The sequence below is a fragment of the Miscanthus floridulus genome, chromosome 5 (assembly GCF_019320115.1).
Source record: "Miscanthus floridulus cultivar M001 chromosome 5, ASM1932011v1, whole genome shotgun sequence".
In the NCBI taxonomy this organism is placed as follows: Eukaryota; Viridiplantae; Streptophyta; class Magnoliopsida; order Poales; family Poaceae; genus Miscanthus; species Miscanthus floridulus.
This window is the reverse complement of record NC_089584.1, coordinates 64,676,745-64,748,833: the sequence shown is the minus strand read 5'-3', so window position 1 is coordinate 64,748,833 and position 72,089 is coordinate 64,676,745. Positions and strand designations below refer to the sequence as shown.

Below are 72,089 nucleotides of genomic sequence, written 5' to 3'. Positions count from 1 at the left end.
AGTGTATCAACACCCTTAGTATGTTTCCTCAGCTCCACACTACTCAAATGGCCGGTTGGGGGGTCTATTTATAAGCCCCACTGAGAAAATAGCCGTTGGGGACGAAATCCCGCTTTTCTGCTACTAACCGGACTCTGACCAGCGTCCTGTCAGTACTGACCGGATGTGTCCGGTCACAAAAACGGCTCTATGGAACCTTACTGATATTGACCGGACTCTGGCACTCAGCGTCCTATGCAGCGTCCGGTGCAGCGTCCTGTGCAGCGTCCGGTCGCTGCTGTTGCTTGATCGGAGCATCCTGTGTAGCGTCCTGTGCAGCGTCCGATGCAGCGTCCTGTGCATCGGAGCGTCCTGTGCAGCATCCTGTGCAGCGTCCTGTGCCTTCTGTGAGCTTGTTTCTTCGTGATCTTGCGTCTGGCTTGGTTCCTATCTTCGGCTTGGACTTTGCTTGATATCTTGTGTCTTTTCTTGTGCTCCTAAGGTCTTGCTTATGGTGTTGATCATCGGATCATCACATCGCCTTCGTCCAAGTCACGTCTTGCACCCTATTGCACTATAAAACAAATAGTTCCAAATTTATTAGTCCAATTTGGTTGTGTTGGTCATTAAACACCAAAATCCAAAGTAAATGGGCCAAGGGTCCATTTTCCTTACACACGTGCTTGCCAACACGCTACGTCCCCATTATGTTGACCGCTCACTTGGTGGTTTGGCGGCTAATTAGCATCACCCGCCAAGCCCGCACGTCGGGCACCGCAAGAACCTACCCCGAAAGTGAGGGTAGCTCAATGACACGCTCAACTAGAGTTGCTCTTCGTGGCTCCTGTGGGGCGAGCACAATGCCCCTCACAAAGCTCTTCTCCGGAGCACCACACAAGCTTCTTGCGGGCTTCAACGGAGACCACCACTAAGCTGTCTAGGAGGTGGCAACCTCCAAGAGTAACAAGCACCATCAGCTTGCAACTCGATCACCTAGTGCCACTCGATGCAATCTCACAATGCAACGCACTAGAATCACACTCACTCACAATCGATTCGCACTCTTGCAAGCACAAGTGAGTTAGAGGGCATCCAAGCACTCCTACACAAGCCACATAGGCGTGAGGTTGCTCAGTAACCAGCCCAAGGCCGGCCACACACTCCTTTTATAGCCCCAAGAGCAAAAATAGCCGTTACCCCTTCACTGGGCAAAACGCGTACTGACCGGACGAGCAGGTTATAACGACCAGACGCTGGAACCCAGCGTCCGGTCACTTACAGAGAGGTTCCAGCGACGTTTTTCAGCGACCGGACACGTCTGGTCATCACTGACCAGACTCTCCCAGTGTCTGGTCGCTTCTGGACACACTAAAAACACTGACCAGACTCGCAGGTGCTGATCGGACGCAGACCCTGAGCATCTGGTCGTTTTTCGCGCCAGCGTCCGGTCACAGACCTTTCAGCGCTAAAATGGTTATAACTCTTAGCTCTGAACTCCAATTTTGATGATCTTGGACATTTTGGAAAGCTTACTCAGAGGACTACACATCCCACATGCATACTTGATCCAAATCACAATGAATCAAAGCAGTATTCCAATCCAAGGACCATCCTATAGTTTGGAGCACACCAAAAAACCTTTTTCTCTTCTCTAAGTTGATTCAGAACAACTCTATCTTCTTCTCCTTTGCAAATGTGCCAACACCACCAAGTGTGCACCACCATATGTATGTGTATTAGCTTTTCACAAACATTTTCCAAAGGATTAGTCACTCAACTTGCCACGCCACTCGATACTAGCGATGATGCAAAGTTAGATCACTCGAGTGGCACTAGATGATTGATATGCAAACAAGTTTGCCCCTCTTGATAGTATGGCCATCTATCCTAGACCCAGTCATCAACTTTTCTACACACCTATGACCGATGAAATAAAAGCGCATTTCATTCCATCTCCTCCCATGTCAATGCAACACATGCACCAACATGATCAACAATGATATGATCCACTTCATATCATCACGTGATCATATTGGTTCATCGATCTTGACTTCACTTGCTTTTCACCGTTGCCTGCGTCCATCGGTGCCAAGTTTTGCTCAAGCTTCACCGCCACGCGGTCCATCGCTCCAAAGCCTCCGACTTGCCCTTCACGCTTGCAACCGGTCTATCAAGCCAAGTCTTGTCTTGATCTTCTCCACCTTGATCACATGACTCAATGTCATGTCTCATGTGCAATAAGCTCCTTCATCATCACATGTGTGAGCTTTGCAACATCTCTAAACCATTTTCACCTTCACGGCATATGTTGCTCACACACATGTACTTGTGGACTAATCACCTGTGTATCTCACATAAACACAATTAGTCCACCTAGGGTTGTCACTCAATTACCAAAACCACACAAGGACCTTTCAATCTCCCCCTTTTTGGTAATTGATGACAACTCTACAAAGATATGGAAATTAAGCTCTTTTGGATTCATGTTGCTTGCCCAAGCAATTTTACCATGTGTAAATGATTTTGGACAAGTACCACAAACCCAAAATGGTAGTATTAGCTCCCCCTACATATGTGCTAGAGTGTTTGTTTTGAAGCTCGCACATATGCATAGATTGAAATTGTGGGAGAGTAATTACTACTAAATGATGCTAAGGTGTATAGAGTAAATCTTTGAAGCGTGATACCAATTGGAGTTGCACCTTTAAGTTCATCCTTAGCACCATGGTTAGCTAGATATCACTTGGAAATAAAATCACAAGATACCTCATGAGATCAACATTAAAACCAAGGTACTAGCATTACTTGAAAAGCATACCAAGTGTCTAGCTATCATCCTATGCATGCTAGTTTTCATTTCATCAATCAAATTCTACAACTAGCATACCTCACACAAGCATGCATATTGAATTTAAGAACTTATGCAATGCAAGCAACCACATGAATATGCACATATCAAATGCAATCAATCAAAGTTCATGAGCTTGCTCCCCCTATTTGTGTGCTTCTCTTATCCAAGAATTTTGATCCATCTCTTTTCTTCAATGTTGCTCCCTCTTTGTCCATGTCCATGTCCAACCTCTACTTCTTTGTTTCAATCTCTCCCAAAGCTTTCATATCTTATCTCTCCCCCTTGTACAATCTCAATCTTAAAGCTTTCATATCTTTGTACAATCTCTCCCCCTTTGTCATCAATTTCCATAAAAGGTGTGCTTCTCATTGATGCAAAGGTATGCATTTGGGGTAGATGGTTGAGACTTGAATCTTGCATTTTTTATGGACATCACTTGATTGTTGAAATGACACCACTAGTAGATACCACTTGTAACTTGTACCACTTGTATCTTGTGTAGGGCTTCTTGAGATACCACACATAGGATCTTTGATCTTGATATCAATTTGTGTGACACCTCCCCCTATGTGATAGCATGGGTCATCCATTTGATACACTTGAGCTCTTGTAGGTGAGGGATGCATTCTTCATTTGATGATCACTTAAAGTTGAGGATCACTTGTGGAACCATCGTCTTGCATGATTGATACCATGTGTAGATGTGATACCACTTGAAAGAATCTTCTAGTATGGAACCACTTGTTGGATTTATCAATAAAAATCATTTCTTGAACATTTGCTATCTTCATGAGTACCACTTATAGGATATCACTTGTGAGTTGATTTAGACATCACTTGTAGATTCTTTGATGAAATACTTAAGTCTAGATACCACTTGTAACAAACAAACTAGATATCCATTTGCATTGTTGTCTTATGCTTGTACTCTTATCACTATCATAAGCTTCTATGGTTGACTTGAACTAAATTGATTTGCTTACGCTTCCAAGTCCGATTTGAACCAATGACAAGCTTCTTCATACCTCTTGCAAGGGTTATCTTGCCAATGTTGTACTTGCCACTTGTTAGCAATCCAAATTAAGTCAAGTAATTGGGTTTACTAGCTCATGAACAAATTCATATACTAACCACTAGATCAATTTATCATTCAAGCAATAGTGGTAGGCTATGAATTTAAACATTTCATTTGTTATGCATAATCCTATGAAACATGTACTATATGCACTAACCGCATACTAGTAAGGGATGAAATGATCATGCACATTATAATGATACCTTTGCTATGTTGGAGTAGGGGATAGTCACATAGATTCCAAGTCATTACTCTAATAGCAATGTGAAGTCCAATTATAAGCTTGGTGAAGACCAATAGATACCATTTTGAATTCCATTCTTCACCCACATGAAATGAATACCACTTATGATCAAGTGCACTTTCTTGTTGTGGTTGGCTTGCTTCATCTTTTGATCAATGCTTGCATGAGAGCATCAACGTGAGAATACCACTTGAAATATCATGATTAGCTCTCTTTTGGGTGTTGCTTGCTTTTCTTGATCAATCCTTTTGATTGCTTCAACTGAGCATCTCAAATGTTTCTCGGATCACCACTTCCATGTTAGCCTTCCAAGTACCACACTTAGTTTACCTACTCATAGGCGGCAAGCCCCTACACTAGAGAGAAGTGACCTCTCTCCAAGAACCATTCTTGCTACTCACTTGAAATGACTTGATTGATTGATCCAAGTGATGGACTTAACTTGGTGAGTAACCTTGATTCCTTCTTTAAGTCTTTTCTTTCTTCTTGTTTAAGTCATTTTCTTTCTACCAAATGATTTCCAATAGTCACTAGAACTTAAACTTCATCTTCATCTTAAGTTTGATCTTGATCTTCTAATTTGAGTACCGAATGTGTGCAAAGTACACTCCATAATCAAATGGCCTTGTACTCTTTGATTGTCATTCTTAAAGATCATCTTAATTCTAAACTTAGGTGCCTCAATTACTTATAAACATGTTTCCAACTTGAGGACCTTTCAATCAAAGTGACTCTAGATCAATCCAACATTTGTCACTTTTCTAACAGATTTTGTACTCTTCAAAGAAAAATGCATATGTCTCAAAGTATAAATCCAAATGCCACGAAATTTGGTAGAGATGTGCTTAAATAAGTTATCTAGCAGCTGTAAAAATTTGAACTTCATTTGACTTCTAGATTACTACCAGATTTTAATTCTTCCATCACTGCTATATGCTAAAAACTGTTGCACTATAGCTAACAAGATTCTCTCCAAAACCGAAGCATCTCTTATCTAATTCTCATAAAATTTGTACAGCATCTTATACCATAAGTATAGAGCATGTATACTATTTTTTATGCCAATACAATAAATTTTGATCACTCAAACATGGCTAAGATCACAGCTAGCTCAGATTTTGTAATATAAGACAGATTTCAATCATTTGAGTTATACTTCATCAAATATGAATCAAACTTGAAACTAACTCGTTTAAATACTTTCACAAGACATAAATCCATTCAATCCACTTACTAAATGTCATCTTATGAACTTATCCAACACAAATCAATCCAAACTTGACTACTAATCAATTATCTATTCAATCATCTCATAGTAAGCAATATTGCATATTTATCTAATTCAATCAACTCATATGCACCCAAATAAAATGATCAACAAGAGATATACCTTGGCTAGCTCATGATCATCCAACTAGCAAGCTTCAACTCAATTATTTGCAAGTCATCAAATATATCCAATGAATCACCAACAACTTGAATTATAGCACTTGTATGTTGATAGCACTTGGATTTCACTCAATTTTCACTTGGTATTGGGTTTGGATGTGCACTAAGCTTCATAACTTGATTCAACATATGATGAACAATGTGAGATCAATTGAATCAAGTCTCCAATGCTGATGGTACCTACAAACAATCATCCACTTTTTGATGGTACCCAAACAATTTTTGGTCCTCTCAAGTTAGGTGCAACATACTTAGGCATAGCCTTAGTATGAATAGCGGGATGTTTTACAATAGCAACCATAGAGATACCATTACCACCCTTCCTAAGCATAGAATTATTATCAATTGAAATAGGCTTAGGAGTGTTACCTAGGGGACATGAATGTGTCATGTGTCCCCTTTCCCGGCATGAGTAGCACTTTCTCTTTGCTTGAGCCTTTTCTTCCTTGCTCATGTTGTGCTTCTCGTTGTCTTGCTTCTCCTTGTTTGCTTGACCCTTCTTCTCAAGCTTGTTTGGACAACCCAAATCTAGGTGGCCCAATGTGTCACAACTATAGCATCTCATGTGAGCAATCTTCTCCATTTTCTCTTCTTTGTTCTTGATCATTTGTTTTGCATCTTGATTCATCCTTGGACGCAATGCTCTTTCTCTTACTTTTCCACCCCTTCTAGTTTTCTTCTTCTTTATCATCAAATCACCACCATCTTCATGGTTGATCTTGATTTGCTCTTGGGGTGTCTTCTCTTGCTCAACTTGTGGCTTTGGTTGAGGCTCTTCTAGTTGCTTCACCAATTGCTTGGTTGGGCATATTAAGGTAAGGTGACCCCAAGTGTGGCACTTGAAGCACTTCACATGCTTGAGACTCTCTTCTTCTTTTATCTTCTTCTGCTTCTCAATGTTAGGGCAAACATTTGCAAGGTGTCCCGCTTCATGACACCGGTAGCACATGGTATGAGAGAGCTTTCTTTGTTATATCTTCTTCATCTTTCTTTCTCTCTTTATTTCGCCCTTTGTCATCTTCTTCTTGAAGCCAAGGCCACACTTGTCACCATAGTTTCTTTGAGTCTTCAACATGTGCTCAAAGGTGACTTTTGAGTTGTAGCACCTCTCTAGCTTGTTGCTCAATTTTTTTACTTGTTCATTGAGCTCATTGTTCTCTTTTCAAAAGGTTAGTTTCACAAGACATAGAAGTAGAACAAGTATCTATATGTGAAGAGAATGGCATATCTAATAAATCATCACAAGAGGTGGATACATGCTTCTTGCCTACATCACAAGGGTTAGCAACAATTTGTGATTTATCATTTGATCCATGTGATGAGATCTCATTATTTTTAAGTTTCTTTGTAAACATTTTAATGAGAGAAGCATGTTGTTCTAATAATTCATCATGAGATGCAAGAAGTGTCTCATGATTCAATTTTAGCTCATCATGTGAAGATTTAAAAGCATCAAGTAATTTCTTATGTTCTTCACAAGAGTTCTTTAGAAATGAGTTTTCATTTTCTAATTTCAATGTTTTAGCTTTCTCATTTTCTAAAGACATGGTTATGCTAGTAAGTCTACTAATAAGCTCATCATATGAATCAACATGATTAACCACATTAGCATTTGATACCTTGGTGTCACCTTGTGACATGAAACAATGTGGTGTAGTTGGAGAGCTTGTAGTAGCATCATCATCATGGCTTGAGCATGAACCAACATAGTCAAGATCACCACCAAGTGTGCTTGAGGTAGAATCTTTATGTGCAACACATGTGGCATCATCATCAACCTTGTCGAGTGAACTTGTAGTGGATCGATCATCATCATCATCACTTGACCATGAGGTGGAGCAATCTTCCACAATCACCAAATTGTGGTTATGCTCAACACACTCATGTGCCTCCACCTTGTGATCATCCTCCTTCTTGAATTTCCCATCATCACTTGTGGAGGAGTCACCGTAGAAGGCTTGGAATGCCATCCACATATCATGAGCACTTTCCAAGTCCCGCACACATCTAAAAACATCATCATGTAAAGCACATATTAGATAATAAAGAGCACGATGATCAAGTTGTAAGCAATCCTCTTGCGCTTGGGTTAGCTTGTCCTTATCCAAAGCATCATGAGAAAACCCAACGATAATGATCCACCATGCCTTGGGACCCAATTCACGGAAATGAACAAGCATATGATGTTTCTACCATGCATAGTGTGTCCCATCAAAAATGTGTGAGTCACAAACAACTTCTAGCCCAAAGTTCGCCATCCTCTCGGGTCGCTAAAGACCACAAATGAGAGACTTAGCTCCGATACCACTTGTAGGGTCGAGATGGCGACTAGAGGGGTGAATAGTCATTTCTAAAACTTAATCACGTCGGCTCACTGAAACAAGTGTGGAATTAAAACTACCGGTCTAGCCAAGACTACACCCCTCTATCTATGTTCTCTAGCATCTCACAAAGATCCTAATTAAGCAACAAAGATGCTGGGCTAACTATAGCTCACCTAACCAATTCTAGGAGCAAGGTCACACAAACTTATGCCACTAGTATTTCAAGCAATGAGGGAGCTCCTACACATGCTAGTAAGCAAAAGCACAAAGCCAACTAAGCTCACTAGCAATGCTCAATAACAAGGCAACCAATGCCAAATTAGAGAGCGCAAATACTTAGCTACACAAACTAAGCAAAGTGACTAACAAGGTTACACAAACCAAATTAGCCACGCAAGGGAGCTACTTCTATGCTACACAAGCAAGAAGGTAACTAGTGAGCTACACAAGCTAACTAATTACAAGAGCAACTACACAAGCACAATGTATATAAAAGTAATCACAAGCTTGTGTAAGGGGATTGCAAACCAACAGGAAGAACAAGGTTGACACGGTGATTTTCTCTCGAGGTTCACGTGCTTGCCAACACGCTACGTCCCCGTTGTGTCGACCGCTCACTTGGTGGTTTGGCGGCTAATTGGCATCACCCGCCAAGCCCGCATGTTGGGCACTGCAAGAACCTACCCTGAAAGTGAGGGTAGCTCAATGACACGCTCAACTAGAGTTCCTCTTTGCGGCTCCCGCGGGGCGATCACAATGCCCCTCACAAAGCTCTTCTCTAGAGCACCGCACAAGCTTCTTGCGGGCTTCAACGAAGACCACCACCAAGCCATCTAGGAGGTGGCAACCTCCAAGAGTAACAAGCACCACCGGCTTGCAACTCGATCACCTAGTGCCACTCGATGCAATCTCATAATGCAACGCACTAGAATCACACTCACTCACAATTGATTTGCACTCTTGCAAGCACAAGTGAGTTAGAGGGCATCCAAGCACTCCTACACAAGCCACATAGGTGTGAGGGTGCTCAGCAACTAGCCCAAGGCCGGCCACACACTCCTTTTATAGCCCCAAGAGCTAAAATAGCCGTTACCCCTTCACTGGGCAAAGCACGTTGTAAGGAAAATGGACCCTTAGCCCATTTACTTTGGATTTTGGTGTTTGATGATCAACACAACCAAATTGGACTAATGAATTTGCAAGTGATTGTTTTGTAGTTCAATAGGATGCAAGACATGATTTGGACAAAGGCAACGTGATGATCCAATGATCAACACCATAAGCAAGACCTTAGAAGCACAAGAGAAGACCCAAGATATCAAGCAAAGTCCAAGCATAAAGATAGGAACCAAGCCGTATGCAAGATCGCGAAGAAACGAGCTCATAGAGGTGACCGAAAGTTGGACCGGACACTGGCAGAAAGTGATCAGATGCTCCGATCAAGAGGCTCAGCAAACAGGCGTCACTAGCAGCGACCGGACGCTGGACCAGATGCTAGCGGCAAACTGATAGGACGGAGGACGGCAGAGTCCGATCGAGTACAGAGAGATTTCATAGCGGCAAAAATGCAACCAAACGTGTCCGGTGGTAGGTGACCGAACGCTGGCAGCGTCCGATCAGTTGTTTATGGCTTCAACAGTTGAGACAACCGGACGCATCTAGTCAGGACGTGATCAGCATCCGGTCAGTATCAGAAAAGCAGGATTTCGTCCCCAATGGCTACGTTCTCAGTGGGGCTTATAAATAGACCCCCCCAACCGGCCATTTGAGAGGTGTGGAGCTAAGGAAACATACCAAGGGTGTTGATACACCATTTTAGTGATCTCCACTTGCATAGTGCTTAGTGTTTTATTAGGTGATTAGCGCAGGTGCTTTGTGAAGTGCTTAGGTTGATTAGACCACCGCTTATGCGCTTGCTCTAGGTTTAGGCCTAGTGTTTAGTGAGGTTTGCATACCTCTTACCACTCGGTGCTTGCGCACACCATTGTTGTACATCGGAGGGGCTTATAGTCTTGCGAGATCATACCAACCGCGTTTGTGGTGTGGCCGCCACCATGTACCGGAGGGAACAAGGCCCGCTGCGTTTTGGCCGGAAGCTTGATAGTGAAGACGATGGGGAGCATCTAGGAGAGGCTTGCCGGAAGGCACGTCAGAGACCCACTTGCACATGGGGAAGGCCCGAGGCTATCCACGGAGTTACCCGACTAGGAGCTTGGCCCTTGCGAGGGGCTCCAATGAGGACTAGGGGAAGCTTGTGTGCTTCTCGATACCTCGGTAAAAATACCGGAGTCATCGATGGGAGTTTGCATATCTCTACCTTACTCTTTAGCTTCCGTATTTACATTGATCGTATTACTCCTTTTGCGGTAGAGATAGCAACACACTAGCAAAACTATTGTTGCACATTTAGATAGTTTATCTTTTGCATAGGTTTTGCTAAGGTTAGAAAAAGAGGCCATAGTTTAGAGTTAGAATTTTAAGTTGCCTAATTCACCCCCCCCCCTCTTAGGCATCATGGTCCCCTTCACGCGTACTGACCGGACACACAGGTCATAACGACCGGACGCTGGAACCCAGCGTTCGGTCACTTACAGAGAGGTTCCAGCGATGTTTTTCAGCGACCAGACATGTCCGGTCATCACTGACCGGACTCTCCCAACATCTAGGAGAGGCTTACCGGAAGGCGCGTCAGAGACCCACTTGCGCATGGGGAAGGCCTGAGGCTATCCACAGAGTTACCCAACCAGGAGCTTGGCCCTTGCAAGGAATTCCTTGCGAGGGGCTCCAACGAGGAGTAGGGGGAAGCTTACGCGCTTCTCGATACCTTGGTAAAAATACCAGAGTCATCGACAAGAGTTTGCATATCTCTACCTTGCTCTTTAGCTTCCGCATTTACATTGATCGTATTACTCCTTTTGTGGTAGAGATAGCAACACACTAGCAAAACCGTAGTTGCACATTTAGATAGTTTATCTTTTGCATAGGTTTTGCTATGGTTAGAAAAGGAGGCCATAGTTTAGAGTTAGAATTTTAAGTTGCCTAATTCACCCCCCCCCCTCCTCTTCGGCGTCACGGTCCCCTTCAATTGGTATCAAAGCTGGTTGGCTCAATTTGGACCTTTGGCTTAACCGTCGTTGAGCCGACGCTATTTAGAGTGGTTGGGATGGATACATCTAGGCCTCCATACTTTGATGGCACTAACTTCACCTATTATAGAGCTAGAATGGCTTGCTACCTTGAGGCGGTTGATTGGGGAGTTTGGAGAGTCACTCATGATGGGATGAAACCCATTAAGAATCCCCGTAAACCCACGAAGAGTGATGAAAAAGAAATTCATTTCAATGCTAGAGCAAAAAAATTGCTTGTTTGAATCTTTTAGCATGGATGTGTTTAACCAAGTATTCACCTTAAATACGGCAAATGAAATATGGTTAAAACTCCAAGAGCTCCATGATGGCACATCTAATGTCCATGAGCAAAAGCATTATCTAGCTAAGCAAAAGTATGATACTTTTACAATGAATGATAATGAGCTTGTTCATGATATGTATTCTCATTTGAATCTAATTATCAATGAGCTCCATTCAATAGGACTAACAAAGCTAGATGATGTGGACATCATGAGGAAGATCATGACCGTGCTACCACAAAAGAAGTATGCAAGCATCATCACCATCCTTCACAACATGGAGGACTTGAGCACCATGACCCTAGCCATAGTCGTTGGTAAGATTGTGGCATTTGAAATGTCAAGAAAGATGGGTCAAGAAGAAGCCTCTTCATCAAGCAAAGACAAAGCTCTCCCTTGTGGCAAGAAAAAGAAGATGAAGGGCAAGCAAGTTGAGACAAGCTCAAGCTCAAGATCCTCAAGTGAAGATGAAGAAGAAGATGAGGATGAGGATGATGATGAAGATTCATGTGATGATCAATCTTCCTCCTCCACCTCTGACCTTGATGAAGAATCAATCAAACTAATCAACAAGGTGGAATAGATGATCCAAAAGCTCAATGTCAAGGGTGTGCCCATTCCAAATCCAAGATCTCATTTTCACCTAATCAAAGAAATGAGCAAAGAAAGAGAGGATGCTATGGATGCGGCGAGTTGGGGCACTTTGTGGAAGTTTGTCCAAATAAGCCCACACCCAAGACAAAGAAGAAGGCATGCAAGAACCAAGTTTTCACATCAATAAGGACATGGGATGATTCTTCAAGTGAAGAAGAACACCATCACAAGAGGCGAGGATGAAAGCACTCAACATCAAGCTCTTCTCATGTGTGCCTTATGGCACTGAGGATAATGAAAGCTCATCCTCTAGTGAGAGTGATAGTGATGATGAAATGCCTTCTTATGAAGAAATTGTGCAACAAAATCTTAATTATGCTAAAGTTTGCACTAGTCAACAAAAGAAGCTCAGAAAAATAAAAGAAAAGCTAGATAGTTCACTAAGAAGCATATAAAACTTTGCTTGAATAATATGAGAATTTTGCTAATCTCAATGTTGAACTATCTATTAAAATTGAGCAACTTAAGGCTAGTGCAACAATAAATGCATGCACGATTAATGATGAGCAACTTGTTAAGAAAAATGAAAAATTAAAATAAAAATTAGCTAGCTCACAAGATGCTTATAAAAGTTTGCTTGCTAAAATGGAAACCATGTGCAAACATTGTGATGAGCTAACTAATAAAGTTGCTAATCTTGAAGCCATTAGTGCAACCCCTACCAAGGCATCTAAAAAGAAAAGTTCTAATATGTCTAAAAAGGATGCCTCTACTTCTAGTAATGATTTATGTTTAGATTCATCCTTGTGCAATTAAGTTTGTGTTGAGAAAATTGTTGTAGATACATGCACACAAGAAGTTGCAAAAGAGAATGAGCAACTCAAGCAAGAAGTAGCTTGCCTCACCAAGGACTTGACTCAAGTAAAAGGCATGTCGAAGCAAGTCCAACTTCATCAAGATAACACCGTCAAGAGAGTGAGGAAGCTTAATGAAGGACAAACCGTGGTTTGCTACGTGTGCCATAAGGAAGGTCATAAGTCCTGTGAGTGCAAGGTGAAGAATGGGGGAGGAGAAAAGAAGAAAGAGAAAAAGCAAACAAGCAAGCTCTCCAACACCTACACCAACAAGGTGGACAAGAAGGCCTCCACACCATACTTGCTAAAGAAGAAGAAAAATGACAAGGTGGTGGCCATCAAAATGAACAAGCACGCCAACAATGGGATCAAACACTTTTGGGTGCTAAAGGAAATCATCTCCTAACATGAAGAGCACTAAGAAGGTTTGGATCCTGAAAGGGAAGTGAGAAGTCCAATGGACTTCGAGGGAATTTGGAGACTTGGCAAAGTATGGATGCATTTCATGGGGTGCATCATGATGGACAAAATTATTGCCAAGTGGGTTAGTGAATACTATAGACCCAAATTCCCCTTCCCATGTTAGGTAACTAGATTCAATTTACTTCAATTGGTATTAGATTTAAATTTTCCTACAATTGGAATCTTTTAGCATCTAGTTACTCCTCATGCCTAGGTTTGCATTTGCATTCTTATATATTTGGTCATGCATACACTAGGTATTTCATATGGTAGGCTTGCTCAGTTTCATTCTTATTCCTTGGAGCAATCCTACATGGTTTAAAATTGTTTAGGAGCACGGCACATAGCTTGTCCTTCAATTGTTCATCTAATATGTGCCAAAGTCCAAATTGTAGATAATTTCTCCCGAATATCACCTTCGAAAATGACCCTCACATTCATGTGATGTCATCTTTCAAGTGGTGTTTTTTATTCTAAAATCAATGTGCATGTTTCCTACAAGTATTCCATACTTGTGTGCACTAAATTTAGGGGGAGGTTACTCTACAAGTTGGATGCTTTGAGACTAACACCTTTTCAAAGCTTATCATGTGTGTAGTAGTCTCATTGCAAGGAAAATGGAGTCCCCGGAGTTAAGCATCATACTTCAAATATCCACCATCTGATTGCAAGTGGTAGAAATCAAATTGATTTCTACATGTGGTATTTCTAAACCAATATCCTCATGTTGATTTCATTTTGATATTTATATGCTTTCTTCCGTGCATTATATAGATTAAATTCCCTTGTGCAATACTTTGCCAATTATGCATATGCTTTGCCTTCTATCATATGTATGCATATATTTAGAGGGAGCTTAGTCTATATAATGTGAGAGTCAAATTTTGTGATCTATTTCACTCTACACACAAAGGATCATAAAGTTTGACCCTCCCTTGTACTACTAATATCTTCCTTTTTGGTGTTTGATTCCAAAGGGGGAGAATTTAGAGGACCAAAAGCAAGCATTAATTTGTAGTAATGGCCCAAGAAAGGGAGGATAATGGATTATGGATTAGCCTATGTAATGGGAAGAATTTGTAGGAATCAAGGCTTAAATCCATAATACCACATCGGGACATTTGCAAGGGCAAGATGAGTTTTTATGTAGTCTTACAAGTAGTATCATTTAGCATCATATAATCTTACCCCTTGCATTGCATCCTAGCAAGTAGATAGGTTTTAAATTCAAAATTTTTATTATTTGCTTGCTTTGGTCGTGTTGTCATCAATCACCAAAAAGGGGGAGATTGTAAGGAAAATGGACCCTTGGCCCATTTACTTTGGATTTTGGTGTTTGATGATCAACACAACCAAATTGGACTAATGAATTTGCAAGTGATTATTTTGTAGTTCAATAGGATACAAGACGTGATTTGGACGAAGGCAACATGATGATCCAATGATCAACACCATAAGCAAGACCTTAGAAGCACAAGAGAAGACCCAAGATATCAAGCAAAGTCCAAGCATGAAGATGGGAACCAAGCCATATGCAAGATCATGAAGAAACAAGCTCATAGAGGTGACCGGACGTTGGCAGAAAGTGACCGGACGCTCCGATCAAGAGGCTCAGCAAACAGGCGTCAGTAGCAGCGACCGGATGCTGGCGGCAAACTGACTGAATGTAGGACAGTAGAGTCTGATCGAGTACAGAGAGGTTCCAGAGCGGCAAAAATGCGACCGAACGCGTCCGGTGGCAGGTGACCGGACGCTGGCAGCGTCCGATTAGTTGTTCGTGGCTTCAATGGTCAGAACGACCGAACGCATCCGGTCAGGACGTGATCAGCGTCCGGACAGTAGTAGAAAAGCAGGATTTTGTCCCCAACGACTACTTTTTCAGTAGGGCTTATAAATAGACCCCCAACCGGCCATTTGAGAGGTGTGGAGCTAAGGAAATATACCAAGGGTGTTGATACACCATTTTAGTGATCTCCACTTGCATAGTGCTTAGTGTTTTATTAGGTAATTAGCGTAGGTGCTTTACGAAGTGCTTAGGTTAATTAGACTACTGCTTATGCACTTGCTCTAGGGTTAGGCCTAATGTTTAGTGAGGTTTGCATACCTCTTACCATTCGGTGCTTGTGCGCACCATTGTTGTACATCGGAGGGGCTTGTAGTCTTGCAAGATCACACCAACCGCATTTGTGGTGTGGCCGCCACCGTGTATCGGAGGGAACAAGGCCCATGGCGTTTCGACCGGAAGCTTGATAGTGAAGACGGCGGGAAGCATCTAGGAGAGGCTTGCCGGAAGGTGTGTCGGAGACCCACTTGCGCATGGGGAAGGCCCGAGGCTATCCACGAAGTTACCAAACCAGGGGCTTGGCCCTTGCAAGGGATTCCTTGCGAGGGGCTCCAATAAGGACTAGGGGCAAGCTTGCGTGCTTCTCGATACCTCGGTAAAAATACCAGAGTCGTTGATGGGAGTTTGCATATCTCTACCTTGCCCTTTAGCTTCCGCATTTACATTGATCGTATTACTCCTTTTGCAGTAGAGATAGCACCACACTAGCAAAACTGTAGTTACACATTTAGATAGTTTATCTTTTGCATAGGTTTTGCTAAGGTTAGAAAAAGAGGTCATAGTTTAGAGTTAGAATTTTAAGTTGCCTAATTCACCCCCCCCCCCCCTCTTAGGCGTCACGGTCCCCTTCACGCGTACTCACTGGACACGCAGGTCATAATGACCAGACGTTGACACGCTAATAACACTGATCGGACGCTGTGACCAGACTCACAGGTACTGACCGGACTCAGACCCTGAGCGTCTGGTCGTTTTTGCGCCAGCGTCCGGTCACAGACCTTTCAGCGCTAAAACGGCTATAACTCTTAGCTCCGAACTCCAATTTCGATGATCTTGGACATTTTGGAAAGCTTACTTAGAGGGATACACATCCCACATGCATACTTGATCCAAATCACAATGGATCAAGGTATTATTCCAATCCAAGGACCATCCTATAGTTTGGAGTACACCGAAAAACCTTTTTCTCTTATGTAAGTTGATTCACAACAACTCTAACTTCTTCTCCTTTGCAAATATGCCAACACCACCAAGTGTGCACCACCATATGTAAGTGTGTTAGCTTTTCACAAACATTTTTCAAAGGATTAGTCACTCAACTTGCCACGCCACTCGATCATAGCGATGATAAAAAGTTAGATCACTCGAGTGGCACTAGATGACCGATATGCAAACAAGTTTGCCCCCCTTGATAGTATGGCCATCTATCCTAAACCCAGTCATCAACTTCTCTACACACGTATGACCGGTGAAATGAAATGCCCTAGGTTATACCTTTGCCTTGCGCATTTCATTCCATCTCCTCCAATGTCGATGCAACACATGCACCAATATGATCAACAATGATATGATCCACTTCATATCATTACGTGATCATATTGGTTCATCGATCTTGACTTCACTTGCTTTTCACCATTGCCTTCATCCATCGGCACCAAGTCTTGCACAAGCTTCACCGCCACGCGATCCATCGCTCTAAAGCCTCCGACTTGCCCTTCACGCTTGCAACTGGTCCATCAAGCCAAGTCTTATCTTGATCTTCTCCACCTTGATCACATGACTCAATGTCATGTCTCATGTGCAATAAGCTCCTTCATCATCACATATGTGAGCTTTGCAACATCTCCAAACCATTTTCACCTTAACGACATATGTTGCTCACACACATGTACTTGTGGACTAATCACTTGTGTATCTCACATAAACACAATTAGTCCACCTAGGGTTATCACTCAATTACCAAAACCACACAAGGACCTTTCAATATGCCAACTGGCTTTCCGGCTTGACAAGCGCTACATACCCTATCTTTCTCAAAGTGAACATTTGTTAGTCCAAGGATGTGTTCATCCTTTTAAAGTTTGGCCAAGTTCCACATCCCAACATGGGCTAGTCGGCGATGCCAAAGCCACCCCATGCTAGATTTTACCACTAAACAAGTCTCAAGATTAGCTTTAATTTTGTTGAAATCAACTAGGTAAAGCTTGTTCTTTAAATAACCCATAAAGACAATAGAGGAATCCTCCCTTCTAAAGACTTCCACACCCTTATCCGTAAAGACATAATTGAAGCCCATCTCACATAATTGAGAGATGAACAACAAATTATAACCTAACGAATGAACATGTAAAACATTTGTAATTGAATGCTCAAGGGTTATGCAACTTTACCAAGACCAATCACATCCCCCTTAGAGTTGTCTCCAAAGAGAATATTTTCATTTGAGTCTATCTTTAGGGTATATGATGAGAACATACTCCTTTCTCTGGTCATATGATTTGTACATCCACTATCAAGCACCCAACTTGACCCACCAGAGGAGTATGCCTGCAAAACAAATTTAGTTGCTTGATTTAGGTCCCCAATTAAACTTGGGGCCTTGCATGTTAGTCACAAGAAATTTAGGAACCTAAATAGAAGTATTCCTATATGTGTTGGCTTCCTTTCCAACATATTTGGCACCACTTTTTCACTGTTGTTGTTCCTTGAAACAAAACACGAAGTTTAAGCTTTATCGAGGTGGTTGAAACTTTGGTTGGTAGGCATACTTGTTCATAGTACCCCACACTGAATCCTTTGGCTTCTGCTGAACCTGTTTCTGCTGGGACACCTTCTTATTGAGCTTAGTTTGATTAGGAGCAGAATTGATAGCCTTCCTATTTTCGCGCGGTGCGGCACTACCACTCTAGACTGTGGCACTGTCGCTGTCTATGTAGGCTAATCTGTACTAACTCTTTCCTTCCTCTCAAACTTGACACCCTCATAGCCATTTATGATATTTCTTCTATTTGTCTTGGCTCCTGCAGTGTGCCCAAGCCCATGCTTGATTGAGGGGTGTCTCCCTTGCTTGAATTGAGGCACTTTTGAATCATTTGCCTTCTTGTCACTTACTTGAGCCTTACCACTCAAGCAGCCCTTGCCAATGATCTCATTGAGTCTAGCAATTTCTTTTCTCATTGCCTCCTTGTTTGCAAGGTTAGTGGAATAAGCATTCAAATTAATATTATAATATTTTCCACAACCTTGACTAGTGGAGGTAGTAGAGGCATCCTTTTCCTTAGAGGGATGTGAGTTGCTATCCCAAAGAGTGTTATATTGCAGCTCAAGTTCTTTGTGCTTTTCAACTAAGTCACAATACTTTTTCTTGAGAACAATATTTTCTTCCTTTGTGATAGCATGGTCCCCTTGTTCTTTGGCCAAGGCCTTACGCAAGGATTCCACCTCACTCCTCTCTAATGTAAGAGCTTCTTTGCTAGCAATGTAGAGATCCTCTTGTTGGATAAGAGTTTCCTCTCTAGATTCTAGCTCGGCTTGGACACTCTCTAAGTCCTCTATTAGTTTAGTGATGAATAGTTTGGTCTTTCCATCTAAGTTCTTAGTTAATTTATCAATTTTCTCATCACTAGATTCATCATCACTAGAGCTATCACTAATATCACTACTAGAGATATCACTAGGAGGTGAAGGTGGATGAGCTTTGGCCTTGGATTTAGATTTTACCTTCTTACCCTTTGCCATAAGACAAATGTGAGGGAAGTAGTAGTCATCATTCGACATGTTGGTGAAGAGTCTTGGCGAAGAAGATGGCTCATGGATAGTAATGGTTGTAACTTTCTCATCTTCTTCACTTGAGCTTTCAATAGATGAATCCCATTCATGCCCAATGTGAGCTTCTCCCATGTTTTTCTTGCTCTTTCTCCGGTCGGCCTTGTCCTCCTTCTTCTCTTTCTTATACTTGTTCTCCTTGATCTCATGTGGGCACTTAGCAATGAAGTGATCGGTGCTTCCACAATTGTAGCATGTCCTCTTCTTCTTGTTTGGAAACTTCCCCTTTACTACCTTGTACCCTTGCTTCTTCAACCCTTTGTGGAACCTCCTCATAAAGAGAGCAACATCATCCACTTTCTCATATTTGTCATCATCATGTTCACTCTCACTAGAGGATGAGGTGGTCTCTACTCTTTGTTGAACTTGCTTGACTGCTTTGGGCTTGCTAATTGAAGCTTGCTTGTTGGTCTTGGATTTGCTAGTAGAGCCTTGCTTGCTTGATTTGTTGGCCTTGAGAGCTACATCCTTGTTGATCTTGATGCCTTCTAGCTTTGCTTACAATTCTCCAAGCTTCTTCCTCTCATTTGCTTCTTCTCTTTGCATGTCAAAGGTCAAGATCCTCCCAAGTACATCATTTGGTGTGAAGTACTCAAACTTCTTTTTGTCTATAATTAGAGTTACTACGGTCTCATTTCTTGGTGAATAAGCTTCTAACATAATCTTGACAACTTTGTGATCATCTAGCTCATCACAACCATAGCCTCTAATCTTACCCACCATGGTCATCAACCTATCAAACATCTCTTGTGGCCCTTCTCACCCCAAGATAACAAATCGGTTGAGCTTGGACATCAACAAATCAATTCTTGCCTTTCTCACTTTGTCAACTCCTTCATGTGCAATATGCAAAGTATCCCAAATTTGCTTGGCAACATCTACACCAATCACTCTATTGTACTCATCACCATCCAAGGCACTAAGTAGCACACTAGTAGCTTGACCGTTGAGGTGGATGGTTCTCATTTCTTCCATGGTTGGATTCTTGGAATTAACCAATGGCTTAAATCCATTGCAAACAACATCCCAAATGCTGGAATGAAGACCTATAAGATAGGTTCTCATCAAGTGCTTCCACTTGGCAAAGTTAGTCCCATCGAAATGAGGTAACTTGCCCGCGGGCACATTGATGAAAGACTTACGATCATGGTTAGTCAAAGACATAGAAGAATAGTTAAAGGATACTACGGTATATTTGTTGTTGTCATTCTTCTTGCCCTTTCCTTTCTTGTCCTTCTTGCTATGCACTTGGTAGGACTCATCATCATCACCATCTTCGGAGCTACTAGATAGCTCACTTGAAGATGCATTGGAGGCTTTTGCTTCTTGTTCCTTTTTCTTTCTTGCTTCTCTTCTTTTTCTTCTAGCTTCTCTCTTGAGTCTTCTTTCTTCTTTTCTTGCTTTCTTCTCTTCTAATCGCTGCTGCTCCTTCTTCTTCTCTCTTGCTTCTCTTTTCTCTTTTCTAGCTGCCCTTCTTCTTCTTCTTTCTTCTTCATTTTGAGCTTTTTCAGCATCGGTTGCCTCTAGCTGCGGGAGCATGGAGTTGCTCACTGTAGAAGCGCTAAGCTCACTGCTATCGGTGTCATGTAGCCCAACGTCCTTCGGATCGATGATGATGGGCTTCACAACACCAGATCCTCCATCAGGTTCCATACCTCATGCGGTAAAGCGCACATGAGGTAACCTTGCTCTGATACCACTTGTAGGATCTCTGGTACGTCTAGAGGGGGTGAATAGGCCTGTAAAAATTTAACTCAAACTGAAGTCAAATTCACCCATGGCTTTGCAGCTCTGTGAGCTCGGCACTGCTGCATAGCGGCACTACTGCACCAAACAGCGGCACGGCCACACCTCAACAACAACAACAAGAACACAAGTGTAGCAACATGAGCACAAGATGACACGAGGATTTATCCTATGGTTTAGCTCGCCACCAAGCCTTGCCTAAGTCCATGTTGTTGAGGTATACCACTAAGGCTTTAGGGCGTTGTAACCCTACCTCATTCTCAAGTCAAGATAGTGAACTCTTGAGATGAGGGGTGATTTTACTCGCTGCAAGAGGTGGTTACAAACCTCCTAAGGTTGCCACATAAGTTGTCAAGCTCCATGGGCGATGCTCTAGCCAGCTAGGAGCCAAGCTCCAAGAGTAACAAACACAAGCGTCAGCTAAAACATGAACCATATGCTCTTTAGAGTTTGAGAATCAATGGAGCTACTCTCAAATCAAGTTTTAGACCCTTTTCCCTCAAGGATTGATAAGGAAATCAATGGATTTGCTTCGGGGCTTGAGGTCAACAATGGAGTGAGAGAGAGAGAGAGAGCTCCTGCTCTGTTTTTGGGCGTGCTGAAGTAAGGAAGAAGATAGTAGGTTTCCGTTGGGGAGGAGGGGAAAGGTATATATACCCCCAGCCCCCAACGGTCACTTAAATCGTAGATAGCCATTGGGGAGGAAAGGGAAAGGTATATATACCCCTAGCCCTCAACGGACACCGCACCCAAGGGGTCAGGCGAGACAAAGCCCGTGGCCTCAACGTTGGGCAAGGCGGAGCCCGTGACTAAGGGGTTGGGTGAGACGGAGCCCGCACCTAAGGGTCAGGCGAGCCAAAGCCACGACCAAGGGGTCGGGCGAGCCAGATCCCGCGACCAAGGGGTCGGGCGAGCCGGAGCCCACGACCAAGGGGTCGGGAGAGCCAAAGCCCACGACCAAGGGGTCGAGAGAGCCGGATCCCGTGACCTTGGGGTCGAGCGAGCTAGAGCCCGCGACCAAGGGGTCGAGAGAGCCTCTCTTCAAGTGTGGCAGTGCCACACCACACAAGACAGCAAGAGTAATAGTGAAGTGTAGACTGTCTTGGCTATGAATCTGAGGATGCATGTGGTTAGTTGAGCACTTGGTAGCACATATTAACTTAAGCATTGTGCCCCCTTTATAGTACGGCTTTTCCTATACTCAAATTCAATATATAAATGAATTTAAACCTGCTTTGAGTTTGAAGCCATCTACTTTTATAATTGAGAGCTCCTCCATTTTGTATAGCATCCTCGAATATAAATTCCCTGCTTGTTATCTCGATAAATTTTATTAGTTCTCTAATTGCTAGGTCATTATCACCAAAACCCACAATTAAGGCTTGATTGCACTTTCAGAACTGAAAGATGAAAGATAGTGAAATGGTTCTGATTGCTTAACCCTTGCTTGAAATTAGAACAAGTGCTTACCTAGAATGGTTAGCTAATGAAGTAATCATGACTGCTAATTAAACTTGATCTTAAGGACGTACTTCTAGTAATGCTTTTCATAAACAAAAAGAAAACAGCAAACCCATATTGTCTATCATATTCTTGAGAGTCGGGAAACTATTCTCACTAGCTGGGTAAGTCTTGCGAGTACATTGTGTACTCAAGGTTTATTTTACCCCTGTTGCAAGTGCAGCTTGAGGAGTAGCTCTTGTGTGGAGGATTCTTCTGATAGGCGCAGACGGATCCCTGTATCATTTTCGCTAGATGTTTATTTTCATTCCGTTGTTTAATTATCGCACTCTAAACTCTGGTATTTTAATAAATAATTTCCAAGGACTCTTGTTGTATGAAATTGACTAAGTATTGTAAGCTCGTACTCATTATTGGATTTTGGATGTAAAAAAAGTGGATTGTTTCGAGTTCTCCCTTGGGGTGTGCTCGACGAAACTGTCCGATGTAGCTCACTTTCGAGGTGCTTAGTGTCTAGTGGAAGACGAGCGCCTCCGAAAGCATGTTATTTTGGGCGGTTCTACCACAGAGCACACCTTAAGTATGTGGAGAACATCTCAAGGATGGTGCGTGGCTAGCACCTGGACGTCCGAACGGACACGCATGTCCAGACACCTGCGCAGCCTACCCCCGTCCGCCTTCACCCCATCCCACGAGTGAGCTCCGCACCCCATCTCTGTGCCCACCAGTCCTTCCCATGACCCCTCCTCTCTCTGGGCGACACATAGGAGCCGAGATGAGCATGCCCCAGCGTGCCCTGACCTGTAGCACTCCCATCCGCCAGCCCTCGCCGTGACGCGTGCCCCATCTCCCGGCCCTCGGCTCGCCCCTAGCCGAACAACGTAAACCACTTGCAACATGAATGCAATATAAGACTAAAAACAGATGAAATATTTAGAACATGCTCTTGCAACATGTGTGTGGAACACATGAAACATCTAAAATAAAAACACTTGTAACTTGCAACATGAAACCACCTGCTACAAAACAAGCTGGAATATGTTGTTACAACATATGCAACATCCAGATAAAAAATGATTGCAACATACATATGGAAACATATGAAACATTTTGAACAAATGCTTGCATGATGTCTCTGAAACACTTGCACATATGCAACATCCCACGATCTACTTTTGCAATATCAAGATAAAACAATTGCAACATACATCTGAAATGTCTGAAACACTTGAAACATAGGGGAGTGGAAGGTCAGGCCAGTCGATTTCGTCGGTTGGGGTGGGAGCCGACGGTGAGCCACGACGCGCGAGCACCACTAGCACCGCCCACGCTCGCAGGTGCCCTTAGATCAATCGGGGAAGACCTAAGGCGGCACAGCATGTGTGCCCTAGCGGCCATGGCGGGGTCAGCGGCACACGCGATGGTGATGGGAGACGGACGGGCGATCGGCGAGGGAGCAAGCGACACAGGTGACTGGGACAGGCACGCGGCGCGACCGGCGATGGGGTGCGGCGTGGTGGGGGGAAGGGCATGGCGCGACAACCGACGAGCGCATAGTGGGGGAAGGGGCGCGGACGAATGAGTAGCCAAGCTGCTACGTCGGGTGCTGGGCGGATAAGGGTAAGCAAGTGGTGATTTGTTTTTCAGTTTCTGGTAGAGACGGGCCCGCTCGAGCAACGTCCGGATGGGAATCACAGACAAACGACCGTGGCATATCATTATCGCTGAAGGATGGTCTAAGATGTTCTCCCACTTGGCCACCTCCTTAGATGACCAGCATGCGTGTCCCAATCTGTATCAAAGTTTGAGTCCATCTCGGACTATAACAGTAGCCCCGCTAAAATATGACACGGATTGCATAACGAACTCTGTTTTTTACGCTCTGCATATTGCAATGAAAGCCAAGGATATAAGCTATGCAATAGTATGGTTCTCACAAAAAATTTCACGTGGACTCAATGAAAATCATCAAAACAAGCGTAATTGTCTTTTGGACCGTTGGGTTATGTATGCCAGGGTTCCTTAGGGAGGCAAACATGGATACTTCCCCGTCTCAAAGACTATATATTTGGTAGCCGCTGTTGAATTTAGGATTTGAGTTTTAAATTGGTAATACCACATTCATCGATTTGTGATACTCCAACTTCAGAGTGCTTATTCAATCTTTTAGCAAATTTCATTTGCGTTCTTTCTGTTTCCTTGATTCACGGGCAGGGACCTTCTGTTTGGTACGGTAGCAAATCTCAAAATTTTCAGAAAGAGAAGAGAAAACATAAAAAAAAAATTCCCGTGAAGGGAGAGCGGCCGAGCGACTGTTTGGTACACTGGGTGAGCAGTTTTCACCCCTACTATCTCCACTCTTGGGCCCGGTCGTCAGGCAAGCGGGAGACGAGAGAGCCGCTCGGTTTGCTCACCTGCCTGTGTTGCGACCGGATAAAAACGGTACGTAAATATTCTGAACCGATCGTTTTCGTTTTCTATATTATGATACCGTTTTCTATATTATCAAATCATTTCTGAATTTTGTCAAACATAAAAAATTGTCATTTTTAATTGGTTTCGTAACTATTTTCAATCATTTTTTTGTACTCTTTAATTACTAAAATGTAGAAATATCCCGAACCAATTATTTTCGTTTTCTATATTGTAATACTGTTTTCGACCATTTTCATCTCTAGTTACGACTGGCGAGTGGGCTGTGGGCGGCCCAGTCCGTGCGGTACTGCCGTGCGGGAGCGCTTGCCTCCTCGTTTCTCTCTCTCCCCGCGCAGGCCTTCGATCCCATCGGGGCGGCGAGCCTGCGCTGTTGGCGGCGGCGCAGCCCCCCTCCCCTCCCCCCCGGGTGCTTCTGCCTGCTGGACTCAGGTGAGTACAGTGAAGCTGTCAGCCTCTGGGAGCTCCGTCCCACCAATGCCCCCTAGACGAATCTGGCTCGTGCGTTTTGCCGATTGCGGCCGTGGGATTGACGAGTGGATTTTCCCTTTTGATTTCTTCAATTTTGATTGCCAATTAAAGCTTAACACTTGATTTTCAGTTCTTCCAACTCGGCCCTTAACAAGAGAACGAAGACCATGCCGATGCGTGGCGTCGATTTCAAGTGGTGCGTCTGTCCCCCTCTCGTCTCGCCACTTCTTCCCTAACTCGTTCCCTCTTAATTTGGAGATCCCTCCTTAATAATTAGTAAAAGGTTGACTGATTGAGAGGCTGGGTTTGCGATTCGTTGCAGGTATGACGGGTTCTTCCTCTCCATGCTCGCCACTAGCGTGTATCCTACTTCACCCGATAATACCCTTGCCAACTTCATCCATTTTATTATTTGATGAGTACTCTTATTATTCTGTTGCTAAATGCTAGTATTCCTTAATAATCATCTGATGCGTGGTTAGAATCATCGTTTCCATTAATTGGAAGAGGTATCGCCTCTGTGCCCACCCGCTCCACATTTGGATAGTGGTTAGATCCCTTCCCTGCCCCTGTTCTTCCTTAGTACTGTATCTAGATACATAGAAACTGTCATCAAAAGAAGACATTAGGACTGGATAATTTGCGACAATTTGCACTAGCTATCCTGTCCTAACATCATCTTTGGATGACTGGAGGGAGTAAGTTTCTAGGGCTAGTTTGTTCTCTCTCAATGCTTATTACTAGTTTGAGGATCGCTTCTACTGTCATTCATTGCTTCAACTGCCTGCCTGCCTGCCACAGGTGGACTACACCACTGTCTTCATCTTCCGCCTCCTAATGTTTCTTGATAATGGTCTCGCCGCAGGAATGGGATTGTAAGTCATTTTAAGCCCACCCCCATCTTACTTCTAGTTTCTTTGCTTAATTCGGCAAAGTATTGCGATACAAACTAATTGCACTGCAATTTAGCATGTTGTATTTACATGTGCAAAACACTCCTTTGCTGACCCTAGCTGCAATTGAGCATCATATTCATGCTCTCACTGCTTATAAGCCACCAAAAAAGCTAAATAGAAAAGCAAGTTCTCAGCAGACGTGCTAATAGCGCGATGGTTGAGCACCCAGGTGCGGCGCTCCCCGCCCTGGTTCGAGCCCTGCGCTGCATGGTCGTTTTCCCACCTCCCTGGTTTGTAACAGCACAGATGGTTCCACGGCCGCCAAAGAAGTGAGCGCATGAGGTTCCTGCCTGCTTTCCAAATTTCAGTGGGCCCCTACTTTAAGGCAAAGTCAAAGGCGAAATCCCTCCCCTTGATCGAGTCTAGAAAAGCATGTTGTCGTTCTTAATGAGTAATGACCTCACCAACATGAATTACAGCAGTCACCTGATTGCAACCTTGGTCCTGTTTGTGTTTAAACTAATCAAATTGTTAGTTCTATGGCAACTCTTAATGGAAACAAGATTATTGAGATGCATATGCTAGATGGATACCTTTGGTTGTGTGTGATTTACTACTTGATGAGTTCATTTAGGAACATGGCATGTTCTATTGCCCTCCATGCTTGTATCTCTCTGAATAGTCTGCCATCCAGTGGATAATACTACAGCTTATGGTAATGCCATTAAGCCACAGGAGGGCCAGGTCCCCTAGTGATTTCTGTATATTAGATTATTAGATATAAGAAGTGAAAAGTACAGAGTAGAGGAAAAGACATGAGAAAAATGGTGAGCCAATAAAAAAATATTGGGTTTGTAGTCTCAATTTTTCTTTGTCCAAAGTACTCGAAATTTTCCATCAGCTAATGAGCTAGTCTAACTAGGAGATCTCAGTTTTTTTTATATATGATGTTGAAAACTGAAATGAAACTTGTTACTGGCAATATTCTATACAATGGCAGATGATTACTTCTTGAATGCATGATTCTAAGATTTGAATTTCAATGTGATGACTGACTGACTGTATTCTTATGATGAAAGTAATGATAACTGGGCCATTTATGATTTACCTTGGTGCATGGGAGTTTCTTGACCATCTGTTTTCCTACCATACATTTTGCTACTTTATGTTTGTCATTCTCATACGGTTGTTTTAGGTTTCTAAGCTTTGTCTTGTTTGTTTGCCCCACAACTGATGACTAACTGAACTTCGCAAAAAGTACGGCTGTCAGTTTATTCTATTATATGTCTTTTTTTTTGAACTTAACATTATATATCTTTTTTTGTGAAAAATTGTAGAGATCTCGGATGGCAACAGAGATATGCTCGTTTTTGTGGAAGAATAGTTGTCCTCTCAGTTCTTGTACTATTTCTCTACCCCTTTCTCTGGGTTTGGACTGTGATTGGAACATTGTGGTTTAGCACTGCAAGAGGCTGCGTGAGTTCTCTTATTCTCGATATAGGTACTACTTGTGTTACTGTATTACAGTGAATTCTACTAAATGCATATTTTTTCCTTTGTAGTTGCCGGAAGAAGGACAAAAGTGGGGCTTCTTGATATGGCTGCTTTTCAGTTACTGTGGGCTTGCCTGTATTTCTTGTGTAGCTATTGGGAAGGTAGTACTATGAAATTCTTGGTGCATTTGTCACATATGCCATTCGTCAAAAATACTAGTCTGGTGATGCTGTTAGTGGAGTTAGATTAGCTGGCCATCATAACTGAATTGACAGGCATATTGCGACTTGTTCTTACACGGAGTCATGGACTGAAGTTGCTAACATCGATTTCAGTGCGTGTAAACTGTAGAGAACTGTTATTTAGTCTTGATGTATTAACATCTTCTGTTCATCAGCTAGAATAATATTAAGCTAATTTAGGCATGAAGATTATATGCTTCAATCTTGGTATTAGTTTATTTTTCAGAACATGCAGGAGTGCTGCGTATCTCTTTGTATTAAGAGAAAAAAAGAGTCAAACCATCCTGATTACAGAAGCCACTGCAATACCTCAAAAGTTGAGGCCAGAGCAGGTTGCAAATAGAACAAATAACTCAATCACCAACGAGAAAGGTAATCCTAGTATTAGTGTCGGGAGTTGGGACTATCCCAAACAGGAGAGAGATGGGATATGCTCTGGGGTTTGGGGTGTGTGTGTGGGGGGGGGGGGGGGGATTCATAGGGGAGATGGGTGGAGGGAATCTTCCCTGCCCCCTTTGGTTTGCAATTTACGCACAGGTCCTTACTCCTTACAACTCAGGCCTTTTTACAAAGAGGGGGGGGGGGGGGGGGGGGGGGGGGGAGGAGTAGAACTACTCATCCCCAACAATACTCACAAGGCGCATTGATGATTCTATACTAATGGGCATAACCATTCTTTGTGCTATGTCATTGATGCAATTTCGTTGTATTCACTACAAGGATGAGATGTTCCTGATCCACTATTCAGCCTGTTTGCTTGTTGGTTTCAGCCAAGGCTTATCAGGCAGCCAACAGTGTTTTCCTCTCACAATAAATCAGCACCAGCGGGGCTTATCAGCCCAGAAACCAACCAGCGAACAGGCTGATTGTGTAAAGTCTTTAATCTTGCTATATTGATGATTATCTTCTTCTAGTGTTTTATATGTGTAGTCACTTGGGCGGTTGGGCCCAACACATATATGCCTGTACCTCACATACTAACAAAAACACTAAAGGTGTTGGTCAGTTGTTTGACTATACATTTAACTTTAGCATGCAATGTGACATGATAGAGGCATGTTCCTGTAGAAGTGTAATCTCATATGGAGGCATAATATTATTGACTTTTTATTACTGTGGTTTTGATCATTCTGAGGATTATTTGAATAGATGCTAGTTCGTGGGCAATTTTGTGTTTTATTTTGTAGTGGTTAAACCGAAGGCATGCACTTCAACAGAGAGCACAACAAGGAATTCCAGTTTCTGAATATGGGGTAATGCTTTTCTCTATTTTCTGTGCATCCTATCACAAATATAAAATGAGCTGTTGGCACTGCAGTTGGAAAGTATCAGATTTTTTCGTGCATTTTTGTTAGTGGTTTCATATTAAGTCCAACTTATACACCACAATAATAGTTTAGTGCAAGTGTAGCTACATAACATAGTTATATGAAATTTATTGGGGGTTGTGTTTAAACTGCCTTTTTTCTTGGGCAAGATTGTATATTTTGGTTGGATGTACATGTTTCTCAATCTATAATTGAGTGTGTTTATTCTGGTGGCATAACATAGTTATATGAAATTTATTGGGGGTTCTTACCGATTCCTGCATTTTTCCTTTGGAAATCCGGTGAACCAAAGGAGGCCTAAGGTGTTTCTTTGTGCAGGTTTTGGTTGATATGATCCGTGTTCCTGACTGGGCATTTGAGGCTGTTGGCCTGGAAATGAGAGTGGGCCAAGATACTGCATATCATCCTGGTCTTTATTTAACTGCAGCTCAGGTGAATCGATTTGGGTAATCTTGCACAAGTTTTTACTTTATGGCTAAAATATTTCCTTATATGCTTAGCTGTAGATTCAATGGTGGCATGACTTTTTAGTTGTCAGTATGGTCATGGAATAGGTCTAGATTAGCAAATTTATGCATTTTCTTGACTGTTAGAAATGAACATGTCTGTAATTCTATGAAAAAAGAGCAATGTGGTAATTCTGCAGAGAGACCGAAGTGCTCAAGGGCTAGAGATTCATGGAATATTTACTGTTGTTCAGTAGTACCTTATTATGATCTCCATTCAAGGGCTAGAAGATCAATGCTGAAGCTCCTTGTTTGAATGTTTGAATTTTCTAGTTCTCTTCTCTAGTCCTTGGGAAGTAAACTGAAACTCTTTTAATTCCACTTATAGAACATCATTAGAGTATCATTTACCTCATCTTATATCTGCTGTATTCTATACTAGCATTATGTTAGAACCAAAATTTCCTTCAATGGATTATACATTGAATTTTGAGGGATCCTTTTTGTGCAGAGAGAAGCAGTTGAGGCACTGATTCAAGAGCTTCCAAAATTTAGGCTGAAAGCTGTTCCAACGGACTGCAGTGAATGTCCCATCTGCCTTGAAGAATTTCATGTTGGCAATGAGGTAAAATCAACTCCTATAGACTTGTCACGACATCAATCAATTTAGGCCCTGTTTGGATCCACTAGTGCTAATAGTTACTCTCTCCGTTTCAAATTATAAGTCACTTTGACTTTTCTAGGTACATAGTTTTTGCTATGCACTTAGATATATGCTATGCCTATACATAGCAAAGCTATGTGCCTAGGAAATCCAAAACGACGTATAATTTGGAATAGTGAAGTAGTTAGCTAATACCTGAAAACTATTCCTTCTATTCCAAATTGTAAGTTATTATAGCTTTTCTAGGTACATAGCTTTTGCTATGCACTTAGATATATGCTATGCCTAGATGCATAATAAAATCTATGTATTTAGAAAAAACTAAAACGATGAAACAGATGGAGTATTAAGCATTCGTTAACTAATTATTAGCAAGGGGATCTTTAGATCCACCTTCTAATAGGTGGTTGGATAGTTAATTGGAGATGTATGTGAACTATTAGCATCCCTCCATCAACTAATAAACTAATTATTAGCACCTCCACTTGCTAATAGTTAGCAAGTCTATTAGCAGGTCTGTTTGATCCTCACTTGCTAATTTTAGCTGCTAACTATTAGCACTAATGGATCCAAACAGGCTCTTAATAGTTATGTATCCTCATGGGTCCAATCCATGTCCATGCAGGTCCGTGGGCTACCATGCGCGCACAATTTCCATGTGGAGTGCATCGACCAGTGGCTCCGGCTGAATGTCAAGTGCCCACGGTGCCGGTGCTCCGTCTTCCCCAACCTGGACCTGAGTGCGTTGAACAATCTCCGGTCGACCAGCGAGCCGGATCATCCATCCGCCAGCGCCAGCGATGTAACAACGGCAACTGCAGCAACGAGATATGTGAGGTCGCAGCCGGCAGGGCAAAGCTATTTAGTGCGGTTGCAGGGGCTGCTGCTCCGCCCTATCCGGCACGAGAGCGTGGAGAGCGACGGTGAACAGGCGGTGTCTAACAGTCGCTTGGTTGGCCCCGAAGAGCTGCCTAGCATAGTTGTAGACGATGGCCATCAGCTGCCAGATCGCTGACTGATTTAATGACTTGAATGATTATGAGTAGGGAACATTAGTAAGAATCAAATTATGCAGCAGTTTTTCTTTTGCTGTGTATTTTGCGAGTAAATAATACTGCTATATAATGTTGACGACCTGTTCACCGTTTGTGCTCCAGTTACTCAGTTTGGCAGGACCATCCATGTATGTGTGCGTGTAATTGTGTATTAGAAGTAATTGATTATCTGATTAGTTCCGTGCTTTGCCATATCTGAGCTGCTGCTTCATTGTCTCGTCCGATCTTAACTTTAGGACTTGATCACTCAGTATGACGTGTATGTTGTAGAGTTGATACTCAGTATGACGTGTATGTTGTAGAGTTGATCAATTGTTGTCTTTTTATTTTTTTCTTTAACTAGCAAATATGTCCGTGTTGCAACGCGATTACAATTTATTATGCACCCGCAGGACAAGCGTGGTTGAACAACCGAGCCACGCATGGACAAAACGGCCATGATAAGGCTATCTCCGACAACACCACCCAAAATACAAAATTTATTCGTTCTTTGGGTAGCGCTATACGTAAAAGGTTCAATACATATTCGGCATCTTCTCCAACAACAAGACCTAAAAGAAAATCCTTTCTGCAAATGAGTTTCCAGGAGAGAGGATGCCCATATTTAAATTGTGTCTCTCAGGTAATCCAAAAAAGGTCTCCGGTATAGGTATTCTGTTGGAGGCTAATTTTGAGTGTCTTGTGACCCATTTTGATTTTGATGTCAATATAGAATGCACAACGCGGCAACCACAGTAGCATACTCGTGCAGTGTCACCGACCGCGCTAGGCAGCCTGGACTGACGGCACACAGTGGCTACACTGTGCAAACCTAGACCGTCCAAGCGTTCGTGCAGGCTCAGCTCTTGTTTCTTCTGAATCCAGGTGGGACTCACGTGGTCTTTCATCTCTTCCGGCACCACACGACCAAGGCACCAATCACGTAGCTGCAGTGACCTTTCCGTCTTAGTTATTCTCTCCTTCCACCGTCTGGATCCTATCGCTAGTGAAGCTTGAGCGCAGTCATGGCCGGGGATTAAAATTCCCTCTCCTTTTTTCCTGTCTCACTTCAGGTCTCTCTCCGTCAGTTATCAACGAGCGCAGCTCTGGTTCCTGTAACACAAGGGATGTTTTTTTTTTTCCTTTTTTTCTTTTTCGGTTCCTTAGAAATCTTGTGCATTGTACTCCTTTTTCAACTCGTTCATCCACTCCAGTGGAACGTTCTCTCTCTTCTCTCCTTCATCCGGCATCCCAGCGGAGCTTTTATCGCCGCCGAAGCACGCGATGTGACAGGGGCGGGCAAGGTGGATCCGGTGAGAAACATGGAGGACGATACATACGTTCTTAGCTGTGCGCGCGAATCTAGGCTCGGGCAAGTCCATGCACAAGATCCAGGCACAACTTTTCTCTTAGCCCGCGGGGACGCGGCGTTTATTCGATTCAGGCACCAACATCCAGCCTCTCTTCAGGATTCATCGAATCCGCAGAGGAGGCAGGCACACCTATGAGGCTTCAGATTCAAGCACACAGGATTTTTTGTGTTTATTTATAAACTGGCACCCGACTCAAGAATAGAATTTTGTGTCCGGATAGAAGTCACGGACGAACGCTGCACACGATGGAGACGGACAGACGGACGAAAGCGGACGTGTTTTGGCAATAAAAAAAAGCTGGTCGGAAGAAACTTGGACATGAAAACGAAAAAAACGTAAGACGATCTCTCAGTTGGACCAAAGATTTTGTGTAAGAAAATTTTGTCTATTTATTGTTAGGTATAGATGAAAACTAGTTGATCTATTGTAGTATGGCAGGGCTGGTGCTCCGACGTCCGGCCCTAGGCGCACGTTAGGACGCAGCTCCGATGCCTGCAATCGTTTCGTATCAGACACCCCCGCGCTCGCAAGATCCCACGCCAGCGAATTGCGTCCGGCCCCCGTGACCAATCCTACGCCAGGGACCGCGTTCGACCATCCGCAACTCGATCTCCATCCCGATTGCGCCCCCGGCGCCAAGCTCGCCGCGCTCCTTTCCTCGCCACACCACGCTCCTTCCCCGCCCTTCCCTCGCCCCACCGCGCTCCTCCCTCGCCGCGCCGCGCTCCTCTCCTCACCGCGGCGCCATCCCTGCCGCGCCCCCCGTTCTCCAAAGCGCTTTGTCTCGGTCGCGCCCCTTTTCCTGTCCTAACGTCTCATCTCCTCTGCAACATCCGTCCGACGTTGCAACATACGCAATATACTATTGAAACATACTTGTATAGTCATTGCAACATCTAGATGAAACACATGAAATATGCATATGAAATAACTGAAACATTTGGAACATACATATGCAACATACGTCTAAAATAGATAAAACATGTGGAACATACACTTGAAGCATACGTGTGTAGCCATTGCAATATATGCAACATCAGATCCTTTGGCAACATCAGGATGAAACACATCAAACATACAAATGAAACACATGAAACATACAGATGAAACGCTGTGAAACATACTTATGAAATAACTAAAATACTTGAAACATATACCTGCAACATACGTATATAGCAATTGTAATATATGCAACATATAGATCGAAACACTTGAAAACAACTTCTGAAACACACATGAAACAAAACATGACGTCCGCCGGCAGCCATGGCTTACCTAGTGAGGAACTGCGGTCACTGGCGGAGCCTCGTAGAGGCCAACCTGGGCTCTTGCCCCCCTTGCTTGCATGTTTTACTACTGCATATAGTGCTATTCTCATTATATTGCTTTGTGAAAAGTTGCTCTGTAAAGCTATGAAGCACATAAAAAATGGAAAGCCTAGGCTGCAACCTGCAGAGAACAAACAAAAAATGATAGAAGAGCCTAGTAGCACTCCGTCATATTGCTGCTACCAATTATGGGCCCTAGTTCGCGTGTCCTTAAACTCGGCTTAGATCTGCTTTTTTTATCTGGAACATTATTTTTCTCTCACAAATTGATCCAGCATTCCTCCAAACCATCCAGATTCCTTCAGAATTCAGACAAGCCCCTGCTTGTTTTCTCTCCACGCTCCGCCACTGGCTGCGGTAGCCAGCAAGCGACGCTCGGGTGCAGTGGAGAGAGAGGATGGCGGCAAGCAAGCGTCTGGGCGTGGTGAAGAACGCCGCGTCGGAGCAGTCACTGTGGACCACGCCGTGTCGGCTCCAAGAACTCAACGACGAGTGATGAGTGGCGGTGGGTAGATATGAAAGTAGGTGGCGGCGTTTGGGCGTGGTGCAGCACGCTGTAGCACGATGCAGCATGCTATTTCATTGTCTGATCTTAATCACCATGACCATAACTTTTCTTTAGGCAAGGATTGAATTCCATTTTAGGCTTTGTTTGGATACGTATGTATTCATCTTAATCCACATGTATTGAAGTGAATTAGAGTGAAATTAAACAAAGTTCCGTTTCAATCAACTTTAACACATGTGGATTGAAATAGATACACATGCATCCAAGCAAACAAGACATTAAAGTAGAGGTCCCAATACCAATTACCAAATATGGCTCAGCAAATCACAGCTACACAAACGGAGATACATAGACGGTTAGACCCCGTCCTTTTTGGGCCGGAGGAGGTCATCATCATCAACTCATCATCTCTCCAGATTGTTAGCCGGAGCTCACCTTGAATAGATCAATGGACGACCTGTTATGGCCGTACTCCCTCCTTGAACTCATGAACTCCGGCACCGTGAAACTCCGGTACCGTGCAGGCTTTTCTGCTGTCACCAGCTCCGGGAGAGGCCCAAAACGGTCGGAATTCCCACGTTTACCTGGATTGAAGAAGAGGGCAATCGACACCCTGGCATCTTGTGTGGAATTGATGACCACCCTGTGCTCCACGCTTTTCAATCCATCATTGGACACCACCTGCTTGTAGGCACAACAGTTCACTCGTAATTTACTAATTTATATAAATACAAATAAGTAGTAAGGTTTTGGACGTAGACACATTCTAAAAAATAGAACTTCGTCTAGTAAAAAAAAAGAGTTTTGCTCCTGTGGTCCTCTTTTCAAAAAAATTGCACGGAACTTAAAGCACAAGGGTGATTAGTTATAATTAACTAGCCAACATGTCTATGCGTTGCAACGGGATCCAATACGTAGTGAGTTGTAGCACGGGGCATGAGTTCGTATCAAAAAATTAAATGAACTTAGTGGTAAAAATCTTTGTTTCTTAAGAAGTCAAAGATTAAAATGGATGTGATCTCTTCTTTATTGTTTGTTTTTACTCTTATCATATTTATTAGAACACGAAAAACCAGGTAGAGAAAACCATGAAAACAAAATCAGAAAAGTCAAGCTAGTGTAAAAAACATCCGGGAGAAAAAAAATTCTGAGCATACTAAGCCAAGTAGAAAACAGTCATGACAAAAATTAAAATATACTTTAGAAAATAGCCACTAGAAAAAATCAGAACATATTCAGAACCAAGTGAAAAGCATCCAAATAAACGTAAAGCAACACGTACTCTCGGAGCAAGTTAAAACGGAGAAACCAAAAAAGTGAAAAAAGAACAGAAAAGAAACTAAACAAAGAAATTCTACCATTCTTTCCTCATTATTAGCTTTCTATTTTTTATATTTTTGCATTTGATTAAAATTCATATTCCGGTTACTCGAAGTTAGAGAGATTTAATTGGATTAAGATTTCTAGTTGTCCATATTATTATATATTTTCTTATTTGGATTAAGATTCCTATTCATCCGAAATCAAAGAGTTCTAATTGGATTATGATTTCTATTTATATAAACAGAAGGGCTATATGTGTTTTTCCATGTTCACAAAGTCAGATAAGAGATGGTCAGACTAAAAAAAAAATAGGTGGAGAGAAATTTTATCTCTTTATTATTAAGTATAGATATAGATTTTGTTTTAATCTGGATTGGGCCGGTCCTATCCGTGTCCAGAGAAAACCCAGCCCACATTTTCAGAACCGTAGTAGCCTCATCACTTCGTGTAGAAGCCACGCCTTCCAGGATGCAACTTCGATCTTGCCATGCTTTTCTTTTGAAAAGACTCCCCCAGCCTCGGCGCCGCCGCCACCCCACCCACCCCACAGATTGCCAGCCTAGTTCCAAATCCCATCAAACCAACCTCAGATCCGCATTCCCTGGTGCCCGATCTACCTTCCCGTGGCAGTTTTGAGGTTCATCCACACCTCCACGAGGCGCATTCAGTGGAGAACGGCGACCCACCCGGTGCTGCTGTTGGTGACGACGAACGCGAAGACGGTGAAGGCGAGGTGGAGCAGGAGGAGGACGAGCGCGAGGAGGTAGAGCCTGAGGAAGCAGGTGGCGTGGCTAAGCACGCTGGCGAGGCCCGCGAGGGAGAGCACGAGGAGGAGGACGCCCAGCGCTACGATGCGCCGCTCGAGGTTCCGCTCGCAGGTGGACGCGCGGTGGCTGTGCGAGACGCCGGCCCCCAGCGTGATGATGGCAACACCCAGCACGCCCGCGTTGTGGGGGACATCTAATTATTTGCCACTTTTATGGAGTCCGCCTCTCTTATTGCCAACTTTATGGTGGTAACTATAAAAATATTCTAAAAAATAGTAACTCGTCTAATATTTTACCATTTTTGCTGACGTGGCATGCCAGATCAGTCAGCCAGCTTGGAAACGGGCCGTTGACGCTCGAAGACCGAAGGCAAAAGACCATTCTGCCCCTGTCGTGTATTACTTAACAAGCGCCGTCTCCTTCCATCTGTTCAGTCCACTCGCTATTTTCCCGTCCCTCCCCTTTCATTTCCCATGGCGGCGCGAGCTCGAGGCGGGCAGGCAGGAGCTCGATGGCGGCGCCAAGTCGTAGGACGGCACGACGCCTACAAGGTTAGATCTACTTCCTTCTTCTACCTACGCGCGGCATATGTGAATGGGGGGATTCCTGGTGCTAGGGTTTTCTAATTTTCGTGTGTTAATAGTAGGATTCGGATGTAGAGCAAACCATTAGCCACGATGGTGTTGTCTTCGTGCCTCCCGTGGTATGTTTCATTGTTATGGCATGTATGTGAGGGGATCCCGTATGTGAGGGATGTCCTAACTCTCAATTTGTTTGTTTTGCTTGTCATTGTCAGGATTGATCCTGGCAATGCTTTTTGAATCTATGTTAGCGTTGATAAATACACTTTGGTTAACGACTATGGAGTGGTTGACCTAGATGCTCAAGAACATGACCTGTGGTTTGACAGTAGCAATGTGTACACACTGAATGGCTTTGTAGATGATATGGCTAGCAAGATCATTTGGGGCCGTAGTCAGCAACTGCTTATTTGGGGTGTTGACATTGACAGTGGAACAGAGTGGAAGGTTACTAGCAATGATCAATTTGAGGAGATGATAATGTCTAGGATAGATGAGAAGGTAATGCATGTTAGTTGTGATGTTGTTGAGAAAGATGCAGTTGGTCTGAATGATGTTATTAGCAGAGCAAACAAAGGTGGGTCTTCTACTATTGCTGCCTAATCTAGTGTGACAAATGCAGGACATGCAGAAGGCTTAGGTGACACTTATAGTACTCCTGAAGAAGGTAGAGCTGAAGAAAATGTGGTTGATTGGAACCCATTGACTATATTGGCTGATGAGAACTGTGATGGTGAAGCTAATGCTATGGTAGATGAGGATCAAATCTACTGAGGCTTTTGGAATTCAAGGCAGCAGATGAGGCTCCTGCAGATGAGGTTCCTATTCCTAACATACCTGCTGATGTGGAGGATGAAATGAATGAGGCAACAATCCCTGTTAATGATGACCTAGGAGATAAGCCAATGTTTGGTTGGGATAGAGACAACCCTGACATGAGTGTTGTGACACTGATATCCTTGCATGGATGATTTTAGGATGGCAATTAGGCAGCATGCTATTATGAATGAAGTTTCAATTGGGGACAGAGAAGTTTGACAAGGAGAGATTTAGGGGCTACTGCAGTTCCAAGGGCTGCCCATGGAAAATTAGAGCTAGGACACAGAAGGATGGCAGTGTCAGGGTACCAATACTAACACTTTTTTTTGTCCTTTGGATGTAACCTTATTTCTGATATTTGCATGTTGTATATGAATTTATCTTAACTATTTCTGACATTTCTTCATGTATGTGCAGATCCAAATCAATAAGGGTACCCACAAGTGTCCTTCAAAGAGTAGAGTTCTTGGGAGGATGGTATCCTAGAAGTGGATTGCTGAGAGGGCTATACCACTATTGAAGGAATAATCCTGAGATGGGTCCCTAAAGCTATGAAGGAAGAGTTAGAGAAGAAGTACAACATAAAGATTTCATATCAGACTGTATTTTATGGGAGACAGAGGGTTGCAGATAAATTATTTGGTAAGTAGGATGATTGTTTTGATTATTTGTTTAGATTCAAGGCTGAGATTGAGCTTAGGTCTCCTGGTAGTGTAGTTGAGATAGATATAGTTACTGTGGAAGGCAAGGTACACTTCAGTAGATTTTTTTGTGCCTTCAAAGCAAGTATAGATGGATTTAGAGATGGCTGCAGACCCTATATTAGTGTAGATTCAACTGCTCTCAATGGTGAGTGGAATGGCCACATGCCTACAACCAATGCAATAGATGGCCACAATTAGTTGTACCCAATTGCTTTTGGCTTCTTTGATTCAGAGACCAAGGATAATTGGACTTGGTTCATGGAATAGTTAGGGAAAGCTTTAGGGCCAATGAACCACTTGGCTATATGCATTGATGCCTACAAAGGGCTAGAAGCAGCTATAAAAAAGGTTTTCCCTGGAGTAGAGTAGAGAGAGTGTTTCAGGCATCTTATGAAAAATATGAAGAAAAGGTTTACAGGAAATGCCTATGCCAAGTACATGTGGCCAGCAGCAAGGGCATGCACAGTAGAGAAGTTCAATAAATTGATGGACAAAGTTATTGAAGCCTATCCAGGAGTTGTTCCATGGTTGAAGGAACATCACAGTTTACTGTGGGCCAGGAGTGGATTCAAGGAAGAGATCAAGTGTGACTTCATAAATAACAGTTTAGTTGAATCTTGGAATGCATGGATCCAAGCACACAAAGATCTACTATTAGACATTCTAGCTGATGCTATCAGGCACAAGACAATGGTACTTTTTGATAAGAGAAGGAAGATATCCAAGGCCCTAAAAGGATTCATACTACCAGCAATAATTCATCAGCTAAATGCAGCCTCAAAGGGACTAAACCATCTGAAGGCAACTAAGGGTGGACCCAACCAAGCAGAGGTGATAGTCATGTACAATGATAAAGTTGTCAAGAGGCATGTTGTCCACCTGGACCAACATGAGTGTACATGCAGAGAGTGGCAAGTGAGTGGCAAGCCCTGTCCCCATGCACTGTCAGCCATAACAGCTGAAAGGCAGCCAAATATGAAGCAATATGTGGATGTGGCTGAAAGCATCTAGGCCCCTTATTGGGTTTTGGTGATTAATGATAATATAAGATTACTATGACTAACGTGTGTTTTGCAGAGGCAATTAAGTTAGGTCATGGTAATGGAGATCAATTGGGCAATCGAGGTGGTCATACCCCTACGATGGAAATCGTTTCGATTTTCAAAGGATGGACGATAAGGTTAAGGATGACTAGTTCTAAGTGTCGATTAGAGTTGGAGAGACACTTAGAGTAGTTTAGGGCCTTGTTTTTCCTTTGGCCATACTATTAAGGGGGGTATAGACGGATAGCTTGACCTAGATGAGTCTAGTGAGTTAGGTGTGGTGCACACTTGTTAAAACTAGCACTAGGTAGCTCCACAACAGCCCTATAATCCTATAGAGCAAACTTCATTCACATATGTTCGAGAGTTGGAAGTGAATGGAGGGTCAAATGCTGACCGGACGTTGGCTCCGGTGCGACCGGACGCTGGCCGCAGGGTCCGATCAGTTCATTTGATCAAGCAGATTGCGTTCGGTGCGACCGGACGCTGAGTGGTCAAGTGACCGGACGCTGAGGACCAGCGTCCGGTCGACTCCAGTAAGGTTCCAGAGAAGGAATTCTATGATTGGACGCGACCAGTCAGTACTGACCGGACCCTGGGGGTTCAGCGTCCGGTCGAGTACAATAAGGTTCCAGTGAGGGTTTAATGCGACCGGACACATCCGGTCAGTGGTGATCGGACCTTGCCAGCGTTCGGTCAACACTTAATCACTAATGTGCAGGTTGAACTGACCGGAGCGTCCAGTCAACATGACCGGAGCGTCCAGTCACCCTACAGAGGCTCATAACGGTTCGTTTTTCAGGCTGCCTTATAAATAGAAGCTCCACTCGTGTGTGGAGTTACTTTTGCTCATTCCAACAGCTGAGAAACACGTTTGTGAGTGCCAAGAAGAGCAAGGTCCTAGTGAGGTGATTGAGATTTGAGAATCCAAGAGAGTAGCCTCATTAGTGAATCAAGAGTAACAAAGTGTGCATCCACCGTTCTCATTAGGCTTTGCGTGGTCAAGTGAGAGTTCGTGCTTGTTACTCTTGGTGATCGCCATCACCTAGACGGCTTGGTGGAGATTGGGATCTTGGTGATCACCCGGTGGAGCTTGTGGGTGACCCAACTCATGTTGTGAGCGGTTTTGGGATGATTCACCGCGACGGAGTGTCGAAGAATCAACCCGTAGAGAGTACTTGATCCTTACGCGAATCAAGGGGGAGCTACACCCTTGCGCGGGTGCTCCAACGAGGACTAGTGGGGAGTGGCGACTCTCCGATACCTCAGCAAAACATCACCGCGTTCCTCTCTCTCTCCCTATTTACTTTGAGTATTTACTTTGAGCATTTACTTTGAGCATTTACTTTGAGTATTTACCTTGAGCAATTCAATACTTGTTGTTACATTCATAGAATTGCCTTGCTAGAGTAAGTTTAGAACATAGGTTGCAAGTCCTTTGTGCGTTAGATTAATAGAAACACTTTTCTAGAGACAAGAGGTTAATTGGGCTAACCGTAGGCTTTAATTATTGAAAGGAAATTTAGAATTAGCCCAATTCACCCTCCTTTTGGGTATCTTGATCCTTTCAATTGGTATCAGAGCCTCGTGCTCACGTTTTTACGCTTAATCGCTTAGAGCAAGATGTCTCACGGGGATGGACCCCCTCCTATCTTTGAGGGAGGTGACTTTCCATATTGGAAAATCCGCATGGATATGTACTTAGAAGCTCTAGACGTTGGTATACTTAGAGCCGCCACACAAGGCTTCCCAAAACCTCGGGATGCTACACACTTACAAGGCGATGAGGTTAATTATGAAAAGTGGAATGCAAAGGCTCGAAACACCATCTTTAGAGGCCTTTGCAAAGATATGTTTAACCACGTAAGGAACCACAAAGACGCCCATGCACTATGGTCGGATGTTTGTGCGCTCCATGAGGGAACCAAGAGTGAGCGTGAGGAACGCTATCATCTTATGATTAAAAAGCTAAATTCATTTGAGATGCTTCCCAAAGAATGTGCTAATGAGATATATTCATGTTTAAATGTTCTTGTAGAGGAAGTCAATGGGCTTGGACTTACTCAAATGTCACCATCCGACGTTGTGAGAAAGATCTTGAGTGTCCTCCCCATTGAACAAATATGGGCATATTGTGACCGTGCTACACCAAGGTGATCTTTTCACCGCTACGCTGACACAAATCTTGGGAAAGATCAATGCTCATGATATGTACATGCACATCACGCCATAAGATGGCTCATCCTCTACCAAGAAGAAATAGAAGGACAGTAGCATTCAAAGCTAGCCAAGACAAGGTTAAAACAAGACTTGAGTATGAGAGCTCAAGTGATGAAGAAGATCAAGATAAAGATCTTGCTCTCATGGTGAAGAAAGCCACCAAAATGCTAAAGAAGCTAAACAAGAGTGGCATCAAGTTCGACGGCAAGAAGAAGAAGTTCTTCACAAGCTCTAGAAGAAAGCCAATCTCCAAAATGGATTGCTTCAATTGTGGTGAACTTAGTCATCTAGCACATCAATACCCCAAGCCTAAGAAAGACAAGTTCAAGAACAAGAACAAGGGCAAGAAAGATGACTCAAGCAAGTAATGAATATAAAGATGAGAAGAAGAAGAACAAGCCATACAAGAAGAGAGATGGCAAAAAGAGGGACTTCCACAAGAAGAAGAAGAGTGGAAAGGCCTACATCGTCGGTGATTAGCTCACGGATATTGATTCATCTAATGGATCATCCGATGATGATAGTGACAATAAGAAGGTGGCCGCCATTGCTATTGATCTTCCATCTTCACCGCTACCATCGCCATCATCCTCTACACACCTATACCTTATGGCCAAGGGTGAACGCAAGGTAACTAATAATCATGATAGTAGCGATGATGAGCAAGCTAGTGATGATGATAGTGATAGCAATGATGATGATTCACCTTCATATGATGATCTTGTCAAAATACTAAGATAATACACTAAGATCATTAGAAAGAGTAGAGCTAAAAATGAAAAGCTTGATGCTAAAAATGATTCACTCTTAGCTAAATACGATACATTGGAAAAGGCTAATGTTGAGCTTAAAGAAACAAATGATGCTATATCATCCAAACTCAAGGAGCTCAAATCTTCTAAGAAAGAGCTTAAAGATAAACATGATAAACTTGAGTGGGTGCACAATGAGCTCATTACTAGCCACAATAAGCTAAAAGATGAATATACAACTTTAAAGATCAATTATGATACTCTTATTATTGCTCAAGAATTTCTACCAAATGAGCCACATGATGCTACTAACCATATTGTTAAGATTGATATAGCTACATCATGTGATGATTTAATTGATGAGAGCATTGAGCAAGGATCTAGTGGCAAAGGTAAGCAAGTGGTTGAGTGTAATGACTATGTCAAGCTCAAGAGTGATAATGAGAAGCTCAAGAAAGATCTTGAAGAGATCAAAAGTCACAACGCCATTGTGCTAGAAACTCTTGATCATGATGAAGAGTTGATCCTTGAGAATAAGAAGCTCAAAGAAGAAAACAAGAAGCTCAAGGAAGAGAAGAAAGATGATGCTCTAAAGAAAGAAAATAAGAAGCTCAAGTTGGAGAAAGAGCATCTCAAGATTGGATTAAGCAAGTTTGCTAGAGGCAAGCATCTCCAAAGTGAGCTACTCATGAACACCGTCATAAAGATGGATATAAGTGGCATTGGATATGTGGCAAGTGTAGAGAAGAAGGCTCAAGTTCAACAACAACAATCAAAGCCAAAGCCAAAGTCAAAGAGATATTTTGAGTGTGGACAAGAAGGCCACTTTGCTCATGAGTGCCAAACTCCACCGCCACAACCCTTGCCCAAGCATACTAGACCATTTACCTTCAATGCTCACTACATGCTTAGAAAGGATTCTAGTGGAAAGATGAAAGTCATGTTCTTAGGACCCCTAACAAGAATAGGCCTAAGAAGATTTGGGTGGCTAAGTCACTTGTTGAGAAGGTGAAGGGCCCTCAACAAGTTTGGGTTCCTAAAGCTTGAATCTCTTATGTGTAGGTGAACTACAAGACCGGTGGAAGTCATTGGGTTATTGATAGTGGTTGCACTCAACATATGATCGGTGATCCTCGTATGTTCACCTCACTAGATGAAGAGGTAGATGGACAAGAGAGAATAATATTTGGAGATAACTCAAAGGGACAAGGTTAAATGGATTGGACAAAGTAGTAATATCAAATGATCATTCCATCTCCAATGTGCTTTATGTTGCTTCATTGAGTTTTAACTTGCTATCCGTTGGACAATTGTGTGATCTTGGCTTCCAATGCTTGTTTACCGAGAAGGAGGTTGTTGTATCCAAGGTAGATGATAATCAAGTGATATTTAATGGATTTAGATACAACAACTTATATCTAGTGGACTTCACCTCCGAAGATGCAAATTTGAAGACTTGCCTATTCACCAAAATAACACTTGGGTGGCTATGGCATAGAAGACTTGCTCATGTTGGGATGAGCTCACTCAAGAAGCTTATGAAGAATGATTTGGTGAGAGGGTTGAAGGATGTGAAGTTTGAAAAGGACAAGCTTTGTAGTGCATGTCAAGCCGGCAAGCAAGTTGCAAATACCCATCCAACAAAAGCTTTCATGTCAACCACAAGAGTGCTAGAACTCCTACATATGGAATTTATTTGGACCAACAACAGACAAGAGTTTGGGAGGGAATCTCTATTGTCTTGTGATTATTGATGACTATTTAAGGTATACATGGGTATTCTTCCTTCATGACAAATCCGAAGTTGCATCTTGCTTCAAGAAGTTTGCCAAGAGAGCTCAAAATGAATTTGAAGTGAAGCTCAAGAAGATAAGAAGTGACAATGGAAAAATTTTGACAACACAAACATTGAAGCTTATTGTGATGAAGTTGGGATCAAGCATGAAGTCTTCGCAACTTATACTCAATAAAATGGTGTAGTTGAGAGGAAGAACCAGACTTTGATCACTCTTGCAAGGACAATGCTAGATGAGTATAACACCCCCTGAAGCTCCATGGGCGGAAGCAATCAACACCGCATGCTATGCATCAAACCACCTATTCCTTCAAAAGTTCTTTAGCAAGACACCTTATGAGTTGCTCAATAGGAAGAAGCCAGACGTCTCCTTCTTTAGGGTGTTTGGTTGCAAATGCTATATCTACAAGAAGCGACAACACCTAGGAAAGTTCCAAAGATGTTGTGATATTGGTTTTCTTGTTGGTTACTCATCAAAGTCCAAAGCATATAGAGTATTTAATCATGCCACCGGCTTGGTTGAAGAAACATATGATATGGAATTTGATGAATCTAACGGCTCCCTAAGGAGCACATGAGAATCTTGATGATGTAGGTGATGAACCATTAAGGGAGCCTATGAAGAATATTCTGGTGGGAGACATCAAGCTAAAAGATGATGAAGATGATGTACAAGTCATTGATCAACCTTCTTCATCAAGTGTGCCCCAAGATAGTAAAAAAATGGGAGAGTAGAAAATGAAGATACTCATATCTCCCATGAGCAAATGGTGGTGCAAGCACAAGATGTTGATGCTCCACAACCACCCCTCAAGTGGTCAATAGAAGAAATACACCTCTCCTACAAGATCATCCACAAGATCTCATCATAGGAAGTCCATCAAAGGGTGTAATGACTCGATCTCAAAAACTTGCTTCATTTATTGCTCATCACTCTTTTGTCTCTTGCTATGAGCCTACCAAGGTAGAAGAAGCTCTTAAAGATCCGGATTGGATCAATGCCATACATGAAGAGTTGAACAACTTCACTCGCAATAAAGTTTGGACTCTTGAAGAGCGGCCAAAAGGTGCAAGAGTCATTGGAACAAAGTGGGTGTTCCACAACAAGCAAGATGATCAAGGTGTTGTTGTGAGGAACAAGGCAAGACTAGTTGCAAAGGAGTTCTCCCAAGTTGAAGGTTTGGATTTTGGAGAGACCTTTGCACCGGTTGCAAGATTAGAAGCCATCCATATCCTACTTGCATATGCATCACATCATGAAATAAAACTATATCAAATGGATATGAAAAGTGCATTTCTAAATGGCTTTATTAATAAACTAGTCTATGTTGATCAACCTCCCAGGTTTGAAGACCTTAGATATCCTAATCATGTTATAGGTTGTCCAAGGCACTATATGGGCTTAAGCAAGCCCTAAGAGCTTGGTATGAGCGCCTTCGGGACTTCCTCATTGAGAAGGGCTTCACCATTGGAAAGGTCGATACCATACTATTCACCAAGAAGTTTGATGTGCATATCTTCATTTGTCAAGTATATGTTGATGATATCATCTTTGGATCATCAAATGAAGACTCATGTAAAGAATTTAGTGAATTGATGTCGAAGGAGTTCGAGATGTCCTATGATTGATGAGCTTACATTCTTTCTTGGTTTTCAAGTCAAGCAAATGAAAGAAGGCATCTTCATCTCTCAAGAGAAATACACAAAAGATCTTCTCAAGAGATTCAAGATGGATGAATGTAAGCCAATCAAGACACCAATGCCTACCAATGGACATCTTCGACCTAGATGAGGGAGATAACCCGGTTGATCAAACTCTCTACCAGTTCCATGATTGGTAGCTTATTATATTTAACCGCATCTAGGCCCGACATCATGTTTAGTGTGTGTATGTGTGCTAGATTTCAAGCTAATCCTAAGGAAAACATATTTAATTGCCAGTAAAAGAATCCTTAGGTATCTTAAGCATACACCAAGCATTGGCCTTTGGTATTCCCAAAGGAGCTATATTTGAATTAGTTGGCTATTCTGATTCGGATTATGCCAGGTTGCAAAGTTGATAGAAAGAGCACATCCGGAGGGTGCCATTTGCTTGGTAGATCACTTATGTCTTGGTCCTCCAAGAAACAAAATAGTGTGGCTTTGTCCATCGCCGAAGCAAAATACATTACCGTGGGTACTTGTTGTGCACAAATATTATACATGAAACAAACTTTCCTAGACTATGGTGTAGTTCTAGAAAAGGTACCTCTTTTGTGCGACAATGAAAGTACGGTAAAACTTGTAAATAATACGGTTCAACACTCTTGCACCAAGCACATAGATATCCGCCATCACTTTCTAAGAGATTATGTTGCTAAAAATGATATATCACTAGAAGGTGTAAGAACCGAAGATCAATTAGCAGATATCTTCACTAAACCACTAGATGAGGCTACATTTTGTAGATTATGGAATGAGCTCAATGTACTTGATTTTAGTAACTTCACTAAAAATTGAGCTTGTGTTGTCCCTTGCATTCATTGTAATATACAACATGTTTAATTCTTGGTAATGCATATAGGGCTTGTCTAACATGGTTAAGATAACCGCCGAAAAGCGTACGAAGAAGCTTAACCTTGGATCAAACTTGACAAACAACTAGATTTATTTACAAGTATTGCGTATGCATGAATGTTGTTTTGTCATTTTGTTCCATTTGCCCTCTTATTGCCTATTTTCTTAAAAAGAATTATAGCCTAAGGCAAAATATTTTGAAAAATATGAGGGTTTGAGAGAGGTCACTCACATCAGTCCCAATTGGTGTTTATTTGGATCTTATTCTTGTTGAGACTTGATTGGGAATAGGCAGCGTGAAGGAACATTGAAGATTTGCTGGAAAAGAGTGACTGGACGCTGCACCGGACTCTGCAGTCCAGCGTCCGGTAAGTTCACAGGAGGTGAACAGAAGCTGAAGAAGTGACCGGACTTTGCGTTTGGGTGTCCAGTCAGGAAGGGTTCCAGCGTCCGGTCGATTTACATGGCGTTAAAGGCAACTAACCGGACTCTGGCTACATCCGGTCATGGACCACCGGACACGTCCGGTCACGATTCTAGAGGAATTGGACCTCTCTGGAATCGACCGGACGCTGGGTGGTAGCGTCCGGTCGCTACCACCGGAGCGTCGGTTAGTAGATATCGTGCGGCATCAGGTCTCTTTCCTGTTTTCTATTTCTGATCTGCTGGGGGCCACTATATAATGTTGCGTGCTCTTGACCTAACCTATCCGCCATCATCGTCGTACGCCCGTGCCCCAAGCCGAACGCTGCTGCTGCCCGCACGCGCGCCGCCGAGCCCCGCTCGCCTCTGCCCACGTCGCCATGCCCACACACCACTTCCCCGCACCAGCTCGTCGAGCCAGCACCACCGCTAGTCTGCGCGCATGCCGCAGGCCACCCGCGCGCACGCCACCGACTGCTCCCGTGCTGCCAGCGCCCTATCTAGAGCCGTCGCCATGCCCGCTGCTTTCCGACAAGCTCTAGTGTCCTAGCTCCACCATCAGCCCTCATTGCCAAGATTCACTGCTGGTTCTCATCCATTGCTCAGCGCCGATAAGGCCATGCCCTAGCATCCTCTTCGCTTTGATCTAGATCGGTTTCAATGCTTTGACCTAAATTGCAACCAGGGCCATCGATTTATCGTGAACCCTAACCCTAGCGGTCCTGGTGTTCCCCCCCGCGTGTCACTTCTCTTTTCATCAGATCGCCATTTCGTCAGGTAGCAAGCCAGTCGATTCAATTTCATACCTACATTGCTTGCTCTCATAGGGTTTCACATCTATTAGATATATCGTATTTACTTGTATATCCTTCTATTCCATCGTGCAGTGAGTCGGTGCCGTTGAGGTGTCAATGACAGTTGACAGTCAACTCGGAGCCAAGCTCGTGAGTACGGATCAAGGCCAAGCCTCGAAAGTGTTAGTGGACAGTTGGTCTTTTCAGCGGCAGTGGTTCTAGTCAGATCATATGGCTCGCACCAAGAACATTGGTGGTGGTCCAAGAGATTATGATCGGAGGCCTCCACCTCGCTTGCCCATAGGTACTAAAGGGAAGGTGACGAAGAAGACTGCATCAAAGATGCGCAAGTACCCTGATGCAGAGACAGCAAGAGCAGCAGCAGTTGCAGAGGCCGTAGAGCGTGCCTGAGAGAGGAGGTGCCCATAGTAGAGTTGTCATTGCAGATCATCTGGCACCAGACGCACAGGGCAGACTTAAGGAGATTGAGCGTCTTCATGGTAGTCCATCTAGGATTGTCATGATGGCAGGATGACGTCTTCCCATTATAGATCCTCAGCCTTAGGGGGAGTCACAACAGGAGTCACAGCCAGCAGAGCCTCAGCCAGCTCAGGAGACACAGGAGGGACAACAGCCACAGCAGACTCAGGAGGGCCAGCAGGCCGAGGAGATCAAGGAGACCGAGCAGGCACTCTAGCCACAGCTACACCGCTCTGGTCGTACCAGTGTTCTAGTCCCACCTAGGCTAGCTACACAGCATAGGGGATCACGCCCACTGCCCAGACCACAGGGTCCGCCTCTAGTGATCCACCTTGACTTGAGGGCCGCCATGGCCAAGTAGGTTCAGCAGCTTCGCTTTGTGGAGTTTGATGTGTGGTTTCCACCCAGGAGGGATGAGAAAGCAGCAGAGGGTTTCCACATGCCACTGCAGGAGGATTTCTACAATGCATATCTGAACAGTGGGGCAGTTTTCAGATCTCAGTGGGTTTGTAGCATTGAGGCTATTGTCGCAGTAGCTGGAGAGCATATTCGCCCCTACCTTGCTTATCTGCCGGGGCTGATAGATTTGATTGGACGGACTGGAGTATATGTTCCATCTTGGGTTCGTCAGTTTTATGCTTTGCTCTACATTGACCCTCACCATAGATTTATTCACTTTGTATTTAGAGGCAGAGACTATAGGATGATGAGTCAGAGGGCAAGGGAGATACTGAGGTTATAGGAGCAGCCTATCAGGTTACAAGAGGTATGTTATGGACAGCAATAGCCTCCTAGGCGCCCTCATGGTGGTTTGGTGCCCCCCTACAGATCTTGTGCGCCATTGCTTCAAGGAGCCCTTTGGTGAGGGGTCGAGGAGGAACCCCAGTGACCTTACTCCTATAGCTTGAGTGCTAGAGGCTATCATCAGGAGGACACTACTTGCCCAGGTTGGGATACAGAGAGGGCTTGACTCGCCTCTAGCTTTGGCTCCTCAACGCCCTGATGCAGCATACCGTGTTCGAATATTTGGGACCTCCTTCTATCAGAGATGGAGGACACTATAGCTAAGGGCTTCAAGGGTCATAGGACAGCTTCCATATGCACATTGGATCACATTCCTTATTCTTAAGGCTGTGCAGGTTAGGACACCAGAGATGATTGTAGAGTACAAAGGTGCCACCACAGAGTTTTCCATATTATAAGTATGTCATAGAGGATCAGACATAGTACTCCATAGGCACCCACTTAGCCTCGCCTGTCGTCTAGATGTACCAGAGTCCGCAGCTCAGCAGGACAAGATTATCAGAGGCATAGCCGCTACTAAGGAGGAGCAGCTTGAGGCTCAGGAGGAGAGGAGCAAGTCCAGTGATAGTTTGGATGATGACTACCTACCTATTCCTCAGATGCCTTCATGCAGACATGATGCAGAGGCCGACTAGTTCTAGCTTAGCTCCACCTACACCGCAGACAGACCCCGCCTTGATTGCTATTCTTGAGCGGATGTAGTAGGATTAGGCACAACAGGCTCAGGAGACCGCTGCAAACTTTGCATAGTTTTAGGCTCACCAGGACGAGTTCCAGTGACAGCAGTAGGTCCTCCAGCAGCAGCAGCAGCTTATGGGATTTATGCAGCATGTAGCAACAACACTTGGGGCTCCACAGTCACAGCTTTCACCCCTAGCTTGCTTAGCCTACCACCACTACGACGACTCCAGCAGTACAGCCCAGTGGGCTTCAGAGTCAGGGATAGCCTCCAGCTCCGTTTGCTTCTCCCACAGTACAGGTGTCCCAGTGGTTATCCTCGTCAGTGGTTGCCCCGCAGTTCACACCATATCACACTGGGCTTCTCACCAGATCAGTCACCCTCGCTATTTGTGCCTGACACGTCAGTCTCCAGGAGTCTTGGAGCATCAGTTTAGCAAGTTGATAGGGATGCCTACACCGCCACATATGTATGCCCTAGGTCCCTCTACAGCAGCTCCTATCACCGTGACTACTCAGAGGCTCCCTTCTTCTATCGCATCTTCAGATCCTACGATAGACATACTAGCAGCATCATAGGCAGCACCTACTCCTAGCTCAGACCCAGACCTCTTTAGCGACACTTCCAGCCACAGAGGGTTAGTCAGTATAGAGCTCCGGGTCAGATGATGATGGCACCCAGTTTCAGCTTGCTCCTCGTACCTCAGCGCATGGCTCGTCCACTGCAGCCCTGCCGACCGACCCTTAGGTTTTGGTGTTTGACGCCAAAGGGGGAGAGGGTTCGAGTATGTAGACTCAGGGGAGTGACTTTTAGGGGGAGCCTAGTTACTATTAGTCTATTATATACATTTGGAGTCTTATTTGTGTGATACACTATTACTTTTATGCATTCATGTGTTTACCTTCATGCATACTATTATATTTATGTGATAGTGATATCTACGTGATTGTGATATATGACATGTGTGCTCTCTACTTTGAATTCCTTTATATGTCATATCATGCTCATTTGATTTTGCTTCCGCGCCTTACTCCGATGCAAATGAGCTTCACCACTTGTACTCATGCTTATTTCATATCTTTTGAGTACATCAGTGTTGGCTTGGGTCATATAAGCTTGCCTAACCTTTTTGTTCTTATTGACAAAAGCTTATATGAACCAAACATGTCAAAAACCTCACTCTTTCACATACTCGAGGTGGTATTGTCATCAATCACCAAAAAGGGGGAGATTGAAAGCATCTAGGCCCCTTGTTGAGTTTCGGTGATTAATGACAATACAAGATTACTATGACTAACGTGTGTTTTACAGAGGCAATTAAGTTAGGTCATGGTAATGGAAATCAATTGGGCAATCGAGGTGGTCATACCCCTACGATGGAAATCAGTTTCGGTTTTCAAAGGATGGACGACAAGGTTAAGGATGACTAGTTCTAAGTATCGATTGGAGTTGGAGAGACACTTAGAGTAGTTTAGGACCTTGTTTTTTCTTTGGCCGTACTATTAAGTGGGGTATGGACGGGTAGCTTGACCTAGATGAGTCTAGTGAGTTAGATGTGGTGCACACTTGTTAAAACTAGCACTAGGTAGCTCCACAACAACCCTATGATCCTATGGAGCAAACTTTATTCACATATGTTTGAGAGTTGGAAGTGAATGGAGGGTCAAATGCTGATCAGACGCTGGCTCCGGTACGACCGAACGCTGGCCGCAGGGTTCGGTCAGTTCATTTGATCAAGCAGATTGCGTTCGGTGCGACCGGACGCTGAGGACCAGTGTCCGGTCGACTCCAGTAAGGTTCTAGAGAAGGAATTCTGCGACCGGACGCGACTGGTCAGTACTGACCGGACCCTTGGGGTTCAGCATCCGGTCGAGTACAGTAAGGTTCCAGTGAGGGTTTAATGCGACCGGACGCGTTTGGTTAGTGGTGATCAGACCCTGCCAGTGTCCGGTCAACACTTATTCACTGGTGTGCGGGTTGAACTGACCGGGGCATCCGGTCAACATGACCGGAGCGTCTGGTCACTCCGCAGAAGCTCATAACGGTTCATTTTTCAGGCTGCCTTATAAATAGAAGCTCCACCCGTGTGTGGAGTTACTTTTGCTTATTCCAACAGCTGAGAAACACGTTTGTGAGTGCCAAGAAGAGCAAGGTCCTAGTGAGGTGATTGAGATTTGAGAATCCAAGAGAGTAGCCTCATTAGTGAATCAAGAGTAGCAAAGTGTGCATCCACCGTTCTCATTAGGCTTTGTGTGGTCAAGTGAGAGTTTGTGCTTGCTACTCTTGGTGATCGCCATCACCTAGATTGCTTGGTGGTGATTGGGAGCTTGGTGATCACCCGGCGGAGCTTATGGGTGACCTAACTCATGTTGTGAGCGGTTTTAGGTGATTCACCGCGACGGAGTGTCGAAGAATTAACCCATAGAGAGCACTTGATCCTTGCGTGGATCAAGGAGGAGCTACACCCTTGCACGGGTGCTCCAACTGAGGACTAGTGGGGGGTGGCGACTCTCCGATACCTTGGCAAAACATCACCACGTTCCTCTCTCTCTCCCTATTTACTTTGAGTATTTACTTTGAGCATTTACTTTGAGTATTTACCTTGAGCACTTCAATACTTGTTACATTCATAGAATTGCCTTGCTAGAGTATGTTTGGAACATAGGTTGCAAGTCCTTTGTGCGTTAGATTAATAGAAATACTTTTCTAGGCACTAAGGGGTTAATTAGGCTAACCGTAGGCTTTAATTATTGAAAGGAAATTTAGAATTAGCCCAATTCACCCCCCTCTTGGGCATCTTGATCCTTTCAGTGGCCTACTCAGTGCACAAGTTCCAAGCAGCATATGCAGGAATGATTCCTGTCATCACTGATAAGAGCTAGTGGCCAGTAGTTGAGAAGGGATTCAAGCTTCTTCCACCAATTGGGAAGAAAAGAGGACTTGGGAGGCAAAGGAAGAAGAGGGTTAAGGGATGCCTGGAGAGAAGTGGCAAAGCCACAAGGCAGGTTACTTGCAAGGGCTGTGGTGAATTAGGCCATAGAAGGACCAGTTGGAGGTGCCCACTAAGTGGCACCAAAAAAGGTAACTTACTAACCTACCTTTGCTGAAATCCTTTCACCATTGTTAACTAACTTAATGAAATTGCAGGAAGAGGACAAGAAAGACAAAGACCAAAAAGGGGCCAAAGAAGGGTGCTGACAAGGAGTATGAACCTGCTCCAGCTAGTGAAACTATAGTAGCACCACCTGAGCCTTCACCAGCTCCACCACCAGCAGCAGCCACCTGAGCCTTCACCAGCTCCACCAGCAGTAGCAGCACCATCACCAAGGACTCTAAGAACAAGGGCAGTAGTAGCAAGGGAAAGAGAGGCAGAGGAAGTAGCAGCAGTGGCAAGGTAAAATCTAAACTTAAATTGTGACTCAGGAACTTGCCATCTCAACAACAGCTCACTAAACCACTTTCAAATATAGGAGGTTGAACTTGGAAGCTCCACAACCCCTTGAAATGATCATTCTAGAGGCTGAATCTCTGCCAAACCCTGCACCAGCCAAGAAGATGACCCCTAGGAGGAAGCAACTAGCCACAAAGGTGAAGAATTCTTCTGCCAAGGGAAACTGATGAAGCAATGAATCCTTGTGATCCATATTTTGGGAACTTTGTTATGTCATTGAAAGGTGCATGAACAACTTGTTATGGTATTGTAAGTTGAATGGACAACTTGTAATGTATTGCCTTATAGGCCTGAACAACTTGTGATGACTTTGCTAGGGTTGTGTCATGTATGCAGACTGAACTTGCTATGTTTGTGTCATGTATGCAGACTGAACTTGCTATGGTTGTCAAGAGCATATCAGTGGTCTTGTAGTGATGATTTTTGGATATCATGTACAAGTGGAATAACAAAAACAATATTCCATTAACCATTCAACATTTTCACACATATATGCCCACTGATTGGTCAGACTCATACTGAAACACAGAGCTCATTACTCAACTAAGATACAGCTTGAAGTAGTTCAACTAACAAACAAGGGAACTAACAACTAGTGAAACATACATAGCTCCAACCACTACACTAGCACCCATGACCAAGCTCAAAGCCTTCACTGCACCAACCAAAGCATCCATCTTCACCTCCATTGAGTTCTTCTGCACACGCACCAGTGCCCTTGAATCAGCTTCTTCCTCTACTACGCCATGTTGTTCTAGATTCATCACAATCTTCCCCTGGTCCACCAATATGGCTAGGTACTCTCGCTGCCACTCAAAAAACCTACAAGATCCTGGAACCTAAACACATGGAAACATATTTGATGTGACAATCGATTCAAAACCCTAACAAATCGGAACCCAAAGAATGTGGCTTACCCCTTGCATGTTCCTAGGACATTTGAAGAAGACACGGCCCTTGTTGCCTTTCTCATCTGTCTGGGCCACTGAGCTCGAGCACCCTCTACAAGCCCACACTCCTCAGCACATGATGAGGGGGAGCCCTGTCTGCCTCCCGAGTGGGTACTCCCCTATCCTATCCGGTAGCTGCGGATGCCTATTGCGCGTTGATGAGCTTGCTCGACGGGACATGGTGGCTAGGGTTGGGGAGGGCAATGGAGGGGCGACGGCGACCAAGGACGGGGAGACGAAGGAAGAAGAAGAAGTGCGGAGAGAACCGTTGGGACTGAGCAGATGGGAGGAGACGGCGTTGTTAAGCAATACACGACGGGGGCAGAATGGTCTTTTGCCTTCGGTCTTCGAGCAGTCAACGGCCCGTTCCCAAGTTGGCTGGCTGATCTGGCATGCCACGTCAGCAAAAATGGCAAAATATTAGACAAGTTACTATTTTTTGGGACATTTTTGTAGTTGCCACCACAAAGTTGGCAATCAGAGAGGCGGCCTTCGTAAGAGTGGCAAATAATTAGATGTCCCACGCTGTGGAGGCCCAGCTCCCGGCAGAGCTGCCGTCTGAAGCCCAGCGCGAGGGGCCGCTGCCTCCGTGCGCCTAGGAGGATGCCCCCGTCGACGGCGCTCCACTCACGCCGCCGAGGTGTGACTCCACCGTTGCCCGCACGGTGCAGTCAGCTCCGTCGCCCGCTCCTACCACGAATGCCCCGCCGACCACTCCGCCACCTGCGCCGTCGGGGCCCGAGGTTGCCGCCGTTGCCGCAGTCGTGATGCATGCGGCCACCGACAGCTCACTGCCGTGCGCAGCCACGATGCCGCCGGACTCCACCAGCCCCTCCTCGCTCTCATCGAATGCGTCCCCATTCTACCCAACTCCCTCCTCCACCGGACCACGATAGCATGGAGTCCGACGACGACCAACCCATAACCTACCTCGATGCTGTTCTTCGTCAGGCGAAGCCGGTATCGGTGCCCCCACCATGCACCCAGCCTCATTCAGCAGTGGTTGGAGGCCAGGGTAGTGCAGACCCTAGTCGGTAGGGACGTGGCCGACGGTCGAGGAGATGCTGCCGACCGCGCCCCCAGCTGGTGCCTTGCTTGGCCTGTGGATGGCCGCGTCCCCATCCGCCAACGCCTTGGATGTCGTGGACGGATCTCTGCCCCTAACACTGATGGGTGGTGTGAGATTCTCCAATGGCAGTAGACTCGACCTAGTCTCCTGTGGCCGCCTCTACCAACAAGTAGCTTCCGTAGGCCCGAAAGATCCCGATAGAGCTACACAGTAGATGATTCAACTACCTTTCCTACTAACACCGAGTAGCGACCTGTCGGTTGTCACCACGTTGTCTGCACTGTTACGGCTACGGCTACCGTCACCTCGCTAGGGATTGCAAGTGGCCCAGACGTGCGGCGGCGACAGCGTCAGAGGTAGGGGGTGGTGGCTCACGGCCCTCCCTGCACGTGCCACATGGTAGCTCGGACTGGAGCTGTGCAGGTGGCTATGGAGGGGCACCAACGGCTTTTGTCGTCGATGCCAGGTGACACCGGAGCAAGCTGCTGAGGGAGATCAACATTGCCGCGACTGATAACGTCACTACTTCTACTACTGCACGCTGCTCCCAAGAGTTTGATCCGCTCGCGGTGGCGCTGTGCGAGGGCGTTGGTCCTCCCGTTTGGGTCGATCCGATGCTCGATGAGCTCGTTGCCTCGCTTGAGCTCACTACCTCGCTTGTCGTCAGTGGATCAGCGGGTGCTTCAGCACTTGGGCGCCCGTCTACTCCGACTACGGTCTCTCTGGAGGTTTAGGCATTGTTGGCGCACCCATTCGCCACCTCGGATGGTTCAGCTTAGCTTCATGGATGCTGAGGCGCTGGGGTTGGATGGTGTTGATCAGGCCACCTACCTCTATGCCGACTTCTCCTTCGGGCCTCGCTAGGGAGTTTGTTAGGCGCGTCTCCGCCCCGCTGAAGACTCCCAACCTCAAGGCGCCACCTCGACGCTGAACTCATTGCTCTTCGTTGTTGGTCACCATCTGTCGTAGCAATGCATTTGGTGGCAAAGTGTGCCTCTCGGACCCCTAACGCCACCCTTCAAGCAGCAGAAGATGCTTGTGTCCAAGTGGGAACCCACCGCCTCACAGCGGTCGGATAACCAGGTAGTAGCAGACTTCTAGCGGTCTTTCCAGGGCTTGTTTGACTCCGCAAAAAAGGCTGCACTTCATGCGCTTATAAAGTTCGATGTGGCGGAGTTCGAGTGTATGTTCGAGAGGCTTGCTAGTCTCGTTGGCACCTATCTAATTAGTTGCATAACTTTTATGTAATGTAATTTAAGTTAGGTTTATTTAGGTTGTGTTGGCTTCCGTCTTTCCATAATAATTTATGGATTACCTGGCATGTTGTAATGAAATACCTGTCACGAGCACACGCTCATGGAAAAAAAACAGAGACAACTCCAAATGACGGATCGGACAGGCTGCGTTCTGGCAGCTGAGTCGTAATGAAGGCAGGTTCGCCGCCGATGCCGCCCGTCCCGTCCTGCCTGCCGCCGCTGGTCGCCTGTCCCATCTGCGGCCGCCGTGCTGCCATCATCGTCAGCCCTATCTGCCGCCACCGTTTGTGAGCATTACGAGACCAGCGACAGAGCGGGGGATGCGAGACACGGAAGGCCGTCTGACCACTGGTGCCGCGACCACTGGTGCCGCGGCCATCCGGCGTATGTCCGCCCTCCTATTCCTACGACAAATGACCAGAGTCGCCTGACTAAGCTCTGGTACTCGATGGGCTGGGCTGGGCTGGGCTTCGTTTGGACAAGGATATGGCCGCCTCAATTCAGATCAAGACGAAATTAATTATAATTAATAATCCTAGTGCTTTTAAGATCCATGTAAATTTTTTAAAGAGGACCACCAGAGCGGAACTTAAAAACAATGCTTCCCGAGATAATACACATTATAGGTTTCACATGCAAAGATGAATAGAATGAAAACCAAATGAATTCAATTATCTCAGATCACCCGTCGTTGGTGTGGTTTAAGGTCTATTTGGATGCAAAGTACTTTTGGTGTTCAAAAACCTTGGCCATGGTTCGCAAGATGCGTTATTTTTCGAGTGCCATAAAGTACTTTGATGTAACAAATCTTGTAGTTTTGAAAATCATAGTGTAGCTAAAACTCTACTCTTTTTGGATTTTAAAATTCCACTCTAGTACTCCTTTTTTTTCTGAACTATGGCATTACTCGCCATATGGTCCTGTTCGGCTTGTTCGGTTTCTTTTTTTTCAGCCAGAACGGTGTTTTTCAGCTAGTTTCAGCCAAGTTTCAGACCAGCGAACGGGGTCATGGGTTCTAAAACTGTATAATTTTCTAATACCATGGTTTATTAATACTACATCTTCCCAAACAGGTCCTAAACGTGCAACTTAGGCTGAACTGTTACACTGTTATGCAAGGTGTCTATGACACTACAAGATTTAAGTGCAACACATATATATGCAAATATATCTTTCTAGGCTCGTAGCAGACTGCTTAAGTTGCTTGGTAAAATGGACAACACTTGGCTTTCTCTCGTATCTAATAATCGGGGCGTGTGGTATTTCTACGATACCGTTGCAGGATTTGAATTAAAAAAAATGTAAAACACTTTTTTTTGAAACCAGATTATTTTAAAGATGTAATTTGTCAAAATCTAGTTCAAAGTTACAGTAGTCTTAAACAAAAAGCTGTCTATTTGCAGTTTAACTTCTTACTCTAAACAAGTTGACGGATGGACGTATGCAACTTATAGCAATGCAAAGTAAGTAAAAACCACAGCAAGGGAGAAATCTTTCAGAAATGTCCATTGAATTACGAGGAGCGTCGGTTTTGTTTAGTTTCCTTCTAAAAACCGCCTTGTGTTAGCTTAAGCGAGCCTAATTCCTTTCTCCTAAAGTAGGTGCTTGGTTTGTTAACCAGCTTTAGTTGGTCACATTCTCTTGTTTAACGGGTAGAGAGCGTGCCACACAAATTGTCGTCACATCTGTGGCGACAAAAGCGTTGACGCTTATTACTATAGTCTCTTGTCCCACTCTCGTCAATAGAGCACTTTGTATAGGCATCCTTGTAATAGACTCCATTTATTAATATAACTGTACAATTATAGAAAATAAAGCACTTGTCGTATAAACTTTGCCACAACTAACCTAAGCTGTGATTACTAACTAAACACATCAAACTTTTTTATAAAGTAAGGAAACCATAGGGGTTCGTTCGGTTACGGCTTTAGAAGGCCAGGAATCAATCCGGTAGTGAAAGCTTACATAAATTAAAGTAACAATCCGGCCAGGATTTCTTCCCAGAGCTCATTTCTGGTGAAACGAACGTGGCCTAGGTGTGGTTACACCTAAGAGTAGATTAGCCTTTGCGCCCAAATAAACCCTAAATGTCGATTAGATAGTCTTCCTAGCTAGCTTATTATGTCATTTGATTGTTCTGATTTACCATCTTAAATAGAAATATTATTATAGCGAAATACTATTATCTTTGACTTTTTTTATGGTAAGTGCAACTGTATTAGGATATTACAGTGTCGAATAAAATGTGTGACTGTGAAAGCATTTTTCAATGCAAACTATACATATTGTTTTATATTCCCAAGCTACATATTTAGATAGGTCTTCAAGATAAAAGTTTTGAATGTTTGACAAAATATTGATTGAGGCATAAGTATGTTTGATTGGTGGGAATATATAATTTATTAATATGGCTAATGAATTTATGCTAATTTATGAATTTGTTTATTATGGTGAAAATTGTACTAGTTAGAGGAAGCGGGCAACAAAGATGACACCTCCTTGCATTGTAAACATGAACTTCAAGGTCATGGTTTTGTACCAAATAACGTCTTGTGAAAATTTATGTAGCTCCCAAGGTGCTGCAAACATTTGTTGGTCAATATGATTCACTAGGAATGATTCGGTTTTTAATAAACGATCACCAAAATTATTTTTGCAGGTCTTATTCAAGGCAACATATTGGCTTCGGTTTTGGGTTCGGTTGCAACACACTGAGGACCAAATGGAGGCTATGATGTAGACAGGTCATCTACTAGAGTGGAGGGCACTACACTTCTTCAACTCAAATGCATGGGCTTTTCTTTTTCAGATCGATTCTTACGCTTGGAACTTCTTGGTGTGCAAGACATTTTTTATTTTATAATAAGTGTGGATTGATGCCTCTTCTTTGAAGAGGGCTGAAGCCGAAACCTTAATTTCATTATCTGAAAAAAGGAATTTGCACGCTAATTTAGGCCCTCTTTGACAGGAGCGGAGACGGGGCTAACCGCCTAGTTTTGCATAATCTTGGCCGGTACATATCATTAGTCCTCACTAATTAATAAAAATTAGAAGTAACAAATCTTCTCAAACAATTGTAGGTTTTTTTTTCTTAAATACATCTCTTGATTGAGAACCGTGACTAGGGGGCTCATGTCGGATTTTAACTCTAGCCTACCCCAACTAGCATAGGACTAAAATGCTTTGTTGTTGTTGTTGTTGTTATTGCATCTCTTGATTGTCTAATATTAAGTGTCTAAATAAAATAAATATGACGTGAGTCTATTTTATCTTTAATCTAGACAATTAGCATTTATCTTAGATGACGAGATTAACAATGATTTATTATAATGTTTTTAGCCAACATCAAAGTTGATAGTTTTCAAGCCGACATCAAGATCTAGCCGTGGTATCATATAATTTTTTCGACATGTGGTGAGCTAGCCCCCCCCCCCCCCCTATATTTGAATCCTAGCTAGGGATGACAATGACACCAGTGGGCGCCACACCTGTTAGGAGGGTTCGGGTGTAGCATCGAACCCGCGGTGTCTTTGGGTTTGGGCCAACTATGTGTCGGATCATGTGCGGGTGTCATATTTCACCAATGGGTGATCCGTGGGTCTGAAACATATGTTTTTTTTTCTATCCCCCTCCTATTAGAAATCTAGAGCTAATGTTTGCCGCAAGACTATGTAAAGCTTAGGATGATTTGTATATACTACATTATCTACATAATATGTATTAGACTATATTTAAGTTGGTGTGAACTTCTGATTTATTTTTTTAATGAGAAGCTGATAATTATGTGTTATTTTTCTCTCCAATTTTATATTTTTTGTAATTTTTTCATTGTATGTTAGCTTCTTATTAACACAACCACGGGTGACCCGAGACCTGTTAAAGGCGGGTGTAGCCAAATATGGCGGGTGTCATTGAGGGTGGATTTTTACTCCACCCACGTCTTACCTGACCACTTGTCATCTCTAATCCTGGCTCTGCTTCCTGCTCTTTGGTGCCGTACTGGCGAGGAGCCGGAGGCGCACCAAATGGCCAAGGCAGAGGAGCGCTTTTGGATGGGTTGGAGGACTAGCCGAAACCGTTTTATCGGACGGACACATACGGAGGTGGAGCAGCGATTTTGGTGCATCTGCTCTTGCTCTGTCTTCTGCAGCATCAGAACTAGAGACAGTGCGGCACCAAACGGCCTCGTAGCATCCTTAAGCCCGTTCTCTGACTCCTGTTGGCTCAGCTTATTAGCCGTTTTTTTTTCAGCCAACGAATAATATTTTTCTCTCACAATAAATCAGTCAACAGTACTTTCAGTCAGGACTTATTAGCCAAGCAAACAAGCGTAAATTATTATTTGAAGAGCTATTTAAATAAAAATCATTCTTATCTTTTCATACTTCAACAACTGTTGTATATCTTTGTGTACTCTAGAGGAGCCAATCTCACTCTTTATTTTTAGCCGGTGAAAAATCCAAAAAATTAAAGAAGATGTTGGAGAGCATTTTTAAAAAATATATATATTCCTATCAATAAGAAATGATATAGAGAGGATTATTAGAGTTGCTCTTATACATTTTTTTGGTTTATGTGGTGAAAAATTATATGAGTTAGAGGAAGCATGTAAGGAGGACACCTCGTTGCTTTTAATTAATCTACTCCTAGTAGAACTTAAAATATTCGTTTTTATTAGTACAAGTAGTATATTTGATTTGAGATCATCTTATAATTGTTTATTTGCAAAGATAACATAAGTTAATGGCATATTCTAACTGCTATACGAACACCAGATAAGATTGTATTGTACCTTGAGCAGGTCCCCGATGTTGACCAGAAACGCGCCTGGTGACCGGCACCACGTCGACCCACTCCCCATCGTCGCGGCGGACCTGCAAGCCACCAACTCCGTCCTGTGCCAGCACCGTGAACAAGCTGGGGTCGGTGTGCTCGAGGCTGCCGACCACCCGCTCCTGCTCCGGACACGGCGGATAGTAGTGGCACACCATGAGCCACCCTTCCACCTGCATCGCCCGCTCCAGCCGCTCTGTCCCAACGCCGAGCGCCTCCGACAGCAGCCCGGCCATCTCCTTCCCGAACGCCGTCAGCGACCGCTGGTACTCCTGCAGCACGTCCCGGCAAGCCGCGGGTAGGCGACCAAGGTCGGGCTCCCCTGGGCCGAAGCGGACACGGAGCGTGTCGCGCCAGGGGAGGAGAGGAGCGCCCTGCTGTGGCGCGATGGGGATGGTGGAGTAGGTGACAGCACCGCCGACGGGCTCGATTGAGTAGAACGCCGAGCGGACGGCGCGGGGCTGCTCGTGGAACGCCCTCACCGCGGACACTGCGGAGTCGACGATGCCGGCCGGGACGCCGTGGTTGATGACGTGGAAGAAGCCGCACGAACATGCCGCGGCGCGGACGAGCGCAACAGTGTCCCGACGCGGGAGGGAGAGGTCGACGGCTGGGATGGCGAACGCCGTGGTCGTGGGTGACCGCGGCGATGGCGAGGTGGGCATGAGGAAAAGTGGTGGTATTGCGTTGACGCCGGACTGGACGAGCCCGCACACGCCGACTCGGGACTGATGGAACACGGCCACCGCGGCCGCGGTGTCGTAGTCCTCGGCTGCAGCCATATCCTTGATGGCCAAAGCTAGCTTCTTCGTGCTGTTGCTGGATTGCTGGCAGCGGAGAGGAAGGAAGGCAAAAAGAAAGATGTGGTTATACATAGAAGCAACCGACGGGGGAAAGAAAATTAATACTATCAAACGACTATTTTATTATTATATGATTTATATAAAGTTGTCATGCAACTTATAAACTTCTATATTATCGTAGAATAGACAATCACTACGTGTTGTTATGCAGCTAGCACTGATTACGCTTCACTACCAGATTAATTGAGAATCTTTTTAAACCGGTAGTGAAAACAAATATCATTATTGTACAAACTGGCATGGATATTTCAATGTCGTTAGAAATTAGCACCAACAGCGGTTAGTTATCTGCTAATCTTCACTATAAAAGGCCATTCGGGCCGCTTGACAAGGCTTAGGCCCGGGCTTGGGCTAGCCATGGCCCGTAGTGACTGGGCCTAGGCATGGTGGACGTAATTTTTTTTTCCTTAAGGGTATATGCTTCCATCCCTATTATCGTTGGATAGTGCACCCATCCTGATGTGTATCCAACGACAATGGAGATGAGAGCATATGTCCTTAAGGACATATTTAACTTTTCCATGGCGACAGGGACAGGGTTTCTGATCTTCCATTAGGTTCAAGATAACTATCGGTTTGGTGGAGAGTGACACACCGATCTAGCTTTAGATCACAAAGACCCGAACCCTATAACCTTAGCACAATATCTTCTCTGGTTGTCAACCGTGTCACAATCTGGTTGACCACACTGAGAAGGCTAATCCTGTAGCGAATCGAAAAACACAAGTAAGAACAAGATAAAACACAACTCAAATAAAGTGATTGCGGATATATGATTAAGCACTCGAAGTTGGGGTCTCACAAACCGGTAACAATGACTATTCAATGACACATTGATCTAAAGAAAAACCCAAAAGCTAACGAGGGCGGTGGTCACTGATTATAAGGTCTAAGGGTCATCGCTTCTCCTGGACACACCCCCTAACGGGCTCAAAGATGATACACGATCCTAACGAACTAAAAGATGGTGACGCAACACCCCGACTAAGTTCTAGACGTTGACTTGTTTCGACAATTTCCTTTGACTCTAGTGGAATTTGGATCTAAAACTAAATCATTTGGTTAGCTTATGAAATTATCTTTCCATCTAAATCCTAAAGGTGAAGATATCCGAAAGATCAAAGACACTTGGGGCTAGAAGCCACGGGAATTAGAACATGTATAGGATAGAGTCGTGCGTGTGCTCTTTTCTCCACCCCCTTTTGTCCACTAGGGATTTTGTGATAGAGTTTTTAGTGAGGCGTGCACAGTATAGGTTGTGAAGGGCAATCCTCGCAACAAGGTTTTGAGTTGTATTTTGCCTCTTCTTGTTCAAGCATCTACTCGGTCATGTAGTACCGACCATAACCTAGTAGCTGAGAGGATACTATTTGGGGAGCCCATATTCATATGGCCAACTCCCCCTAGAAGAGGCTCAATAGGGGCTAGTGTAGTGGCTTGTCAATTTTACTCCCACCAAGGGGTTACTTGTAAATTACCGTTGCCTATATACAATGCCAAGAGGATGAGGGAAGGGACACTCTCTCACCCACTCATATTGCAAACCCTAGCCACCGCCTACTCTACTCTCTCTCGACTCTCCCCTTCTAAACCTATTCGGGAATCATTTTCCCAACAACTAGAAGTATACCCCGCGCGTTGACGCGGGATTTCTTAAAAATAAATCTGTTATATACATAGCATTACTATATGGTATTCTATATACCGTGTATACATATATATATATGAATTTGACTTGCATGTTATTTATTGTATCTGATCTAGTAAAAATTGGTAAGCTAATAGAAGAAAAACCGATAGAATATTTGACTACATTATAGAGGAATAGGTGATAAAACAAATAGTGTATGTAGATGACTTATATGTTAATAGATTAAAGATTTGAAGGAAAACAATCTATTGAATTGCAAATGTTGATTCTGATAGAAGGAAGCTCCTGTGTATTTCATCCACACTCTTAGTCGCTTCCAATCTTTGCTGGATTATTAATATGGGTGTAAAAGATTGCAAAAGCATCCTCAATTTTATCTCGGTTTTGATTGGTTTTGGATTGAATGGATATTTTAGTTGGTTTTATTGGCTAGAGAAACTATGATACAACTTTCTGTCTTGAGTCTGGAATAGCTTTTATTATGAGCATGATCCCTGCTGTTCTAGCTTATTTCTTTTCTATTCCTAAGTTTCTGAGATTTGGTCCCAAGTCATACATATGCACAAGCACAACTAATTGGCTTTATATCAACTTTAATAGACATTCAATACCCTATGTAGTTGAAGGATGACAGATATAGTGGTTAGCCAGCTTATAGTTGCTGCTACTGCTTTCATTGGAACCAGTTCCTCATTGTATGACACCATTTGGGAATACAAGCTAATATGGTACAAGGTATGCTATCCTCCCACACACAAACCTTTTTGTATATTTAAATCTAAGTTAAACTGAACAAGTAATGTCAACATTTCAGATTACAACTGTAATGCTATGTGGTTCTTGTCTGTTTGAGGCGTTGGGACAAATCTATTTCTTTTGTCATGGTCCTGCTCCTACACAAGCTAATGCTAACAGATGAGAACGATATTATTGTACCGTTGATACAACATAGCCCTGATACTGTGGTTGGTGGAGATGTTGCAAGTACAGGTGGAGAGAGGAACATGGTGACGATGCATGGTCCTGCTCCTACACTGTTGTTACAATCTGACTTTGTAGTTATGTCTGCCAATGGCAATTCTTTTCAGCAGGCTTCACTAGAACTAATGGGTGGTTGCCCAAGTCCTGAATACAACAATAGTGGGGATGTTCTAGGGAAAACCAATGAATTCAAAGAATCTAAAGAAAGCAAATTAGAAGACAAGGCCCATGAATTTGAAGGGAGTTAGATTAGGGTGCCTGTAGAAGAGGCTGAAAGAAATGGAGTTCAGAAAATGATGCAGGCTCAAAATTATCTCCTCCAGTATCAAGATATGAATGATAGTGAACTCCTTCAAAAAAGTGCAACATCATCAAATGAAACTAATGAAGATGTGATGTAAACAATAGGATAAAGCTCTGAAGAAGGATTACAGTGAAATAGGTACAAACGATACTCAGCTTACTGTTGTTGTTACATATAGTTTGTTTTATGCCCAATTGGTTCCTGAAGCAGTCCAATACTAACTCAAAATTGAAGTCATTAAATATTTGAATCAAGGTAGAGTACATTTTTCATAGTTACAATAGGAGTGGTCATGAACTCGAGTTTTTTAGCAACTCTAAAAAATAATAAAGCCTAAGAAAGACAAGTTCAAGAACAAGAACAAGGGCAAGAAAGATGACTCAAGCAAGTAATGAATATAAAGATGAGAAGAAGAAGAACAAGCCATACAAGAAGAGAGATGGCAAAAAGAGGGACTTCCACAAGAAGAAGAAGAGTGGAAAGGCCTACATCGTCGGTGATTAGCTCACGGATATTGATTCATCTAATGGATCATCCGATGATGATAGTGACAATAAGAAGGTGGCCGCCATTGCTATTGATCTTCCATCTTCACCGCTACCATCGCCATCATCCTCTACACACCTATACCTTATGGCCAAGGGTGAACGCAAGGTAACTAATAATCATGATAGTAGCGATGATGAGCAAGCTAGTGATGATGATAGTGATAGCAATGATGATGATTCACCTTCATATGATGATCTTGTCAAAATACTAAGATAATACACTAAGATCATTAGAAAGAGTAGAGCTAAAAATGAAAAGCTTGATGCTAAAAATGATTCACTCTTAGCTAAATACGATACATTGGAAAAGGCTAATGTTGAGCTTAAAGAAACAAATGATGCTATATCATCCAAACTCAAGGAGCTCAAATCTTCTAAGAAAGAGCTTAAAGATAAACATGATAAACTTGAGTGGGTGCACAATGAGCTCATTACTAGCCACAATAAGCTAAAAGATGAATATACAACTTTAAAGATCAATTATGATACTCTTATTATTGCTCAAGAATTTCTACCAAATGAGCCACATGATGCTACTAACCATATTGTTAAGATTGATATAGCTACATCATGTGATGATTTAATTGATGAGAGCATTGAGCAAGGATCTAGTGGCAAAGGTAAGCAAGTGGTTGAGTGTAATGACTATGTCAAGCTCAAGAGTGATAATGAGAAGCTCAAGAAAGATCTTGAAGAGATCAAAAGTCACAACGCCATTGTGCTAGAAACTCTTGATCATGATGAAGAGTTGATCCTTGAGAATAAGAAGCTCAAAGAAGAAAACAAGAAGCTCAAGGAAGAGAAGAAAGATGATGCTCTAAAGAAAGAAAATAAGAAGCTCAAGTTGGAGAAAGAGCATCTCAAGATTGGATTAAGCAAGTTTGCTAGAGGCAAGCATCTCCAAAGTGAGCTACTCATGAACACCGTCATAAAGATGGATATAAGTGGCATTGGATATGTGGCAAGTGTAGAGAAGAAGGCTCAAGTTCAACAACAACAATCAAAGCCAAAGCCAAAGTCAAAGAGATATTTTGAGTGTGGACAAGAAGGCCACTTTGCTCATGAGTGCCAAACTCCACCGCCACAACCCTTGCCCAAGCATACTAGACCATTTACCTTCAATGCTCACTACATGCTTAGAAAGGATTCTAGTGGAAAGATGAAAGTCATGTTCTTAGGACCCCTAACAAGAATAGGCCTAAGAAGATTTGGGTGGCTAAGTCACTTGTTGAGAAGGTGAAGGGCCCTCAACAAGTTTGGGTTCCTAAAGCTTGAATCTCTTATGTGTAGGTGAACTACAAGACCGGTGGAAGTCATTGGGTTATTGATAGTGGTTGCACTCAACATATGATCGGTGATCCTCGTATGTTCACCTCACTAGATGAAGAGGTAGATGGACAAGAGAGAATAATATTTGGAGATAACTCAAAGGGACAAGGTTAAATGGATTGGACAAAGTAGTAATATCAAATGATCATTCCATCTCCAATGTGCTTTATGTTGCTTCATTGAGTTTTAACTTGCTATCCGTTGGACAATTGTGTGATCTTGGCTTCCAATGCTTGTTTACCGAGAAGGAGGTTGTTGTATCCAAGGTAGATGATAATCAAGTGATATTTAATGGATTTAGATACAACAACTTATATCTAGTGGACTTCACCTCCGAAGATGCAAATTTGAAGACTTGCCTATTCACCAAAATAACACTTGGGTGGCTATGGCATAGAAGACTTGCTCATGTTGGGATGAGCTCACTCAAGAAGCTTATGAAGAATGATTTGGTGAGAGGGTTGAAGGATGTGAAGTTTGAAAAGGACAAGCTTTGTAGTGCATGTCAAGCCGGCAAGCAAGTTGCAAATACCCATCCAACAAAAGCTTTCATGTCAACCACAAGAGTGCTAGAACTCCTACATATGGAATTTATTTGGACCAACAACAGACAAGAGTTTGGGAGGGAATCTCTATTGTCTTGTGATTATTGATGACTATTTAAGGTATACATGGGTATTCTTCCTTCATGACAAATCCGAAGTTGCATCTTGCTTCAAGAAGTTTGCCAAGAGAGCTCAAAATGAATTTGAAGTGAAGCTCAAGAAGATAAGAAGTGACAATGGAAAAATTTTGACAACACAAACATTGAAGCTTATTGTGATGAAGTTGGGATCAAGCATGAAGTCTTCGCAACTTATACTCAATAAAATGGTGTAGTTGAGAGGAAGAACCAGACTTTGATCACTCTTGCAAGGACAATGCTAGATGAGTATAACACCCCCTGAAGCTCCATGGGCGGAAGCAATCAACACCGCATGCTATGCATCAAACCACCTATTCCTTCAAAAGTTCTTTAGCAAGACACCTTATGAGTTGCTCAATAGGAAGAAGCCAGACGTCTCCTTCTTTAGGGTGTTTGGTTGCAAATGCTATATCTACAAGAAGCGACAACACCTAGGAAAGTTCCAAAGATGTTGTGATATTGGTTTTCTTGTTGGTTACTCATCAAAGTCCAAAGCATATAGAGTATTTAATCATGCCACCGGCTTGGTTGAAGAAACATATGATATGGAATTTGATGAATCTAACGGCTCCCTAAGGAGCACATGAGAATCTTGATGATGTAGGTGATGAACCATTAAGGGAGCCTATGAAGAATATTCTGGTGGGAGACATCAAGCTAAAAGATGATGAAGATGATGTACAAGTCATTGATCAACCTTCTTCATCAAGTGTGCCCCAAGATAGTAAAAAAATGGGAGAGTAGAAAATGAAGATACTCATATCTCCCATGAGCAAATGGTGGTGCAAGCACAAGATGTTGATGCTCCACAACCACCCCTCAAGTGGTCAATAGAAGAAATACACCTCTCCTACAAGATCATCCACAAGATCTCATCATAGGAAGTCCATCAAAGGGTGTAATGACTCGATCTCAAAAACTTGCTTCATTTATTGCTCATCACTCTTTTGTCTCTTGCTATGAGCCTACCAAGGTAGAAGAAGCTCTTAAAGATCCGGATTGGATCAATGCCATACATGAAGAGTTGAACAACTTCACTCGCAATAAAGTTTGGACTCTTGAAGAGCGGCCAAAAGGTGCAAGAGTCATTGGAACAAAGTGGGTGTTCCACAACAAGCAAGATGATCAAGGTGTTGTTGTGAGGAACAAGGCAAGACTAGTTGCAAAGGAGTTCTCCCAAGTTGAAGGTTTGGATTTTGGAGAGACCTTTGCACCGGTTGCAAGATTAGAAGCCATCCATATCCTACTTGCATATGCATCACATCATGAAATAAAACTATATCAAATGGATATGAAAAGTGCATTTCTAAATGGCTTTATTAATAAACTAGTCTATGTTGATCAACCTCCCAGGTTTGAAGACCTTAGATATCCTAATCATGTTATAGGTTGTCCAAGGCACTATATGGGCTTAAGCAAGCCCTAAGAGCTTGGTATGAGCGCCTTCGGGACTTCCTCATTGAGAAGGGCTTCACCATTGGAAAGGTCGATACCATACTATTCACCAAGAAGTTTGATGTGCATATCTTCATTTGTCAAGTATATGTTGATGATATCATCTTTGGATCATCAAATGAAGACTCATGTAAAGAATTTAGTGAATTGATGTCGAAGGAGTTCGAGATGTCCTATGATTGATGAGCTTACATTCTTTCTTGGTTTTCAAGTCAAGCAAATGAAAGAAGGCATCTTCATCTCTCAAGAGAAATACACAAAAGATCTTCTCAAGAGATTCAAGATGGATGAATGTAAGCCAATCAAGACACCAATGCCTACCAATGGACATCTTCGACCTAGATGAGGGAGATAACCCGGTTGATCAAACTCTCTACCAGTTCCATGATTGGTAGCTTATTATATTTAACCGCATCTAGGCCCGACATCATGTTTAGTGTGTGTATGTGTGCTAGATTTCAAGCTAATCCTAAGGAAAACATATTTAATTGCCAGTAAAAGAATCCTTAGGTATCTTAAGCATACACCAAGCATTGGCCTTTGGTATTCCCAAAGGAGCTATATTTGAATTAGTTGGCTATTCTGATTCGGATTATGCCAGGTTGCAAAGTTGATAGAAAGAGCACATCCGGAGGGTGCCATTTGCTTGGTAGATCACTTATGTCTTGGTCCTCCAAGAAACAAAATAGTGTGGCTTTGTCCATCGCCGAAGCAAAATACATTACCGTGGGTACTTGTTGTGCACAAATATTATACATGAAACAAACTTTCCTAGACTATGGTGTAGTTCTAGAAAAGGTACCTCTTTTGTGCGACAATGAAAGTACGGTAAAACTTGTAAATAATACGGTTCAACACTCTTGCACCAAGCACATAGATATCCGCCATCACTTTCTAAGAGATTATGTTGCTAAAAATGATATATCACTAGAAGGTGTAAGAACCGAAGATCAATTAGCAGATATCTTCACTAAACCACTAGATGAGGCTACATTTTGTAGATTATGGAATGAGCTCAATGTACTTGATTTTAGTAACTTCACTAAAAATTGAGCTTGTGTTGTCCCTTGCATTCATTGTAATATACAACATGTTTAATTCTTGGTAATGCATATAGGGCTTGTCTAACATGGTTAAGATAACCGCCGAAAAGCGTACGAAGAAGCTTAACCTTGGATCAAACTTGACAAACAACTAGATTTATTTACAAGTATTGCGTATGCATGAATGTTGTTTTGTCATTTTGTTCCATTTGCCCTCTTATTGCCTATTTTCTTAAAAAGAATTATAGCCTAAGGCAAAATATTTTGAAAAATATGAGGGTTTGAGAGAGGTCACTCACATCAGTCCCAATTGGTGTTTATTTGGATCTTATTCTTGTTGAGACTTGATTGGGAATAGGCAGCGTGAAGGAACATTGAAGATTTGCTGGAAAAGAGTGACTGGACGCTGCACCGGACTCTGCAGTCCAGCGTCCGGTAAGTTCACAGGAGGTGAACAGAAGCTGAAGAAGTGACCGGACTTTGCGTTTGGGTGTCCAGTCAGGAAGGGTTCCAGCGTCCGGTCGATTTACATGGCGTTAAAGGCAACTAACCGGACTCTGGCTACATCCGGTCATGGACCACCGGACACGTCCGGTCACGATTCTAGAGGAATTGGACCTCTCTGGAATCGACCGGACGCTGGGTGGTAGCGTCCGGTCGCTACCACCGGAGCGTCGGTTAGTAGATATCGTGCGGCATCAGGTCTCTTTCCTGTTTTCTATTTCTGATCTGCTGGGGGCCACTATATAATGTTGCGTGCTCTTGACCTAACCTATCCGCCATCATCGTCGTACGCCCGTGCCCCAAGCCGAACGCTGCTGCTGCCCGCACGCGCGCCGCCGAGCCCCGCTCGCCTCTGCCCACGTCGCCATGCCCACACACCACTTCCCCGCACCAGCTCGTCGAGCCAGCACCACCGCTAGTCTGCGCGCATGCCGCAGGCCACCCGCGCGCACGCCACCGACTGCTCCCGTGCTGCCAGCGCCCTATCTAGAGCCGTCGCCATGCCCGCTGCTTTCCGACAAGCTCTAGTGTCCTAGCTCCACCATCAGCCCTCATTGCCAAGATTCACTGCTGGTTCTCATCCATTGCTCAGCGCCGATAAGGCCATGCCCTAGCATCCTCTTCGCTTTGATCTAGATCGGTTTCAATGCTTTGACCTAAATTGCAACCAGGGCCATCGATTTATCGTGAACCCTAACCCTAGCGGTCCTGGTGTTCCCCCCCGCGTGTCACTTCTCTTTTCATCAGATCGCCATTTCGTCAGGTAGCAAGCCAGTCGATTCAATTTCATACCTACATTGCTTGCTCTCATAGGGTTTCACATCTATTAGATATATCGTATTTACTTGTATATCCTTCTATTCCATCGTGCAGTGAGTCGGTGCCGTTGAGGTGTCAATGACAGTTGACAGTCAACTCGGAGCCAAGCTCGTGAGTACGGATCAAGGCCAAGCCTCGAAAGTGTTAGTGGACAGTTGGTCTTTTCAGCGGCAGTGGTTCTAGTCAGATCATATGGCTCGCACCAAGAACATTGGTGGTGGTCCAAGAGATTATGATCGGAGGCCTCCACCTCGCTTGCCCATAGGTACTAAAGG

The 72,089-nt window shown here is 43.7% G+C and overlaps 1 protein-coding gene, 1 long non-coding RNA gene and 1 pseudogene across 2 annotated transcripts; 2 read left to right on the top strand and 1 right to left on the bottom strand.

Annotated features, from left to right (window-relative positions):
• Window positions 1-24,822: 24,822 nt before the first annotated feature.
• LOC136450016 (E3 ubiquitin-protein ligase SIS3) lies at window positions 24,823-31,250 on the top strand. The gene is made up of 11 exons (XM_066450267.1): window positions 24,823-24,981; window positions 25,151-25,216; window positions 25,343-25,381; window positions 25,503-25,569; window positions 25,822-25,895; window positions 27,254-27,392; window positions 27,479-27,571; window positions 28,840-28,905; window positions 29,299-29,412; window positions 29,938-30,051; window positions 30,716-31,250. The coding sequence occupies exons 2-11, from the start codon at window positions 25,188-25,190 to the stop codon at window positions 31,103-31,105; spliced, it is 1,125 nt and encodes a 374-aa protein (XP_066306364.1). The 5' UTR covers window positions 24,823-24,981; window positions 25,151-25,187; the 3' UTR covers window positions 31,106-31,250.
• A 3,219-nt stretch (window positions 31,251-34,469) lies between these two features.
• LOC136452258 (1-aminocyclopropane-1-carboxylate oxidase homolog 1-like) lies at window positions 34,470-62,456 on the bottom strand (annotated as a pseudogene).
• LOC136452259 (uncharacterized) lies at window positions 35,855-53,432 on the top strand. The gene is made up of 5 exons (XR_010758795.1): window positions 35,855-36,974; window positions 37,070-37,126; window positions 38,241-38,465; window positions 52,885-53,154; window positions 53,221-53,432. It is a non-coding gene; the product is annotated as an uncharacterized lncRNA (long non-coding RNA).
• Window positions 62,457-72,089: the final 9,633 nt, after the last annotated feature.

Bases quoted from the DNA above. Each gene is read 5' to 3' on its own strand.
- LOC136450016 (XM_066450267.1), top strand. From the start codon at position 25,188: ATGCCGATGCGTGGCGTCGATTTCAAGTG. The intron at 27,393-27,478 runs GTGAGTTCTCTT...TTTCCTTTGTAG, and splicing joins TTAGCACTGCAAGAGGCTGC to TTGCCGGAAGAAGGACAAAA. The intron at 30,052-30,715 runs GTAAAATCAACT...ATGTCCATGCAG, and splicing joins AATTTCATGTTGGCAATGAG to GTCCGTGGGCTACCATGCGC.